Source organism: Drosophila novamexicana, unplaced genomic scaffold (genome assembly GCF_003285875.2).
Source record: "Drosophila novamexicana strain 15010-1031.04,08,12 unplaced genomic scaffold, DnovRS2.1 tig00000817-arrow-arrow-pilon, whole genome shotgun sequence".
NCBI lineage: Eukaryota > Metazoa > Arthropoda > Insecta > Diptera > Drosophilidae > Drosophila > Drosophila novamexicana.
Window position 1 is genome coordinate 748,020 of NW_020824827.1, and position 68,326 is coordinate 816,345.

At 42.2% G+C, this 68,326-nt stretch overlaps 9 protein-coding genes across 10 annotated transcripts; 1 reads left to right on the forward strand and 8 right to left on the reverse strand.

The window, feature by feature from the left end:
• Positions 1-5,995: 5,995 nt before the first annotated feature.
• On the reverse strand, positions 5,996-7,658 carry LOC115764193. The gene is made up of 2 exons (XM_030707080.1): positions 7,316-7,658; positions 5,996-6,285 (listed from the first exon to the last, which is right to left on the reverse strand). Exons 1-2 carry the CDS (start codon positions 7,656-7,658, stop codon positions 5,996-5,998), a joined length of 633 nt encoding a protein of 210 aa, XP_030562940.1.
• An 8,758-nt stretch (positions 7,659-16,416) lies between these two features.
• Positions 16,417-20,012, forward strand: LOC115764157. 2 transcript variants are annotated; one of them, XM_030707034.1, is made up of 4 exons: positions 16,417-16,894; positions 17,345-17,687; positions 17,741-18,048; positions 19,939-20,012. In XM_030707034.1, exons 1-4 carry the CDS (start codon positions 16,417-16,419, stop codon positions 20,010-20,012), a joined length of 1,203 nt encoding a protein of 400 aa, XP_030562894.1. The 2 variants fall into 2 exon arrangements, with proteins under 2 accessions (XP_030562894.1, XP_030562895.1); XM_030707035.1 differs by having other exon boundaries at positions 17,741-18,042.
• Positions 20,013-20,720: 708 nt separating this feature from the next.
• LOC115764194 lies at positions 20,721-21,892 on the reverse strand. Its single transcript, XM_030707081.1, has 3 exons — positions 21,800-21,892; positions 21,363-21,538; positions 20,721-21,300 (listed from the first exon to the last, which is right to left on the reverse strand). The coding sequence occupies exons 1-3, from the start codon at positions 21,890-21,892 to the stop codon at positions 20,721-20,723; spliced, it is 849 nt and encodes a 282-aa protein (XP_030562941.1).
• Positions 21,893-25,218: 3,326 nt separating this feature from the next.
• LOC115764195 lies at positions 25,219-26,699 on the reverse strand. The gene is made up of 4 exons (XM_030707082.1): positions 26,338-26,699; positions 26,131-26,277; positions 25,826-25,962; positions 25,219-25,766 (listed from the first exon to the last, which is right to left on the reverse strand). Exons 1-4 carry the CDS (start codon positions 26,697-26,699, stop codon positions 25,219-25,221), a joined length of 1,194 nt encoding a protein of 397 aa, XP_030562942.1.
• Positions 26,700-31,123: 4,424 nt separating this feature from the next.
• Positions 31,124-40,102, reverse strand: LOC115764148. The gene is made up of 6 exons (XM_030707024.1): positions 39,542-40,102; positions 32,930-33,760; positions 32,758-32,871; positions 32,297-32,458; positions 31,794-32,238; positions 31,124-31,690 (listed from the first exon to the last, which is right to left on the reverse strand). Exons 2-6 carry the CDS (start codon positions 33,642-33,644, stop codon positions 31,480-31,482), a joined length of 1,647 nt encoding a protein of 548 aa, XP_030562884.1. The 5' UTR covers positions 33,645-33,760; positions 39,542-40,102; the 3' UTR covers positions 31,124-31,479.
• A 5,949-nt stretch (positions 40,103-46,051) lies between these two features.
• Positions 46,052-52,287, reverse strand: LOC115764051 (neuropeptide F receptor). Its single transcript, XM_030706893.1, has 5 exons — positions 52,249-52,287; positions 48,122-48,615; positions 47,863-48,032; positions 46,664-47,240; positions 46,052-46,591 (listed from the first exon to the last, which is right to left on the reverse strand). The coding sequence occupies exons 2-5, from the start codon at positions 48,588-48,590 to the stop codon at positions 46,356-46,358; spliced, it is 1,452 nt and encodes a 483-aa protein (XP_030562753.1). The 5' UTR covers positions 48,591-48,615; positions 52,249-52,287; the 3' UTR covers positions 46,052-46,355.
• Positions 52,288-55,283: 2,996 nt separating this feature from the next.
• Positions 55,284-56,744, reverse strand: LOC115764054. Its single transcript, XM_030706901.1, has 2 exons — positions 55,672-56,744; positions 55,284-55,605 (listed from the first exon to the last, which is right to left on the reverse strand). The coding sequence occupies exons 1-2, from the start codon at positions 56,711-56,713 to the stop codon at positions 55,409-55,411; spliced, it is 1,239 nt and encodes a 412-aa protein (XP_030562761.1). The 5' UTR covers positions 56,714-56,744; the 3' UTR covers positions 55,284-55,408.
• A 2,106-nt stretch (positions 56,745-58,850) lies between these two features.
• Positions 58,851-60,785, reverse strand: LOC115764196. Its single transcript, XM_030707083.1, has 4 exons — positions 60,708-60,785; positions 59,770-60,064; positions 59,314-59,436; positions 58,851-59,254 (listed from the first exon to the last, which is right to left on the reverse strand). The coding sequence occupies exons 1-4, from the start codon at positions 60,783-60,785 to the stop codon at positions 58,851-58,853; spliced, it is 900 nt and encodes a 299-aa protein (XP_030562943.1).
• Positions 60,786-64,241: 3,456 nt separating this feature from the next.
• Positions 64,242-66,815, reverse strand: LOC115764197. Its single transcript, XM_030707084.1, has 6 exons — positions 66,695-66,815; positions 66,264-66,626; positions 65,728-66,204; positions 65,516-65,668; positions 65,046-65,443; positions 64,242-64,598 (listed from the first exon to the last, which is right to left on the reverse strand). The coding sequence occupies exons 1-6, from the start codon at positions 66,813-66,815 to the stop codon at positions 64,242-64,244; spliced, it is 1,869 nt and encodes a 622-aa protein (XP_030562944.1).
• Positions 66,816-68,326: the final 1,511 nt, after the last annotated feature.

Here is a 68,326-nt window from a genome sequence, read left to right on the forward strand (position 1 = left end):
TCATGTATATATTGTACCCTCAAAAATCCGATATAGACATGGATCAAAACTTCCCAATCCCATAACTCGGTGAAAACTCAACCGATTTTCACGAGGTTGGGCTTTTTATTCATGGTTTGGCCCCTTTATTAATTTGGCATTTAAATCTGACTACCTAATTTTGGATCCAAATTCATGTAAATATTGTCCCCTGAAAAATCCTATATAGACATGGCTCAAAACTTCCCAATCCCATAACTCGGTCAAAACTCAACCGATTTTCACGAGCTTGGGCTTTTTATTCATGGTTTGGCCCCTTTATGAATTTGGCATTCAAATCTGACAACCTAATTTTGGGTCCAAATTCATGTATATATTGTACCCTGAAAAATCCTATATAGACATGGCTCAAAACTTCCCAATCACATAACTCGGTCAAAACTCAACCGATTTTCACGAGCTTGGGCTTTTTATTCATGGTTTGGCCCCTTTATTAATTTGGCATTTAAATCTGACTACCTAATTTTGGATCCAAATTCATGTAAATATTGTCCCCTGAAAAATCCTATATAGACATGGCTCAAAACTTCCCAATCCCATAACTCGGTCAAAACTCAACCGATTTTCACGAGCTTGGGCTTTTTATTCATGGTTTGGCCCCTTTATGAATTTGGCATTCAAACCTGACAACCTAATTTTGGGTCCAAATTCATGTATATATTGTACCCTCAAAAATCCGATATAGACATGGGTCAAAACTTCCCAATCCCATAACTCGGTCAAAACTCAACCGATTTTCACGAGGTTGGGCTTTTTATTCATGGTTTGGCCCCTTTATTAATTTGGCATTCAAATCCGACAACCTTATTTTGGGTCCAAATTCATGTATATATTGTACCCCCAAAAATCCTATATAGACATGGGTCAAAACTTCCCAATCCCATAACTCGGTCAAAACTCAACCGATTTTCACGAGCTTGGGCTTTTTATTCATGGTTTGGCCCCTTTATGAATTTGGCATTCAAATCTGACAACCTAATTTTGGATCCAAATTCATGTATATATTGTACCCTCAAAAATCCGATATAGACATGGGTCAAAACTTCCCAATCCCATAACTCGGTCAAAACTCAACCGATTTTCACGAGGTTGGGCTTTTTATTCATGGTTTGGCCCCTTTATTAATTTGGCATTCAAATCTGACAACCTAATTTTGGGTCCAAATTCATGTATATATTGTACCCTCAAAAATCCGATATAGACATGGGTCAAAACTTCCCAATCCCATAACTCGGTCAAAACTCAACCGATTTTCACGAGCTTGGGCTTTTTATTCATGGTTTGGCCCCTTTATTAATTTGGCATTCAAATCTGACAACCTAATTTTGGGTCCAAATTCATGTATATATTGTACCCTCAAAAATCCGATATAGACATGGGTCAAAACTTCCCAATCCCATAACTCGGTCAAAACTCAACCGATTTTCACGAGGTTGGGCTTTTTATTCATGGTTTGGCCCCTTTATTAATTTGGCATTTAAATCTGACTACCTAATTTTGGATCCAAATTCATGTAAATATTGTCCCCTGAAAAATCCTATATAGACATGGCTCAAAACTTCCCAATCCCATAACTCGGTCAAAACTCAACCGATTTTCACGAGCTTGGGCTTTTTATTCATGGTTTGGCCCCTTTATGAATTTGGCATTCAAATCTGACAACCTAATTTTGGGTCCAAATTCATGTATATATTGTACCCTGAAAAATCCTATATAGACATGGCTCAAAACTTCCCAATCCCATAACTCGGTCAAAACTCAACCGATTTTCACGAGGTTGGGCTTTTTATTAATGGTTTGGCCCCTTTATTAATTTGGCATTTAAATCTGACTACCTAATTTTGGATCCAAATTCATGTAAATATTGTCCCCTGAAAAATCCTATATAGACATGGGTCAAAACTTCCCAATCCCATAACTCGGTCAAAACTCAACCGATTTTCACGAGGTTGGGCTTTTTATTCATGGTTTGGCCCCTTTATTAATTTGGCATTTAAATCTGACTACCTAATTTTGGGTCCAAAATCATGTAAATATTGTCCCCTGAATGGCTCAAAACTTCCCAATCCCATAACTCGGTCAAAACTCAACCGATTTTCACGAGGTTTGGCTTTTTATTCATGGTTTGGCCCCTTTATGAATTTGGCATTCGAATCTGACAACCTAATTTTGGGTCCAAATTCATGTATATATTGTACCCTGAAAAATCCTATATAGACATGGCTCAAAACTTCCCAATCCCATAACTCGGTCAAAACTCAACCGATTTTCACGAGGTTGGGCTTTTTATTCATGGTTTGGCCCCTTTATTAATTTGGCATTCGAATCTGACAACCTAATTTTGGGTCCAAATTCATGTATATATTGTACCCTCAAAAATCCGATATAGACATGGGTCAAAACTTCCCAATCCCATAACTCGGTCAAAACTCAACCGATTTTCACGAGGTTGGGCTTTTTATTCATGGTTTGGCCCCTTTAATAATTTGGCATTCAAATCTGACAACCTAATTTTGGGTCCAAATTCATGTAAAAATGTAAGTTTTTCTTGTATAACATATCAGCTGTTGCAATATCGATATATATCGATTTGAAGACATATTATTGCTAAGCATAAATTTAACAATTTATAAGCCTATTTACCATATTTGGTATGCAGCTTATATAGCCTAAGCTGCTTAAGATCATTTCACTTCTTGAATACATCAGCCCACTTCCCCCAAAATGAACTCATACTTAAAGGTAGAGTCTGGCCCCTTGGTATATACACACTGTTAGGTGCTATATTTTTGGCTTGATTTTCATTAAAACCTCGAACTGTAAACAACAAAACTATATGATGAAAATGAAGTACAGATACCGCGAAAGGTGAACACTAAGAGTTTTGCTTGTATAGAAGGAAATTCAAATGTTTGCAACCCGACTTGAGAACTTTAACTTTTTGCACTAAAAATAACTTAGTTTTAAAGCAAAAATATTTACAAATACTTTAAAAAGTAATAAATATAAGCAATTATTTAAGAATGCATTTGAAAATATAAAAAGAAAAACTTTCGCTATTTTTAATGCCAGCTATAAGAAGCAGAAACAATAGAACTCTTCAATTTGTCAGCCTAATTTTTCGTAGCATAGGCAAAGGCAATTAAAACACGATTAGGCCCAAACTAAGCATAAGCCAAGTTAATTTTGGGTTGGTTAGCAGAATATACAGTGTATTTTCAGACAAAAAAGCATTACAAATTTTCTCAAGCCAAAAACTAAGAGCCCAACATCAAAGCGCCTACATGGCATATAAATATATAATTAAAAAAAATTTCACAAGCCATAAACTTGGTTAGTAAACTTTAATCTCATTCGCCTTTTATGTTCGTTTGAATTGTAACCAAATTTGCATAATAATCAAAAAATAAATAAAATATAAAAGAAAAGAAAAGAAATACAAAAGGCGAAAAATACGAGACAGACAGCTGCGAGCTGCTGACCTGATGCTGTGACAACAAAGTTCATAAAGAATTTGCGGTATTTGGGTTAAAAATTAATTTACATGTGAAACGGCAATGTGCTGGACACGGGCAGCAGCAGCAGCTCAGCTGTTGGTCAGCAGCAGGGGTCCAGGTTGGTGGGGGGGGCCAGAGGGAGGAGGGAGCAGATGATTACCAGCAGCAGCAAAGGCAGCAGCATCATTGAAAAGTGAAATTTGTGGCGGCAGAGAGACTGAAATGTAGGCTGCGTGACACTTTCAGTTAGCTTGGACGGTTCGGCTCTCGGTCATTTTCCAAGCTCATCGAACGACGATTAATCAGCTAATTTCTTTATGAACTTTCATTTACGCCGGCAGCAGCAGCCGTAGCCAGAGCAGCAGCCGGAGAAGCAGCAGCAGCAGCAGCAGAGCTGGAGCCGGAGCAACATTCAGACACGTTGCCATCATCAGTTCAGAGATTTTTGTTGATTGTCAACTGACTCACGACTGTTTTGGCTGGCAGATTATGTGCAATAAAAAGCAACAACAACAACAACAACAACAACGAAAAAATCAAAAACCGAAATTTAGAAAATCAATTTCGTTTCATTTCACGTGAACGCGGAATCGGAGACTTACATAAAACGGCGGCAACTGCCGCGTAATCATATCATTTATATACATAGACAGGCGATATATGCATAGTGTAAACAACAATATTCGCTTTTATGAACTTATATTTTATAATTTAATTACACACGATGCAGACGCTAAACTGGCCAAAGTCGAACTCGAGCCAAGTCCAAACACAATGCGAGCTCGAAATGCGAACTCGTAAAAAGCCGTTTAAAAGGGAAAGTTAACTGCGGCCGGCGGACCGCAGCCAGTGCCAAGGTTCGAGGTGCGAGGTAGAGCATGTTGCGCTCAGGTATCCCTGCCGAGTGCTTAACGGGTTTTTCAAGTGCCCCGGCCCGGCCCCGGCCCCGGCCGGACCGACCCGGCAGTGGCTTTAATTGATATTGTGTAACAGAACGCAGCGTGGCCAAAAAAAATGTAGGTCTGTCATGGCCGTAATTTGTTGTTATTGCTGCCGCTGCTGCTGCTGCTGCTGCTGTTGCCCGTGGCAATTGTTGCTGCTGCTGCTGTTGATCTCCAAAAAGAACCGTTGCGCTGCCAAAATATAGTGAAAGTTGCCCCGGACAACCGGCTGTGTATGCAAATCCAATATACCGAATTCAACAGAAATTAAAATCTCAGATGAAATTCAAAACGGCGCCCAGAATCCAGCTGAGCCCAACCTTGTGCGTATCTGTTGCAGCTACAGATAACAGATAACAGCGCATAAAACTATCTGACAAATTAATGACAAAAAGACAAACAATAAGCAGCACGAAAACAAATGCGCGCTAAAGCCGACAACTGAATACTCCAACAATAGAAGAACCCCAAGTGATGTCTTGCTGCGCTTATTGAAAACGCACAAATGAATACCCTTTTAATGCGTACAGGGTATTTTAATGTTGAACTAAAAACAAGGCTGAATATTTTGACATTAGCATATACCCAAAAATATATTCCGTATTTCTGTAACATATTTTTGTACAGAGTTATTCTAGAAAAGTTGAGAGATGATTTTTGGAACTTTGAAGAAATCATTATAGATTGTATTACAAGATTGCCACGCTCTGGCTATATAGGAGCAAGTTTATCATCTATTTTACTTACTTTTAAAAAAGGAAACTAATTTCTGGATATAGGGTATACTTGTTAAGTGCCTGCCTTATCCAAGCAAAGCAAGCGTATTCAACGATCTTTACATTATGATAGGCCTAAGATAATATAATTTACATATATTGTCAGGAGTATAATATATATTTTTAATATAAATTTATACATTTTTAAAATATATTATATATATATATGTATATATATATATATGTATATATATGTATATATTTTATATAAATAGTTACGCTGAGGTATGGAAAGATAAAACGTCTTGGTCTAATCGTACTTGTATTGTGCAACCTTGAGAATCACTTCAAGAATCTATTTTAAAAGCATTCCTGCATAATCGTTTAATAGAATGAATGTCAAATTGACGAAAATAGTTGTTATGGCCGGCGAAAGGGTATCAAGGTAGGCACAACTAAAGCTGAAGTGTGGCTGCTGTGAGTAGGTTGTTGGCTCGCTGTGGTTGTTGTTGCTGCTGGCAACACAATGCGAGCTGAACTGACATAAACTTTCACCAATTTCATAAAGCAAAGAGCGGGCAGCAGCAGCAGCCACAGCAGCAGCTGAGGTAAACAAGACAAAGCAATGTTTGCAACTGCGACTGCCGAACAAAGAACCAACAATGGTCACCCGGAGCCTGCCCCTGTTTGAGGTAATTAAACACGCTGCCCCGTTTGTTGCATGCCATTTAAATTAAATACATATAAATTAGTTAAATCTACAAATACAAAACAAATGCTGAAGTATATCAACTTGCAGCTCTCAGCGCTGCCAGGCCCTGTAGGCAAGCGTGTTGCCTGCCTCACGGCGGCGCCTCTTGTGATGATGTCCCTCGCCGGTGACATATGAGATGCTGTGGCTGGACTCCTGTCCCTGCTGGGCGGCCGATTTCAGGCCCAGCATGCCGGCCATCATGAGCGCCACCATGGCCACGCCCAGCGCCTTCATGGCCAAGGCGCCAATGCCGCCCAGGCCCAGCACGGCCATCATTTTGCCAAACATCAGCGCCATGGCCAGCAGCAGGCCCTGTCCTTTGTCCTTCTTGCGTGCCTCTGCGTAATCGACAAAGATACATAGGAATTCATGAGTCTGAGCTGGCAACAGGGCATAACTCGGCGTATTCCGTGCCTAGACTCTAGCTCTGTGCAATAAATGCCTATTGTCTGGCATTTTTAAAGGCCAACCTTGTCAAAGTTGCTGCTATGAATGTTGTATTGAATATATGACTGGAAAACTGGAGAGCCGAAAATTAAATACCCTCACAGTTAAAAAACTAAATCGTTGACTGCTTGTTCGTGTGGTATAGTTGTCTGATGCTGTGTTGTACTGTACTATACTGAGACAAAATGTTTGATTAAACGTGAAAAACAAAATCAAAATCGAATATCTATAATTTATTCGCTGGCTCCGATTAACCGCAACAAATGTACTGCTCGCAAAAGAGTCAAGTCTACGCCAAGTTTCATTATACTTGAAATTGAAAGACTCTTAAACTGATCTATCCAGTATATATATATGCTCTCTGAACTCGGAGATATCAAAGTAACCAGCATTTAATTAAATCGCTTTAAGCCTGGAACTTCCCTCTCTTATTAATCCTGAACCCAACCTCAAACTGGATGTCTTCGCTGAAAGACAGCCGAACTATTTCTTTTAAAAACTAGTTTTTTGTTCAAATATATTTTTCTCACATTTTTAAACACTGCAAGAATGTGTAACTACACGCCAAATATTCAAACTACAAACTGTTGTCTTGCAAACTCGAATCAGTGCTAAATTCTGAGTTGAGGAAAAGAATTTTCACTTCGAGCTCTTGTTGTTTTTGCAGTCTCGGTTACACATCGTCTGAATATTTAATGATACACTCAGTAAGTGTATCAAGAATAAGTTCTTAAGTTCGTAAACGCTTTTACAACTTTTTCGCATTGCAACTTTTTGCGTGCTGGCCACAGTTTTGCAAAACTGAACAGCAACAAGTGTCATAATCCTATTACGAACTTTGCCAGCAAATTGAACACGAAATGCAAATCACTTGCTTCACTTGCTTCACTTGCTACACTTGCCACACTTGCCACAACCCACCTGCCACTTGGCCGCCGCCGCTTGGCTCGTCCAGCAGGTCGCCCAGCTTTAGGTTGAGCTCGTGCGTGCGCAAGTACGCGGACACGCTGTCCAGGAGTGTGGCATCCATATCCGCGGCAGCAGTTGGCGGCGTCTCCACCTCGTTGTTAGGCACCGGAACTAGCTCCAGGCCACGCATTATTACCAGCGGCTGGTCGCTCTTGCTCAGATTGCGCAGCACATTCCGCACGGCCCGCTCGCCGCGACAGAGCAAAGTGCCGGAGTCCTGGCTGCAGCTGTCTTGGCCCGGCTGGGCGCTGGCGAGGCACACGAGCAGGCACAGTGCACAGAGTGGACGACACATGTCACTGAAGCGTTTGCGTATCAACTAAAAGCCTTGACAATGGCCTGGTCATATTTTATAGCCGACCAACTAACTATTCTTGGAGCGCTTTCCCAAGGCCAACAACGCACTCAAGCATATTCCGAAAGCAAATTGTCACAATTGAATTGAATTGAAGATGGAAAAAAAAAAATTAAAACAATGGCTTCGAAAAAATATAACTACTGGAAATGCTTTCAGTTGGCGTTTGCGTTTTTCGCGTTTGCATTGCAATTTTCTTCTTCACTGGCCGTTGCAATTTTCAATTTCCAATTTTCAACGGTCAGTTGGCCAGACAGCCGTGGGTTACGCTCGGCTGGGCTGGCGGCGGCGCCTTCACATGCCACATCAAAATAAATTCTCAACTGGTTTAGCCCCTCTTCATATTATACAAATTAGTGTGGCCCGAGAGTGCTACGGGTTTGTTTCTAACGCACTCCCCATAGATCATCCGACACGGTTCCCACAATTGTCTAGTACCCGAGCCGGAGCTTAAACAACTCTATTAGCCCCCCCCCAGACCAGAAGGGGGCCTAGAAAAGCGAAAGTTTACTCCAAATGTTGATTGCTGTGTCGAATGCGAGCCCAAAATGTCTTTCAGTCAGTTTACAGTTCGGCTCATAAAGTTGACAACAGAAACTGAACCCGTGGCGACCTTTTTTCTTTGCCATCAAGTGTTCCACAGCCCAGCTGTCGCCTGGCCCTGATCTGCGCTGATCTTCTTGATCTGCTTCATGCAGATAGTTTCATAAGCTTGGCCAACACCTTTTGACTATTTTGTAATATTTTGTATTAATCAAATTGACGTGACTTGAGTTCGTACAGCAACAGCCGCAGTCCATCAAAAGAAATCAGCAGCAGCAGCAACAGCAGCATCATGATCATCATGATCTCGATCATGATGACGATCATTAAATGATGATCGACGTAGCTGCGCACAAAAAGCAATAACTTTCACTCTCGATGTATTAATTTTTATATTTAACATATTGTTGTGCACTACCCACACACACACAGAGAGAGATAGAGACCTTTTTATTACTGGAAATTTGAAGCTCCTCATAGCCAAAAAAATATATAAAAAAAAGGCAAGAATGAATGTTAGACTCCGGCACGTCGACCATTAAATACCCTTGCAAATTTGTGCACACCATGAAAAAAAAAGAATACAAAAACCTTTTTTTGGACCAAGACGCTAAAAACGTGCGATGTTAATAAGATGTTGATTATATGTGGGGGAGATAGAGCTAAGTGCCAAGTTTAAGATTTATGAAGGTTAATATATCTTTAAAATAACATTTTTTTGTAATTTTCGACCGATTCATATTCGTATAGAGCTATATGATATAGTAGTCCGATGTTAAAAATAGATTTTGTTCTTCAGTAAAAAGTAAAGTGAAATTAATAATTGCCGAATTTTATCAGTATATCCGAATATCAAACAAGTTTTTCAAGCCAGAACTTCCTTTTTTCTGACAGCTATATGACAAAGTTGTATAATCCGAATAGTTACGAAATATATACTTTCAAAAATAAGTTCCCATGCATGGTTGTATGACAATATCTTTCAAACTCAAAGAATATTTTGCAAAGAAACAGATAAAGGAACAGACGATCAATCGATCGGTTGTTAATGTAGACATATATAGGCATACAGGCATATATATATTTGAACAGAAAGCGTTTTATATGTTATGACAGAGTTAAGATACTCTCTGTAAGGGTATAAATATATACATGCATTCATGTACTTGTACATATCTTTATAAATTGTATCCGCAACAAAAAACAAGTCAAGTCGCAACGTTATTGAACTGCGCTCGAGCCTCGCCGCATGTGAAGTCAACCAAAATTGATCTGAACTCGTTAAGTTTGGATCTTTTTGTTGCTGTTGTTGCTGTTGACGGCAATAAAAAGAAAGTATCTACCGTTGGCATCCCAAGCAGCAGCAGCAGCAGCAGAAGCTGAAGCAGAGCAGCGGAACCCGTTGCTCTGTTACGTGGAAAGCGCTTGCCGCACCGAAGTTCGATTCGATTCATTTTGAGTGCGACTCTTGTGACTTCATTCAGAGTATATTGTTGTAGTTGAAATTGTTATAAGATCTGTATCGTCAACTTGTTATAATTGAATTGTTGTGCAGCATCATCATCCTCATCCTCGTCATCCTTGTCATCCGCATCCTCATTACGCTTGGAGTATTCGTGCTTGCAATTGTATCTTTGCTTTGTATCCGAGTGATTGAGTGGCATTTGCAGTCGGCAGCCTGTTGCATCGTGGGTGGGTGGGGGCCCCCTCTCAAGTGCATGTGCCCAATGAGGCATCCATCACGACGGAACACCCTATTAGACGGCATTAGACATTAGAGTGGATGAATCAAGCATCACAAGAAAAGTTTCGTATTGTTGTAATCGGCTTTGTTTGATTCCTTAAGCATTATGCATGCGTGGCTTCCTTTAATTAGATCGCAGCTTGTCGTTTGCTAGACTACGCGATACCCTGTACTCAAGTTTAGACTTGTTCTTGTTCATTTTAACAAGTTATACTAAGAATTTCTGCATGGCAGTTTCTTTTAGTTAAGATCTCCCAACTGCGAGATACTCTGTACTTCTTTAAAATACTGCTTTGCAGTAGCTATTGTCTGTTATTATTGTTAATTCTGCACGACAACGAAATACCCTGTACCTTTTACATTACGCCAGTGTCCTACTATTTTTTTTTTTTTTTTTTTTGGGGTTGTAAGTTACTTTTATTTTTGCTAATTTTCTGTTACTTTTTACTTTTAGCAACTTTTATCAGCGTGAGTTTTGGTTAATGAAAGCTTAAGTTAAATATTTTCAATGTGTATATATATGTACATGTTAATTTTGCTTCATTATAGTCGGCGTTTGGCCAGGTCCATAGGATAACTCTTTTTAAGCCTCCTTCTTCGCCTCCTTAGCAGGTTTCTTGCCAAGACGTTAGGGTGGTTGCGGAGCTTAAATAAATGACTTGCTGTTTTTTGGTTAATAAGAGTGTCCTACTATAACTATTAAAAAAGCTTCAAGCGGCTTTTTAGATTAATATGGATATTAAGCGGATATCCCTCTACCGTAAACATTTTCTCTTCAACAACTATTTAGCTGGACTCTTAATCGGCGCTCCATTAGGCAGTTACTCCTCTTGAACGGGCAAATATTCGCCGACAGCATTTGTCTGGCCAAGAGTGTTTTCACTGTACTCTGATTAGGTCTGTCTTTATACCATACTCTAATTTCTATTCACACATATGAGATGATTAAAAGGAATATCTGCAGTAAATTGACTAAACACAAAGCCGTCTCTGGCTAAAGCTGCTCGAGTAAAAGGTACCCCGTAAGCTATTTAGGCATATGGATTTGCACTTGTAGGGGTTAAATCAGTTCAATTCGACTGTCTTCTCCTCTAATTGGCTCGGCAACTTTCGCTGTGAAAGAACGCATTCCAATAAAGTAGCCTTTTTTGTTGGTTTTGCACATTAAAATTTATTTACCAGAAAGTTTGCCTCCGCAATAAAATTCGTCTAGTCAATGCCTTCTGTGCATTGTTCTTTTTAAATTAATTTTTAAACTTTCTTAACAATGTTCTTGACCTTTGTCTCCCCTTCGGCACTTGTTATTGTTCCGTTGTAGTCAAAGTTGTTTGCTTTTCTTGCAACTCCTTTTTTCCCTTTTGATTGCACTTGATAAATAATCGTTGTTTATTTTCCTATCTATTCTGCATTTGGGCTGGATAAAAAACCTTCTTATCTTTTGTTTGCAAATTTGTTGTTGTTGTCTGGCATCAGATTTGGTTGAAGTTCTTTATTTCTTTGTATGCTACTTCCTGAGTGAACTATTCTTAAGTTTTAATGTAAACTGTTTGCGCCTACGTATGATTTTTTTTCTTTTCATTTTTTATGCTTGACTTTCTTTTTTTACCATTTAACTTTGCCTTGAATTTACATATATTCATGAAATTTGCTCTCAGTCAGACAGAATTCTGAGAAATTACATACTTGGGGCTACTTAAGCTGCGTCTGTTCACTTTTTCGCTGTAAGGCTCAGATAAACATAACATATAAAGTTACATTTGGCAGCGTTTGATGTGATATTTCTTATATTTCACTGTTTGCATTGGTGCCCCAAAGGCTGCCGCGAAACGTTTAGAGCCAAAAAGTATGCAACATACTGTGATTAAACCGCATTTCGTGTGGCATAAATTTAAATTATACACAAGTATTTGACGAACGGATCACACACCCTGTGGCTGGGCTGGGCTGGTACTAACTGGAAGGTAATTGGAGTAATTGTGGTAAGTGGGTTCGCAAATTGAATTTGAAGGAAAAGCACCCGCCGCTGCGGCGGGTGCTAGCTGGTGAAATCTAATGAAAATGTGCGAGTATTTTTAATTAGAAAACAATTAGATTGAAATAAATTAAACGAATCGCTGGGCGCAGGCAATCGATGAGGCAGCTAACAAAAATAAACACGAAAGCGCGGCAACAACAACAAGAGTATTATGCCAGCGAAATTTGTGCCGGAGAAAATAAAACTTAAACAACAATAACTATAACAACATTGCGAGGGGACAACAACAACAACAACAAGAAAACAACATTAAACTACTCGCACATAACAAACGCGACTCGGGGGCCGTCTGACTGCAACAATTAAAGAAAAATAAAAAGTGTTATTGCAAAAAATAAGTAAGAAACGATAATACATATAAGAAAAACATATATATGAAATTAATTTAATTGGCACTCAAGACGAAAAGACTTGCATTTTAGCATGACTCGGGGCCATTTACTCGGCCCGGCGGGAGGCAAGACATGCAACAATATTGAAAAGCACTCGCAACATGAGAACTTTTTTTTGTATTTTGTAGGGGGGAAAAAACGCTTTAATATTTGAAGAGCTGTTCGATTTTTTATTTGTCTTGCTTTTAGCCAGATGAATTATTCAGTTCTCACATTTCGCTAGCGATTTACTTTGGGCTCTAGCCCAAAGGGCGGGCAATTAGGACGTTTAATCAACCAAACTTAACAAAAAAAAACGTTAAAGTTTGCAAAACAATCAAAAACAGTCTGCGACAGCAACTAACACAAAGAAAACCAGCAACAAATTTGCTAAATAATGGGCTTACGTGACTTGGTGATACCCTGCTCTGCAGTATACTCTACATATATCGGGCTGCTGACTTATATGTAAAGCACACGCAATCAGCTGAGTATAGAGTTTTTTTAGGCATTAATTAAATGCAGAATTTCTTAATAAGATTTTGCATTTATCGAGTTGCCATGTTACATGCCCATCGAACAGTTGTCCATGCCCCTTTTACCCAATTTAAAGCCAAAGAGTGGAACTTAAAACAAATACCAGGTACAACTTATGAATGCTTTTGACAATTGCCGCAAGTTACGAAAAAACTTTTAGAGTAAATAAATTATTATTCATATAAATTATGAAACACAATTTTGTTAAGTGCAATTGAAAAACTTTGACGCTATTTTACAGCAGCCCCGGGCACAGTTATGGCCCAACTAACAGCTGCAGCAGCTGCACATGTCCTTTGAATAGGTAAAAGAAAAAATAACCAAATATGAGGTGTCTAGTCGGGAGTGCCAGACTATGTATCCAGACCTGCAGTTGGATATATTCCAGCTTCCTCACACTGTTCAAGATGCATTCTGGAATAACTTTGACCCCTTTTTTAATATATATGTAGAGCCTAAATCCCTAAGTCCTTTAAAATGTGTCCAAAGCGCTATGCTACGTACTCAGGAATGGGTTATTTTGAACTTTTGGTGGGAATGGAAAAAGGTTTCTAAAATGTGAAATATTCATATCATGGAGTTTAAAATGCGACAAGCCAAATTTGGTGTAACTGGCTTTTAGAACCCTCGAAATGTGATTAAAAACTGGAGAATATAGGGAGGAGGGTATTAAAATAATAAAATTTGTCCTCGTATGAGTTAAGAAGATTTCGACTAGACTGACGTATCATAAGATATAATTATAACACCTTCTGAAAGTGTATACAAAATTCTACTGAAAAAAAATATGAAAATAAATATTATTGTTGCGTTTGGATGTGGAAGTGGATCCAGTTGTAGTATGCACCTCCAGTCAAGGATCATTAAACTTAAGAGGCGCACATGCACGTGCACACGCACACACACGCACAGCTGACACAGTGGATTGTCGCAACATGGATTGGCATCGGATTACCACTTTCTGTACAATGGCAACGCCCGCAACAACATGCCACGCCGCGTCACTTTCCCTACCACGGCATTGGATGACGTGCCGAGCACGGTCACGGCCAGTGGACTGAATTGGACTGAATTGGACTGAACTGGACTGTTGCCTGGACATTGTTGGGCTTTGAGGCTGCTGCTTCACTTTCTGGTTAAACGAAACCACGCCAACCGCCTCGCATTACTTGCGCTTTTGTGGCTGACTGGCATTGACCGTGAAGAGGACAATGCTGCGTAGATTTGGCATCGGGTTGCCACAGCAGACAACAGACCACAGACAGGCTGCAACTAGGCAAGTGGCAAGTGGCAAGTGGCGAGTGGCGAGTGGCAACCTGTCATTGGCCTGCTCGCTGCGTCTGGATTATGGCTATTATGTTGCATAGATAAATCAGCCAGCAGGTGGCCAGGTGCAAAACGGTGCCACAGAACGAACGGTTGAGGTCTGATTGCCATTACCAAAGCCTTTAAATTATAGACAAAGCGCCAAAAGCTGTGGCAATTATATCGAGCACTCGAGTTGGCCTGCGTGACTGGCAAAGTGAATTCGTTATTAGCCAAATGCAAGATGCAGCACAAGGTGCTGACGCTGCCTCAGCCAGACGCTGCCCCAACCCACACTCGCCACATGTGCAACAGAATGTAACTGAGCCGCCGTTAAATGCGGTTCCAGCGGCTACTTATGAAAAACGAGAGCTAATCGCAGTTCGTTTCACTTTTCTTTTATTATTTATTATTTATTATTTATTTATATTTATCTTGGCAATTTTGTTACACTTGTTGACTGCTCCCAGCCAATTGAGGCGCCGAGGCGTGGCCACATCTTGGCGCTGCACCACCCCACCCCACGCCAGCTGCAGCTGGCGCTGTCTTAATTGTCGGCGCTGGCTTTGTTTGCTTTTACTTTTGCCTGCAAAAATTGTTTTCTGCAAATTACTCGCAAATTAATGAGCAGAAAATTAACCACATTAGAGCACTGCCTGGTCTCTGGCAGGGGCTGCAGGGCAGCAGTTATCGGCGCAGCAGGATGCCCTGCACATGTGTGCACATTTGTCGTGTTACCCGTAATTAGCGCAGCCCTTGAACCCTTGACAGTGCCAAACTCCAGCAGAGATCAAAGCGTCGCGTGCAACATGTGGCTAGAAAAGCGGCCAGCAAAGCGTCGTTCTGCAACAAATGCAGCAGCCGCACCGTGGAACAAAACGAAGCTCACAAATTCAATTTATAACCAAGTTCGCCTTTTAGTAAGCACAAAACATTAAAGCTATTAATAGATTACCAACATACTTCTTATATCCCGTATCTTTTTAAAATGTATCGTAGCTCTTTAGCTTCAACTTTGACTCTTAATTATTACTCATACGCCCAGTTGTAAGTCAATATCAATAAATTTGATTATGAACTTCAATCGAAGTTTTTGGGCTTTTAATTTATGATAATATAAAAAATATTAAAGCAGAGCGTATAAGTCATAATATACTATACTAATGTATGATGATAATTTCATTGTGTACTTAAATCAATCGAAATTCGTAAGCCTTGACACTCAAATAACACTCATACGACCCATTGCTTTAATTATAATATTTATATATATAATCCTTTTGATAATTATATTTTGTTGTTACTTATTATAAATTATTCAAATAATAATTATATTTTTGGTTATTTTTTCATTACATTCAACACGCATACGCTTTTATTAGAATTTTAATATATACATATATACATATGTATATTTCTTTAATATTAATATATTTCCTTAATTGTTATTTATTATATATTATTCAAATTATTACTTTTATTTGGTTATGTTTTCATTATGTTTTGTTATCAAACGAAGTTCTTAAGCATTGAGTCTCAAATGTTGCTCATACGCACCATTGCTCATTGACTAAGAAACAAATGTAGTCTAATTTTTTTATATTTTTTTTTTTTTTTATAAATGTTTATTGTCTTGGAACATAGCATACATTCTAGTTACAACACAGTTGAAGTCTTATTTTTATTCTGTTTTAAACGAAATGAAATCTCAAATATTAAGCTCTTTGCTCCACGGTGCATGGCATGTTTCTCTGCTGCAACTGGATGCCCGCTGAGCGATGGCCGTCACTCAGTTGGTTGTCTTGAAATCAAAACTGTGGCAAAGTGGTTCACAGCATAATATGCTTAGGCGTTGCTGCGATGCCGACGCCGCCGTCGCTGTACCGTGGATGCTGCTGCCGCTGCTGCTGCTGCTTGGCTAAACAATAAAACTGAGTTGCATGCAATAGCAAGTAATTAGTCTTTATAGCGGCTTGTTGCAACGCGCTGCAGCAACTGCCAACTACATTGAAGAACATCCATATGAAGGATACGCCGCGTGCTCGTGTTCGTCCTAATCCTGTGCTGTGCTGTGCTGTGTAGTGTACCGTACTGTGCTCGGCAAGAATAAAAATTAAAAAACAAGAAGAAAAAGGATCAAACTTTCAATAAATCAACACTAAAATGTTGCAGTACATCGCTGCGAGCTGCGCGTTGCTGGCGCTTCTGTGCGCGCCGCCCAACTCGGCGGCCATCCACAAACGCAGCGGCGCCAGGGCGGCGAATGCGCTGGGCACCGAAGCGGAAGCAACGCCCACGCAACCGAAGTTAGTCGAGAACACGGATTTGCTGGATAAGCTGAGCTGGAAGTGCGCCAACAATGCCAGCTGCCTGCACAGCGTCGCCAATGGCATCGTGGCCTCCTATCGCCGCGGCGAGACCATAAAGCTGGGTCTGTTCGATCTGGTGCGGCTGCCGCCGCTGGACGAGGCGCACAGGCACAAGTGGGGCAGCGGCCGTGCTCTGTCCAGCTTCATGGACTTTGTCAGCGGCAATGCGATACGCGTGCCCGTCGGACCAATGGTGTTCAGTGTGCAGCGGGCCGAGGACGACAGCGATTACATTGAAGTGGCGCTGCTGAAGAAGGCGTCGAGTGGCTCAGGTAATGGCAATGGCCACGGTTGCCTGATTGATCTGTGCCTAATTGGCTGGCCGTGTGGTCACTTAATCCCAATCAGAGCCCAAACATATGCTGTCCAATTGGAGTACATTTCGAGTAGTTGTTATGCGAGCCGCATTCGGCCGCCCGTTGACCTAATGTTTGTAGCTCCGGGCCAGCATATGTCGCAGGCCTAACCTTGGCAGGACCTCTGGCGCATATAAATGGCCTGAGGCAGCAGTAGGCATAGTTGGCATTATTTATATTCATTAGGTGTGACGCTCGTTGCGCAAACGATGCTGTTGAAAACATCAATCATATCACGAAGCACAAATCCAATCCAGTCCAAACTACTTTTGCCACCCGGCCCCACTCCCACTCACCACTCACACATTCAGCAATATTAAAGCCATAAAGCTTAAAACGTGTCCTGTTTCCACAAAAACACAACAGGACGCCTGCAGGGCAACGGCGGCGGCGGCGGCGGACTTCTAGGAGGCGGCGGTGGCCTCTTGGGTGGCGGCAACGGTGGCGGCGGCGGCCTTTTGGGTGGCGGCGGTGACGGCGGCGGCGGCGGTGGCCTGCTGGGCGGACGTCGTCGTCAGCAGCATCAGGACAAGAAACAGTTCCAAATGTACATACCCATGTATCTGGCCGCGACAACTTTTGGCTGGACCATGGTGGCCGCCAAGGCGGTGGGCCTGCTGACCCTCAAGGCGCTCATCCTTTCCAAAATAGCCTTTGTCGTGGCCGCCATTGTGCTGATCAAGAAGCTAATGGATAATGCCGGCGAAAAGTAAGTCGGACGCATGCTCAGCAACCTCCACTCCTCCCATCTCCCATTTGCAGAATGATGTACCAGTATCCGGAGCACACGCCCTACATGATGCCCTACGGCATGGACTATCCGATGCATGCCGCCGAGCTGTCGCCAGACATGTTCCCCGGCGCACTGCATCAGCTAGCCATGGCCGGCGGCGGCCAATTACCGCATCCCGGCCATCCCGGACTGGAGAGCATGGCCGCCGAGAGTCATCTGCAGTCGCAGGTCTCCAGCGATGGCAGCAACAATACCAATCCGCTGGCCGCGCTCGGCGCCTACGGCGGACTGGGCCACAAGATCAAACGTGAGGACTCTTGGATAGCGAAGAGTAAGTGCATTCTGTGCGGCGCCATAAAACAGCCTTACCCTTGTTTCAGATAGCCCAATTAATGTGGCCACTGCGCTTTGGTAGATCGCCAGCCCAACGCTGGCGCAGACCTGGCCAGCTCTCTGCCCAGATGCTCGCCGTGGCCGCGGTCGTGGCCGAGGCCAGCGTTGAGGCTGACTATGAGGACGATTACTGAGTAGTGTATATACCCTAGAATTGTTTGCTTTTGCACGGGCTTGGCTCCGAACAGGTGTATAAGATATTTCATTCTCATATAGCTTAGCTGAGCACCGCACTCTGAACGGCAAAGGAAAAGGTGAATGAACACTTGAGAGACTCTCATAATTCCTACGCTCTTTTTTTTATACCCTGAACCAATTGGAAATGTTTACCTAAGTGTAAAGTGTACAAGGTTTACAAGCAGGATCTAGTCATGTCCGTCTAGATCTAGAGCTCCGAATCGATCAAAATCGATTTTGATAAACTGTGTTTGAGCACTTCTCGAAACTCATAAGAGCTATAAACTCCAAATGTTTGGGGCTGAGAACAGAAGCAGCTCAGTCCCGGCATAAAAAGCGTGACTCTGCTTGTGGATATAATACTTGCAAGGGCAACTCGACGCTTGGCTTAGTGTATCCCCTAGACGAGTACTCCCGATTGCATTAATAGCTAATTCAAATAATATTAGCTGCTGTGGCCTTTGGCTACGACAATTTTCCATCCTCGAATTGGAACTCCTATTCTGTTTGTTAAGTAGCTTAAATGTCTGAGTTCCTTTGACTGCTTCATTAACCAAGCATTATTTTCCAATCTTTCACAAGTTTGTGGATAGCATTGGGAAATTGTCATTATATATCATACCTTTATATATATATTTTTATAAGAACCGAACCTTAATCAAATCTGTTACCCAGATAACTTACTAAACCGCAAGCCAACCCATATATTATTTCAAAAATTATTTGAATGAAATTTAAAAACTTTTGAGGGAGACTCAGCTTCAAAGCATGAACAACTTGTGGCTCAACTTTTAGTTGTATCCAGCCATATTTGGTAGATGCCAATTTATCGTTAAAATCATATTCATGCTTATAATTTAAATATTTTGGGATAATCAATTATTAAAACTTTAATTAAATACAATTTTTAAAAAATTTGCGAACAAGTCTTGCACCAAACCTGGGAGTTGAAGCGAAAGCTTTTGACTGAAACGTTCCCACTTTTGGTTTGCTAGGGACCATGGCACGCTGTGTTGTCCCACTTGTAATGCAATTTCAAATTGCAGCCAGATTTAAGCAGATTTTGTCTAACAAGCAGCACACTAATTTTTCAAACATTTAATTACTTTTAACTAACTGGGAGCTGCACATTTCAAACTTTTTCATTGTCAACCCTGCCCTTTGGCGGTGTATGTTCCAGCTCAACAAACTTGCAATTTTGTGGCATGCCACAAAATTGAAATGTGCAACAACTGATGTTTTTTAAATCTACCCATAAATGGTAAGCGGACAGGCTGCCTGGCAGAGCACGTTCCACAAAGTTTTCTAAGCAGCTATTGCTGTGTTGTGCAGAAAGTTGGAGTTCTGCCTGAACTATATATGGGCTTAAAGTCTATGCTGTTGCGACTTTACTACCACTTATTTCTACAAAAAAGCCGCAATTAAAAAGTGCACACACACCAACACACACACAAACTTATTCACTTTCTCTGCAAATCGCTGCATACTTTGCGGCTGCACGTAAAGCAAGCGCACAAGCGGGCTATCAAAAGGCGAGGCGGAAAGTTATTTTTCTGATTGCAAACTTATTGCGTACTTTCGATGAACTATTATAAAAAGAGAAGAGGAGAGGAAGGTAAAGTGTGGGCGTGGTTATTGATTAGTGAATTTGTTGCAGCCACGCCGGCAAGACGACCGCTTATCTACAACTATGTGCAACCGCAGATGCAGCTGCCCTTCTACCGCTCCTAGAGGGGCAACGGGATTTTCGAAGTCCTATAGCTAATTCGTGCAGCTTTGCAGCCCCTGCCGCTACCAAAGACCGTTCCAGTGTAAAGATGGAGGAGGCGAGGAGCTGGAGGAGAGGAGGAGAAGGGAGGGAGAGGTACTGCTGCCATATGAACATCTGATGGGAGGAGGAACGAGGCGTGCTCTAAGCTGCTTATTAACATAATTAACTTATTTATTTATTGCTATTTATCATTATTTATTGAATTGAATTGTTCTTAGTTTAGAGAGACCTAACGCACACATTTAGCCTAGTGAAATATGCTTGAAATTAGCAAGTGAAAATGCTACAAAAACTGGACAAAAAAATAAATAAAATAAAATAATAAAGTGGAGCACAAGTTGGCTCAAACGTTGTAATTGTGTGTATTTAACGTATTTTATTTACTGTGGAATACATAATTAACGTATATAAATAAGCAATAAATATAAATATAAATAAATAAAGTACATCAAAGAGTTTGTAGTTTAAGCAAAGGAAAAGCAATTAAAAAGAAAATACAAAGATTAAAAGTGAGAGCTGGAAAGAAGAGAAAACATAACTAAACGGAGGAAGACGTGGGTTCCCCCCTCTTCGGGGGGAATTGTAAATGCAACATTCGTGAAGAGTTAATAAAAAGCTTCGCATTTTTTTGGTAGTGCAATTGATTTTCTTTTTTTTGCTCATTCGTTTTATTGCGCCACCTTGCTTGGCTGCTGCGCACTGTAGGCCATGTCCTGTGCCTCCTGCGCCATTATGTGTGCCGGCACCTGGGCCAGGCCCTCCACAAAGCCGTCAAGGGCACGCGACCAGCCGGAGCTGTAGCTGTCATGATGTGACGGCACCTCCACAATGGTCTTCTTCTGCGAGAGCAGCTTCTTCAGCGATATGATGACCGCTAGCAGCAGCGCAATTTTGGAGACAATCAGCGCCTTGCCGGCGAGCAGGAAGAGACCCTTCAGCATGATGGCGCCTACCATGCCCGTCTTGGCGGCCATCATCATTAGGATAGGGCCCATGTTCTTCATTTTGCCGCGACCCTCCTCCAGCGCCTCGATGGGCCGCACCGAGACGCCAATGTTCAGGCTGCCCTGCGGCTCACTGTGCACCACAAAGTCCGCATTGTCCGAGAACTTGTAGCGCAGTGTACGCGAGCGCACGAATCGCCACAGCTTGTTGGCAATCAGCAGGCCGTACGACTCCTCGTCCGAGTCCATGGCGCGTGCCAGCAGCAGCTCATCCTCGGCATCATCGGCTACGTCCGGCATATCCCTAGCCAGGCCACATACATAAGTGATACAGGTGGCTAAAAGCTTGCTGATATGGTCACTCACCTGTTGCGCGACACGCGGAAATTTTCGCTCAAATCGAAATTAGACTTCTTAAAGAGGCGATCCAGAAAGACAATCGTCTTGAGCATGCTGCACGAATGGTTGTCATTCTGTATGCACTTCTCGTTCAGTTTGATCATGATCTGCTCCTCGTTCCGGTTACCATAATCTCCGTTTATCTGTGAATGGGTTCCAAGGCGATTAGCTAAAGGCTACAGCTTAGCAGCAGCTGCTGCTGCCTGATAACAAATAAGTAAATACAATTATTTCAAGTCATTTTTTAGACGTAGGTTGACATTTGGTTGCAGCCCCTGGGCTGTGCCTGGAATGTGATAAGAGCTGGCCAGGATATCCGCTCGAGTTGGTGTTTAATTTTTCACTCTTATAGTTGACTTGTTTATCCTTACTTTGCTTTGCTATTTGGGTTAAGTTGACCTTACCGAGTTATCACTTCCGCTCAGAGTGGGCGTGGCGCGTGCCGTGGCCAGAACGAGGGCCATGCCCAGCAGCGTATAGAAAGTGAATGTTTGCATCTTGTTTTCTTATTGTTGCTTTAGTTGATGTCTTATTTTTGTTATCACTGTAGTCTCTGTTAGATTGTGCGTTTCATAAATGTCCTGGCACACACATATACACACTGACACACACACACACACAGAAACAGAAACAGAAACAACCCGGCAGCGTGTTGGCTTTTCCGTCTACGCTCTGCTCGACTGTGAACTCGACTGTTCGGCGGCTGCTGTTGACATCGTCGTCTTATAAGAAAACCTAATGCGAATTTTCCGCCAGCGATTTCGATTTTATATGAAAAGCGGCCAAACACAATGCAGGCCGCAGTCAACGTCGACGTCGACGTCGATGTTTGTTTTTGCGACGTCGACGTTTAATCAAACAAGTCCCAAGCCTTGTGTGAGTCTATGTGTCTCTGTGTGTGTGTCCAAAAGCTGGAAAATGGCACTGAGACTTGTTTAGCCAGCTTAAGGAAATTCTGAGAAAAGCTGCGCGGCTGGCCTTGTCTTTGGCCAATTGACTTTGTTTACGTTCTGCTCACTTTTTGGTTTTTGTTTTTGTTTTCTTTGCCTGCCTTTGCCACAACAAAGCGACTGAAAGTAAACAACAGCCCCAATTCCCAACAACAAACACAACAATCTTCCCACAGACGCATCAACGATGCGCTATCGCATTTTTTAAGAGGCAGCTTCTTGTTTCATGGTGGCATGTCAAAAGCGCGTCGCATGCAAACGTGAAACTCTTTTCAGTTGCAGCAATTAAGCGCAGGCACTTTAACAGACATGTGATCGAGACTTTTGTCATAGATATTTGCTCATAGCTCAAAGGGGAAAGTGGAGCTGCGGCCAAAGCTCAGCTGGGATTACAAATCCAGCCTGGCTCAGAAGCCTTAAGTCAAGGCTTTGCCCTTATAATTATAATAATTATTAATAATAATTATTATTATTATTATTATCAATATTTTAATAATTCAATTTTATATTTATTTAATACATAATTTGTTGGGGCTCAAGCTAAGAAAGTGTCTCTCAGAGTTGTTCCTTGTTCGAAAAATGGTTCCTTTTGGTTTCGCATCAGTTGTTTTTTGAGCAACTGTTTTGGTTTGGGGTACACTTCATATTGGAAAACCAAATTGAAATTGCTTCTTCAAATCGGTTTGTGTATCATTTGCTTATTGGAACCTGCCCCACCTGGTGTGGCACTGACAGCAGCTGTTGCTTGTCATTTGCAACGCATTTGTAACCTTTTTCAGTGCCAGAATTTCACTCGCATTGGCATTTTCAATTTCACATTACCTGGAAACACGCGACGTTTGCCTTGTTGCACATCAAAGTGGGGCATAATTTATTGCATTTGTGTTTGCCCTGAACTGGGGCCTGGACTGGGGCTAGGGTTCGGTAATGATTCGTTTGACCGTGCACCCAGCAAATTGAATCAATTTGACTGTCATGCACGGGCAGAGTTATTGCACACGCTGCAACCAACCAACCAACAACAGCAACAGCAACGAGAAGAGGAACAACAAGAAGGCGAGTAAAGTAGGCTAACATGAGCCACAAAATGTGGCACGCCACGAAAGTGGCTGGCGCAGAAACCGCTACACGATCTGACCATAAACCGTTGCCGGTGCGTGGTCCCAAATCAAACCGCACCAAAATCAAAATACATTGCGTCCGCCCGAGCCAGTTAGCCGCCCCCTTCAGTCACCTCCCCCTGACTGTCTGCCCCTGGCCATGGCCAAAGTCATAACAATTTCTCAAGTGCTGCCGCTGCCGCTTTCTTTCGGAAAATGTGGTCCAGTCGCCTGGTCCGATGCTGTCGTCGCCGTCGCCTTGCCGGTGTTGTCACCCAGCTAGGCCAGGACGGACGCCGCTGCGGTTTTTGGAATTGACTTTGAGCTGCCAACACCATGTCCCCGGCCACGCCGTACGAGGTTCCATTCAGAAATACGTGGACAGCAGATAATTAAAAATAATTGGCTGAAGAGCCCAACTGATGAGTAAGCCAGAACTCTATTGATGATAAGCAGACAGCGTAAATAATGCTGATTCTTGTTTGTTTCATCAAAAGAAAAGAAAAAGCAAAAGCTCGACTACAGCTTCTCGACAAATATTATACTCGCACTCGTTATATTGCAGAAATAATATTTGAATAACATTCAATTATCACTCTAAATATCGAATTTTCCTACTTACTTTAATTTTACGAGACTTTCAAGAATCGATAAAAAAATGACTTTAAAGCGATTTTAATATTAAGTTAAATCGCAAGAATCAATTTCTCTTGGTAAATGTTTTCCTTTAATCGAACTAACATAAAGGCACAGGTAAGGTCCGAAATGAATCACGTTTCTATTAAAATGGCTTACAGAAATAATATATATATTATTATTATTATAATTTAAAGGAATATAGCTTCCTTTCCAAAAATCAAAAATAATTTCTAACTCCAATCTTTAACCCTTAACAAAAAACTTGTGCCCTCAATAATATGATTTTAAAATTGTTGAAGTAGAAGTGTTTTTATTTTGGGAGTTCCTATACCCCATATATTAGCAGACCTGTTAATTTTATATTAACAAAACAAAAACTAATTTGTTGTTTTCTAAAAATAAAACTGTTTCAATTAAAATTCAAAACTCATCTAAAACGTGACGAGGTCCTCAACCCAATGCGGAAGCCCAGATGGACATTAGTTCAAACACCAAGCTATATATTCAAATTTTTTAGTATACTTTGAAAACCTAAGCACACATTATTTCAGAGAGGCTCACTCTCAAAATGTAGGCCAACTCGTAATTTAAGTGGGACTCTAAGAATCCTGTTTTCAACTCAATTATCAATTGGTTTGTTTGCTCTTTAAAAGACCTTGATTAAAGGAAAGGTTGACCCACCCCTTATTCTCTTTTTTATGAATGCCAATTGGGAAATATTTGTAACGGCCCTCGTTAAAGAAAAGCAAGATTAAACACGCCAGGCCACTTTTCCTTTGCGCTGGCCGTCAATTTCTCGCCTCGGCGTTTCATTGCCTTAATTAAAAGCTGCATTTTATTTGTAGCAGCTTCAAAGGCAGCCACAGCGAGGCGAAACACATTTGGAGAAACATTCAATAGTGAAATTTTCTACCGTTAATTAGCACACCCCTTCGATTAAAGAGCTGCCCCGCCCCTTCCTAGCACCATCAGGTTGTTAAAAGCATTTGCTTTGAACTTAATATTGGAATTTTATTTACAGTGTAGCGTAATAAATATGCTTATAGGAATGCAATATGGCCAGGGCGCAAAATAAATAACAAAGACCTAACCTGACCTCGACCTGACCGGGACTCGTCTGGACCGGAACCCGATCTAACTCTTCTGCTGCTGCGCCTGCGGCTCGGCAGCAATGTCCTTGCCGCTGTTGCGTCCATAATAGCCATTGTATGCGCCCTCCTGGGCATCGCCGAAGCTGATGGAGTTGCCGCCCACCTGCTGAGCCTGGACCTGGCCGTCGGCCTGGTGGTAGCTCTTGCTGTAGTAGTCGCTGTAGGGCTTGGCAAACGATGGCTCCGGCCGATAGTAAGGACCGGGTGCACCGCCGCCATGGCCGCCCTCGAAGTGCTCATGATGATGGTAGTAGGTGGCAGCGCCCACGCCCTGGGGCGTGTACTCGGGGAAGGTGTTCTTGCTGCCAAAGAGGCCGGAGAGGCCGCCACCGAAGGCGCCACCGACACCACCGGGCGGGCGGCAGAGCTTGAAGTAGGCAAATAGACCGGGCAGAATTATGGCAGCCAAGCCGAGAATCTTCTTCAGGCCCGCAATACCCAGTATGAAGGGCAGGAAGAGCAGCAGCTTCAGCTTGAAGATCTTCAGCACCAGCAAGAGGGGAATTATCATCTTCTTGAGCTTCTTGCGTGCTGTGCGAAAGGAAAGGTTAGTCTCGGCTTAACAGAGCTGGGCAACTCGGTGCACTTACAGAAGTGTCCGGCACGTTTGTTCTCAACGACATCCAGCTCGTCGTCAATGTCATTGCCAATGAAGCGCGCCTCGTAGCGGCCCGCCTCGGTCAGCTCCTCGGGCCACTCCACCTCCAGCGCGGTGGACTTAATGAAGCTGTGCCAAGAAAAGGATGGGGCATTAAAAAAGTTGTCAAATAAAGGCGGAAGCATAAATATTATGCACAGGCTTGTGAAACTCGTGGCGACCCACATTAATTCAGCTGAGCCACGCGCCGGAAGACTTGAATTCATTTGACTAATTGCCAGGCCATTAGAAACTTACCGTTCGGCGCGACGCAGTGCATATTTCACCAGCAGATTCCAGTCATCGTCCTCTGAGCGCGGCTCCTCGGAGTACTCGAAGGGCTCCTGCAGCAGCGACCTCTGCTGGGTCTCCGGCAGGCGCACCACGCGCGCAAAGTCCGACAGGCTGTGGAGTAAGTGTCTCGTGTATATGTCAGCAGAAGAGAAGTCAAATTAGAGTACCTACCGATACTGATCCTTGAAGAAGATCTCATCGAACGTGTTCAGCGCCTGCGTCTTGAAGCACTCGGACAGATCGCCGCCCAGGCAGTTGCTATTGGTGCGCGCCAAATAGGGATCATTGTCATTGCCCAAGCCGAAGATGCTTAGCAGTGAGGAGCGACCATGTTCCTCGCCGGGCTGAGCTGGCTGCGGCTGCTGTGGCTGCTGTTGGAACTGCAGCGTCTGCTGCGGCTGCAGCTGCGGCTGCGGGGCATATATCTGCTGTATGTTGTTGGACGACTGCTGGTCGGGCAGACGCAGTCCGTCGCCGGCGACGATGCCGATGCCGCAGCAGGAAACGATGGTCAGCAAGGCGAGCGCGTTCATTGTCATTGGCTGCAAGACAAGACAACAGTTTGAGGCACGCTCAAAAAAAAAGCTCAAGCAACAAACAAAAAATACGATTTTCGAATTTTGGGCAATTGTGGCTCAAACCGGTAAAACGGCGACAATCGGTGTTTTCTCTGCGATTGTTTTGTCGGCTCTGAAGCGCGACTCTCAACAGCACAACGTGGGACTTGTCTTATGTGTGTGTGTGTGTGTGCGTGTGTGGGTGTGTGCGTGTGTGTGTGTACTCTGCTTTTTGGCAACTTTTATGCGCCGCTCATCGTTTGCTTATTGACCAAGCTGATTGGCTTTTAACAGTTGCGGGCTCGGCTCACAACTGACACACTTTTCAGCTGCTGCTGGGGAATCGCGTTTGTCATGGCCATTGCCGAAGCTTTTGGCCGCTTCTGCAATTATTTGCGCACACGTAATAACTCTCACTTTCCAGCCAGCAGCGAGCGTTTACTGTCCGCAGTTGGCTCAACAAACCGATAGGCGAGCTTTCTGTGGCTTTGGCGCCGAATTTTAACTCGACTGCCCCCGCCCACAAAGTGAAATGCAATCAAACTGGTTTTTTTTGTTATTTGGCTTGGGGTTTTTTCTATTCTTCACTTTGTGCTCACTTAACCCTTTGGCCGCAATGAGGCGGCAAAAGCAACTGCACGTAATTGAAATTGTGTTAAATGCAAGGCTAATCTACTGTATAAGCAGGAAGAGTATAAATGTGAATTAATATATTTAACAAATTTTATACAACATATTGCTTTATCTACAAAATTTCCCTTTTGTATTGGGGAACAAGGCAAAATATTTATGAAATTAATTTAATGCGCAGCTTAAATGAAACGCGTAAATATAAATTAATCAGCACCAATATTGTGGCACTAAGCCTAGGTTGCAACAAAATTAATAATTCTGTTATTTAATTTATATACTACATAAAAAAAAAAAATAAAAATTAATTATAGGCATGTATATATATTGATGCATCAAACTCTTGCATACTCTTAAGCTGCGCCTCATATTTACCAAAAAAAATTTCTACTGCATACTTTGTGCTGGACAATAACACATTTTCGCAAAAATCTCTCTCTTTATCTGAATTCTAGCTTATTTTTTACACTTGAATTATTAAAAGCCAACTAAATTCGAAGACCTGATCAATCAGCAGTAATCTATGCTGTCAGAAAATACCAACACATTTCCAAGGAACTCTCGAAAAGTGTATAGAAAAAAGGTCAAACCTTGTTCACGGTTATTGTCCCGAGGCCATATGAAAACAGTCTGTCCAAAATGTAATTGGTCGTAGCTAATTCGATCGAAAACCCCAAAATTGTACGGGGGTGTAAATAATAATCCGCTTTGCTCAAGCTGCCACAAAAAATTCGACGTAAACATATATTTTGCGCATATAGTTAAGAGGAAATTATACTATTTGGTGAATGCATCGAAATTCTGGTGAACGAAAATAATGGAAAATTGTGCTGCATTTATGAACTTTACGTCCCCTCCAGCGCCAGCCAGCAGCTCTTTTGCTCGTCGAACGTTCGGCAGCAGGTCGATTGATTTTCTATTAGTGCTTCTGTGGGCGGGGCTACCTTATGATGGCCCCAAAAATTTGCAGTTTAATCAATGCAGCAGAGCACAAAGAACGCGATTGCATTGAATTTTGCTGATGGCAGTGCTCGGAAGCGCCGCAAGCTATGCAATGCTCGGCGCATTATGGCAAGGGGGAATGTTTATGGCAGAATAAATGCGGGCGCCCAGAAGTAGGCAGCGAACTGTGAACTCTTAACGAAACTTTAAATACTCTGAAGCGGCCGGAAAGCGAGCTACATGAATATAACAACGGCCCTATTGGGGTAGGGCAGTAAATTTGCGTTTAATTTTAAGTGTAATTTATGTACATGCATTAATGTTGCTTTTAAATTTAAATTAATTGTTTTTTGGCAAAAATTGTTGCTCAAGAGGAGTAAACTATTGTCTATAAATCATTGCAAAATTGAAGACAAATATTGTGTGCCTCGATTTGTTTGGCTTTCAAATTAACATTAAGCATTGAAGGTCAATGAAATGCTCGATGCGCCATCTGCGTTGCCAAAGATATGCAAATGAGTGCGATTGCCCAATTAATTTATAATCGAGCGTTCACATTAAAAAACCAACACATGTATATACATATGTACCGACCGATATAAACATGTGTATACACACTCTTAATATTGCATGGCTTTTTCTTTTTCCATGTCACTTTTCTTTCTCTTGACTTGGCTTTTTGCGCATATTGCATAACGCGTCTCACTTCATTTCACTTCACTTTTTTTCGGTGTTGACTTATTTACCTTTTGATGCTTCCTATAGACACTTGAGTTTGTTGAGCTTAATCCTTAACGGCTCACTTAAGACTTCAGACCAGGCCTTTCAGCTGGCTTCCAAGCGACTGTGCTGCTGCCGTTGGCCGGCAAAGATTTTATATGAAATGCGAGAAGTGCCGAGAAAGAGGTGCCAGCAAAAACGTTGTTTTTGTGCCGCAAGCCGACGCACAAAAAAAAAAAAAAAATCAAAACAAAACAACATCCATAAACAATGGGCCAGAGCAGAGCAAGAGCCCAGACGGCAGCTTCAACCTACAATGCTGATGATAGCTGAGAGGCACTCGCCCGATCGGACGGCTCCAACTGGCCATTCGAGATGTTATTAGAGAGACGTCAACACGCTCGCACTTGCGGTAGGTCTGGGGTCTGGCCATTGGCTATGTAGGTCTGTGGGCTGCGGCGTCAACGACTTTGCGTCCGGGCTGGCGGCGCCTTGAGAAAATCCCAAAATTATTGTGGCGCACGTCGAGGCCTTGGTTTAAATTCGAGTTTAATTTCAAGAGGCCGATGACTCAGCGTGCGGATCAGCGGGAAAACGTACGTCACAGCCACCACGTCCAACAGATTATGTAACGCTGAGCACAGGTAATAATCACTTTTACTGTTCAAACTCAACTGGTTTCGACTCGTCCCCGCCCACGAACAGGGGCTCTGATTACAGTCATAGCAAAATGTGAACAAACTGCTTGCAGCCACACACACACATACACAAGGTTAAAAACTGCATTGCCCCATTTTTTTTTTTTTGGCTGTTGGCTGCTGCGCCTCTTTGGGCAAACCCCCGAAAAGTCAAAGCCATCAAAGCGGCTGAGATTTAATTGGGAAATTCCCAGATCGGTTGCCATTTCCATGTGCTTTCCCATTGCTGGAGCAATTGGGAGCTGAGAAAATTGCACTCACTCACAGCCGGAGGTGTAATTACCATTTGGGGCAACACAGAGGCAACTTGAGCAGTCCACAACTTTAATCCCAAAAAGCGGGCCTGTGACAATGTTGATGTGGGTTGGACATTTGTGGCAGCTGCCATGTTGCTCAGCTCCAATTGCAATCCAATTAGCCGATTCTCTAGCAAATTGTACTTGCAACAAAAGAAATAAATTGCCGCATGCCAAAAGTACTCAACAGGCAGTTACTCGCCAAAGTTAAATTTCTTCAGCTGTTAACATATCTTTTGCCCATATTCATATCCGATGAGATTTAGGATCGAGTCTCTAGTTAATAGCTTGTTAGCTTAAACTCATCAGAGATCAGAGTCAAACGAATATATCTAGCTGGACTCAGCTGTTGATGCTTTTAAAGGCAAGTAGGTATATACTCTCACTTATGTGAATACAGGGTATAATTATATGTGTGCAACTGTATTCACATAGCGTGCGAGCTCAACCTTTCAACTCGATGATGGGGTCGCCAAAACTTTTGAGGCGGAAATGTTTTGTCAGCCACACATACATATATAGTACATACATATATATATATATATATATATAAGAGGGACGCACGAAACTGTGAACGAGGGGGCAAAAACTAAATTGCAAATTAAAAGCGCAAAAGTATGTTGCGAATGTTGTGGTCCATGATTGTTGATGCTGTCTGAGAACAAAATATGTCCACAGAAATTGGTTGAATGTTGCAGAAACTCAAAATATAGAAATTTGTTGAAACTAACATTATTATAAATGAAATATGCTGCTGTAGAATTTGGGCTTAAAATGTATTCAATTAAAATATTCAATCAACAGCAAAACTAAGCGCTGCCTCTCATACAAAGTTTTCAAAATGTAAAAAATAAATAAATTTAGAAAATAGGTTTTCTAAATTCGTGGCCTTCTTTTTATTTAATTTTGTTTAATCCCAACCCAAAACTCTAAAGCTTCACCCTAATGAAACTCGTGTTGTCAACTTCATAATACATATAAAACTTTATTTATTCGTTTTTAGGAGCTTCAACAGCTTTGAAACAATTGATGCTGACTAAGTGGATAACAGTATTAAATAAGGTATGAATTAAATATATACCATATATTAAATAAATTAAATAAATAATTTAAATAAATACATTAAATAACTTGACTAAATGGCTAAATATAACAGTAAATGTTTTGCTTTGTAATTAAACTATTTAAACACAAAGAAATTCTCTATTTACAGCACACCCTAATTAAAGCCCCGAAACACACAGCCCGCCTTCCACCGACCCGACGCACACATATACATATATATAGATAGATGTGTGTGCGTGTGTGTGTGTGTGCGTATATCGTATATAGTCGCTTATACGCGTTCATGTATGGCTAGGCTAAAGTAGAATTTGCATAATTACAGCCACAGGCATCAACACCTGGCACCTGTGCCCGTGCCCCGGCCCTGACTTAAGCGAACTTTGGCGAACCTTAGCCTCGTGCGGCCTACGCCAATTTGCGTGCCTGGACCAATTTGTTGATGTCGTTGTAGGTGGAGAGCATTGCCGGATTTTCGAAATCCTTGAATTCCTTGCATTTAACAAACGACTGCTCGCAGTCGATGCCATCCTGGCCATCCTTGGCCGCGCGCATGTACTTGAAGAAGCGCAGGATGTCCGGATTATCTGAGGTCGGCTTGCGCAGTTCATTTAGTTCGCTGAAATACGAAAATAAATCAAATATCGGCCCAAGTTATATTTAACAAATTTCACACATCGCCTCATCCATTGCATAATTTGAGGCGCGCAAAAAATACTCACCGGCTGAGCTGTGCCGAGACGAGATTGCTGTACGGGGCATACTTTGCGGGATTGGCATACATCAGACAGATGAGCTTCTCGCGACAGTTCTCGTTCTCCGAGTTGAGCTTCAGCTGGGCAAACACCGAGTCCAGGCGGGACAATAGGGGACTGTAGAAGGGATCGTAGTTGGACAGCAGCAGCGTTGAGCTCGGCACCTTCTGGAAGGTCTGGAATGTGTTCATGTTGGCCGGCGATGCCGGCTTCTTGGCCATGCCGGGCGCTGCCATGCCGCTGGAGGAGCCCGCCGACAGGCTTTGTGAGTTCTTGAAGGAGGCCGCACCAATGCTCTGCAGCGCACTCAGGTACGTCTCCTGCATCTGCTGGCCCCCATAGCGAGAGTGCGTCGGCGAGTTCAGCGAGTTGCCATTGTAGGTCGCATACTGTGCCTGCTGCTGCGAGGCCTCTGTCGAAGATAGGGTATTAACTAATGCAATTAGTACTGTGTAGTCAGTTAGACAAACCTGCGTTGAATTCGTAGCCAGCATTCGGCTTGGCCTCGTCGGCAAAGCCAAACTTGTTGTCCTCCTCAAAGTTGACGCTGTTATCCCTAAAGTCCAACTCCTGCGGCGGCTCCATGGGACGCACAAACAACGGCACAGAGCTGGACGAGCCCGTGGTGATGCCTAATCAAGTGAACAGTTGTGACAATTGAAAAACAAATAAGTGTGCTCAGGTCGGCAGAGACCGACTACCAGATACCCTCAACCTGGCACCGAGTTACCTCTACGCACCATCTAACTTCTTTCCGACTTTAAGATTCTCTGGGTCGAAGGAATTATAATTGTAACCCACAGCAACTTTCAAGGAGACGTAATGAGTGTATAATATATGAGTGCAAGCAGACGGACAAATTAACCCGGCTTTATCGACCCGGCTCGGAGACAACTTCTATGACCAAGTCATGATAACCTCTTCAACTTACCCTTGCCAATCAGACGACTCACGCTGCCAATAATGGTGGGCAAAAAGAGGGCGAACAGCAGACTCTTCAGCACCTGCAGGCCCATGTAGATGGGCCACATAATCTTCTTGAGGCCTGCCAGGAAATTAAGATATTAATGAGAGCTCGTACTTGGCAGCTGGGATTCGCTTACCGGCAAAAAACAGAAGACGGGCGCTTTGGGCCGCACGTGGCACATTGAGCTCCACGTTGGCAGCCTCCAGGACGCTGCGCGCGAGCCTCAACGGTTTTTCCGCCTGGGGCCTTGTGTGATTCTGCTGCAGGGCCAGGACCAGGCCCGGCATGGGCTCGTATTTACCCTCCGTGAAAAAATGCTGCACATAGTCAACGAGCAACTCCTCCAAGTCCTGCAGTTCGTTTTGCATCGCAGAGGAACTCTCGTTCTGGCTATGGCCTGACCTCTGCAACGGCTTCACTGTAGTTGTCGTTGTCGTTGTAGTTGGCCTCTCGCTGGACTTTGTTTCGGCCTCTTGCATGTAGTTTTTGCGCTTCAGTGCCACAGCGAGCCGCAGGTCGCTCTCGCTATCCACGGGCTGGAAGACGCGATACTGGCCCGTTTTGGTGAATACATTACGTGAAATGAACTCGGGGCTGATGTCCCTGGGCAGAATTGGCTGGAAAGTGTTGTCATCGTTGCGCGCCACGCCTGCCATCGTTGTCAAGGGCTGGCTAAATGGGATGCCGCCCGTCGTTCCATTGTTCCGTGTGGCATGCCCCAGCTGGCAAAGCAGCAGCAGCGGCAATAGCAGGGGCAACAGCAGCGGGCTGCATCTTCTTTTTCTGTGCGTGTTTGTCTTTAATTTGGTCTGACGCCCGGCAACTTCGATTGCCTTGGTTAACATTTTCATTTAAGTTTTTCTCCTTCTCCTGTCTTGTTATTTATTTATTTGTTGTTATTTTGTTTACTCGCCTGCAATTGCATGCCACAGTTGGGCTGGCTTTGTTGCACGTTCTGCTCGTCTCTCTGCAATGAAAGCCAAAGACATTCAAGTAATTTCTCAATTTGGCGAATAAATCTTTTTATTTTTACAGCACGTGCGTGACAGTCGGCCCGAATGTGACCTTCTGCAGCCGCAGCCAACGCTGCCACCGCAGCCACCGCACCACCCAACCACCCAACAACCCAACCACCCAACCACCCAACCACCGACGCGTTAATCAGTTTGTCTAATACCCCCCCGGAACCGCATCCCGTGCCGTTTTGTTAGGCGTTAAGCAAGCAATGCAAGTCGCCGACTTTTTATTTGTCTTTGCCGGCGGCGCCACGCCCCCAACCCCCCTCACGCCCATCGTTGCGGCCGTTTCGCGTTGCGCGAATTAAAAGTGAAAATGTACACAGTTTGTTTACATTTGCAGCACATTTCAGCATTTGAGTGGAGCCGCGCTTGATGATGAAAAACAACAACAAAACAGATCACGATATTTTCATGTTGAATTTTCACCTTCGTTTTCAGCAAATGCTGCTGCTTGGATACATAATGAATGGGGCTCAACAAAAAGTATTACAGAATCGACAGCTGGAGGGGTATTCATCCTAGAGGGAGGCAAGTATGCGACATTTTCTTAATATTCAAATGAAATCGATAGCCGGGCATGCCCATTGGGCCTGCTCTTGTACAGGGTACAATTACTGATGAGCAAAAGCGAATTTAATTAATTCATTTGCATCGTCCGCTGGCGGCAAACAATCTTTATTTAATACTGAGGTTATTTTTAATAAAGGAATATACGCTTTTACAAATTAACAATTTTATTTTCATGGCGTTGCATTTGCTGTGGAGCACATTTTGAAACGAAATAAGGGCCAGACCTTACAAAGAACCAATATTTACTTTAATTATAAAAATGTAATGTTCTATTTAAAGTTCTCATAAGAAACGTGATATGTGAATTTGAATAAATGTGCGCAAGCATCAAGGCTGCCTTTGTGCACTGGTGATTTCCACGAAATATAACATTTCAATGTTTTCGACATCTGCAAAGCTAATATCAGCTAGCAGTTGTTATAAGAATTATTATTCATTCAGTTGCAGTCTGCAGCTTTTCTGAGACTTACATTTAATGCGAAATATTCATTTGCTTAGCCACCCAAGGAACACAATGAAACTACCTCCCAACTTCATCAACGGGTAACCAAATGAAAATATTTTAAATTGGCTGCTCGAAAATTAATAACCATCCGAACCAAAGCAAATTATATGCTTAGAACATTTAAGACGCGCTTTTTGCAAAACAGAATTAAATATAAGACCCTTCTTTCAGTCTAAATTGAAAACTCATTTTCTTAGTGGTAAAAATTGCTTTCACAATTAAGGACTTGCTGCTATTTTAAAAACACTTCGAAACAGAAGCTCAGACAGCTTGTTCTTGCCAATCTTTCTACAGAAGTCGCACAAAAATAGAAAGCTAAAAATCTTTGTTATTATAAAAAAATATTTTTATACGCGCTTAAATGCAGCATTTTTTAGAAGACTCAAGACATTATATCTTTAAATATTAAATATATATTTTAACCAAAAAAAACAAAATTAATTTTAAGAATAGAAATAAGAAAATATTCACTATTTTTAAGTTCATTTTTTTCTGAAATTTAAAATATTGTTCTATAAGAACAATTAATTAATAATGTTGAATATTATATTCAATATTTAAGTTCTTGTATGAAAAAAGGGTGCTAGCAGAATTGAGATATGAGAGAAACCGAAGCTGTCAATAATAATTACTTGTAATTAATAATTATTCCAGCTGCTGGTCACTGGATCCATTTATATAAGCTCCCAATATCGACGCTTTGTTGTTGCTCGAAGTTTCTACTTCAAATGGGTTTCTTTAACTAGTTAATCTCAGCAGCCAGAAGAATAGTAGAGAGTTGCAAGTTGAAAGATGTGCCAGTAATTGCTTTCAGTTGTAAAACTAATTAGCACACACGAAACACGCACAACAATATGTTATGGATGTCTATTGAAGTTTTCGTGCTTGGGCATTAGCTGCAATCATTTGTCATTCGCAATTGCAGCATTCTGCAATTCGATTGCAGTTGCAGCAGATTGTTTCCAACGAAATGCACATCAGTTAGTTGGCTAAGTTATTCGGCCTTCAGTTGTCGAGCCTGCCAGCATTGGGGCTTCCAACTTAAATTATACGAAGTCTGCACGATCTGAGGTAATGTGGTGCGCATCATGCGCGGTGTCTGCATGCAAATTAGCTGCCAGAATGAATATTCTCAAAACGAAACCCAAAACTCGACTGGCAGAACCAACTAACGAGTGCTTATCACGATGTTTGCATCTCTCTATAGGGCAGCTGGCTGCAAGTTTTAAATGCTTAGCTTCACCTGGCTTCATGCTCTAATATCCCGCCCTCATATGTTGACTGGGGGCCAAACTTTGGCTCAGTTATTGCACTTGTCTGACAGAAGCGTTTAATCTGTTTAGCCGCGGCCTTTATACTTTTACTGCTCAGCTCAGCTCGGCTCAGCTTAAATCTCTCTGTATTCCACAAGTTTCTCAATTAGTTCGCAAAACTTTAGAAACTTGTGACAGCCGCCGCTTCGTTGCTCTAATGCAAATTGATGGAATTGGATCATAAGTCGCGTCCAAGTTGTTGCATATGAATAACATTAACTTTATATGAAGGCACAAGGGGCTAACAGCTTATAGAGCAGGCTCTTGTCGAGTAGGCTGGCGGGCAAGGAGAGGGATAATAAGCTGGCTGTCATCATTTGCGACACGCTCGTGCACTCTGATGATGGCAATAACACAAAGTACAAAAGTTGGACAATGCCGCAGCAACAGCAGCAGCAACAGCAACAACTACTGCAACAAGTTTTTTGTGTAACCAGTTGACAAACGGCGTCAAGTTAGCGGTCAAAAGCGGTCATAAACAACACTTTGGACTGGACGTCGCAATTGGCCCCATCAAAAGCCAACAGTCTGTAAGTCGCTGACATAACTGTGCCCAAATGTGGTCTAGAACCAGTTATCAGCCATCTAGACAGAATCACTTGCCACAAAGCGACGCATGAACATGAACTTGGCATAGCCAGCAGTCGGGATTATGCTGCTGCATACCCTGCAGTTGTGGTTTTTGATAGGGCATGCACGCATGTCTGTAATAAAACGTCTGAAGAAGTTGATCTGCTCTCCGACGTTTGTTAGGCGCAAAGCACATATATAAAAGTTGTTTTTCATTTTAAGATCCTAGCATTTAAACGAATATATAAGTACTTTTTTCGGGGTATAATTTAATTACAATAGGAGTTGGAATATATACCATATGTTAAAGAGTGTAAACACACTCCTGCTAATGATCTAATAATAAATAATACTATTTTCCCATTCAACTCGTATCTGTAGAGCATATGAATATCATTTTCTAAAAGAAAATGTTCGCGCATTAAAAGAATAGTAAAATTTGAATTCTTAGTATATATTTTCTGAGATGTAGCTTCAAGTTATATGTATGTTAAAGAGCCTCAGCATGTGCCTGCTTATCAATTCAGGCTTTGTCTAAGTTTGATTTGAGAGCATCTACTAGTTTCCCATTCAACGCCCATCTGTACAGCTTATGAATATCATCATGAGTAAGTTTTGCTATCAAGTGAGAAGATCTATAAACAGACAAGCCAATAATTGAATTTGGAAATACAGAAGTGTGTGTCTGAAGTCGAGAGTCAATCAAACCTCAGCCAGTTAGTACCTGCGTCAATCAAATAAGTAGGTTTGCCCTCAATTTGTTCGTCTCATTAAACTGAGACAAGACTATTCGATTAAGTGTGTCATGCTCAAATGAGTTGTTGGCATACCTTGCGCGCTGATTAATGAGTAGATCAGAATGGGGAAACACCTAGCTGCTGGGCCTTGCTCTGGTTTATGTGCTATTCCTGGCAGCCGCTTAAATGTCAATTCATATCAATTTGCGGCGCACGTCGAATACCGAATGTCGAGCCTTGTTGGCGTGTGTAATGCAATTTCACTGTGCGTCAAAAATGTGAAGTGTGTTGTTTTCGCCAATTAGTTACCAATTTGGCCTGCAGCCCAGGCCCATTAAGCACTGATTGTCTTTTTTTTCTCTCCGTTGTTTTTTCCGGGGCATGATTGAGTTATTTGTATGCGAGCTGTGTTTGCGTTTGGCCAAAAGCAACTCTGGTTGCATATCGACAAAATGCCATTTGATGCTGTGGGGCGGGTCCAATTTTTAGAAAGCTCGAACGTGTGCGGTCATAAAATGACATCAAATAAGCTGTAAACCAAATGAAATTGTTTTAGCTAACAAATTATGCAATCTCAGCTAATACGTAATTTCATCAAATTATAAAGCTAGACAATTCAATTCCATGCTGCGGGAAGCGTAGCATATTTTTCGCTTAGCCCTGAGCGTGTCCCAGTCAGCCTTGACAAAGCACAGACGATTTGTCAGACAAATATGCATCTAGTATGCACATTTATGGCCTGTATCTGTCGGATGCGTTTTGCTGCCGTGGCACTCAAACCGGTGGCAGCTTTGAAAGTTGCTGCCACTGCTCATCCGTTGCCGCACGTCCTCAAAGCGAGAGTTGTAAATCTGCAGCAGACACTTATGCGTTGCTGCAAGCTGCAAGCAAAATGAAAGTACGCTGGTTGTAAGTACGCTGAGTACGCTGTATTTGTATCTGTATCTGAAAGATACATTTCACCAGGCCCAGCCACATTTACACGCACCGACGGCCAGCGTACTGCGACAGTTTCAGTTACAGCTATTTAACATTCGGTAATCAATAGTCTTGCCGTTAATGATGGTTGTAGGTGCAGCGGTCTGTTAAATTATTAACATTTTGCTGTTGATTGATGGGTAAAAAGCACAAACAAATACAACAATTACGAGTGCTCGACTGGAAGATACCCTAAAGCACAGAAGTGAAGGTGCCCTTAGAAAACGCGACCTTGGCTAATTATTGTGATTATCAGTGCATAAATAAAGTCTACGGTAATTGGTCTCGGAAGGAAGTATCCATAAAGTGAAATATTCTAAAAATAATTATGCTCACATATTCATAATCATATACTGTTAAGAGTTCCGCAATGTGATATCGCTGATTTGAGGCAAATTTGAAATCTCTTCCTACATTAGGCCTACAGCGAGATAGAGAGAATATATGAACATGTCAGGATTGGATAAGCTTTCTTCTGTTGCAAACATTTGCAGCCAACCAATATGCCCACCCGCTGAGTTGAGGATGACAGTTGCCGACTTTCGTGTAGGCGCATGACGCACACTCAAACGGCCGTTTCTCGAAAAGAAAGTGTCATATGATTTTTTTTTTTTATTTGGAGCCGGGTTCGATTCTCTCCGGAGCTGTAAATTGAGGTAGGCCAGCTGTTAAATACTTATATAACAGAGGCCGTCTGCGGCAATTACAGCGCTTCGAATAAGTTCAGGCCCTGGCCCAGCTCGTTCGCGCGATTTCAACTCAAAGTCCAATAGATGGAGAAAGACAGAGAGCAAGAGAGAGTGCGAGAGAGAGAGAGAGAGAGGGAGAGAGAGCGGCACGTAAACCCGACGACAGTGAAATGTTAACAATTGGTTGGAATATTTAATTTTTCGCTACGCTTCAGTGTGATATTTTTAAATCAAGCGCAAAATCTCGCGTAATTATTTAACCGAATTAATTTTTTAAACGCCGTTACATAGTTCACACAGAAATTCACTTTCAATCTGAACAATTTGCGCTTTTTAATTAGTTTTGTTTGCTCTCGTCCGGATTTACCTCTTATATAATGCTCATTAGTTGAGTTCGCTGCAGCTTGTGGTAAATTGATTTGTTTTACACATTTCGGATCGGACTTGGCTTATATGAAGTTGCGTTGAACTTTTGCGGAATTCCACAAAAGAATTTTTGTTTAAATTTGACGATGTTTGGTTTTTCGATTTTCACGGCAAATGAAACTTTCGTTTGGATTGTTGTTTTTTTTTTGTCGTTCGGAAATTGGAATTGCAATCGGTTTATGGTTTTGCGTTGGAGAAATGCCTGCAACGAGCGACTAACTAACCGACTAACCGACCGAAAACCCGTTCACTTTGCGCCAGAAATTCGATTCATCACTTTGGACACGCTGTGTCAATGCAATTGCTGCGTTTTTGTTTTCACTTTGCAGCCCAACATAAGAGTTCACTTTCAACAGCTGGCAATGATTTTTGATATTTGCTGTGTTTTATTTGGCATTTATTTAAATGGAAACCCAATTCTGTGTGTGCTTCGAAACCAAATTATGCTTTCGTTTCCCCCAACAAATTCCATGCGCGCGTCGTGGCAGCGTTTGCGACTGGCGTGTAGCTCGCCAAGAGTTGGACTGTCGGGCGAAAGCCCCAAAGCCAACGGCTCTGCTGTTGACGGCGGGTGCGATCAACCAGTTTGCAGTCGTTACCGTAACGTAACGCCTTACGTTGCCCCGTCACGTCACAGAGAGTCACAGCTGCAGATGGAGCTAAAGCTGGAGCTGGAGCTGGAGCTGGCGCTTAAGAGCAATGTCGCGACATGACATTGACGTCGTAAACAGTCTGACACAGTCGGCGAGCGTGCAGCAGTTTTCTCTTTTACACGGAAAATTGAAATGCTAATAGAAAACGGCAAGTGTGAAAAACTAAAGCGAGTGCTAATTTAGCGCTGTGCGCAATTGCTTGTCAATGCACGCGGGGCCCAAAGATTATAAATCTATTCAAAATGTGCTTTGTCATCGCTGGCAATAACCGTCGAACGCCCTGCGCTGTATTTTAACGGAAATGTTTAGGCCAGTTGGTCATTAATTTAACTTTCGTTTTTCATTCGCAAAAACTAGCTACAGCTGCAGTCGGCTTAAGCTGCAATTTTAAGCCATCAATTTGCATAGTTAGAGGCCGGTAATTAAAATAACCCAGATCAAAGCGAAGCGTAGATACAAACTAACTGAACGCAAACTAGAAAAGCGAAAGGATAAGCTCTTCTGCTTGGCTGATACGTATTAGTGATATGATCAGGTTTACAAAAAGAACTCTTTGCGAATAAGTCAACCAACATAGAGACATAAAGAATAGGAGAAAACGCCGAGCCATTCCTCCAGTTCGGTCCGATTTTTGGAAATAAGACGACAATCCCCTCATTGAATACATAAATTTATTAATTTTCTTAATAATTGGTTTTAATTTAAGTAATTTCTAAACATATTTTTAGGCTTAGTTAAAGTACGATTTGAGTAATCAATAAACTATATAAAATTATAATATAATTATTTTTAAACTTTCATACTACAATAATTTAAGCTATATTTAAACAAAAGGAAAATAATTTAATTTATAACATTTGGATATTGTTTTAAAATAAACGTTTATTAAAAAAACATAAAAATAAAATGTATGTATTTTTAAACGTTTATTTTAAATTTTATTTCTTAAGTAGCATGAACCTAAATATTTTGAAAAGTTTTCACTTAATCTTTTCGCATTTAATTAAAGAACATTCTGTCCTTATTATGGAAAGCATTTTGGAAGCATGAAATTACACTATTATTATAATTTGATTACAAATAATTTCAAGTAATACGATTTTTATTATTTCAGCAAGTCTTACTTGGATTTAAGTAAAAAAGTGACAGCCAGAGTTTCGCAAACTAGTTCACAGACTTTGATATATTATTGGAGTGTATATTTATTTATTGGCTAGTGAACGAGTTTCTTTGGCCGGTTTACGCACGAGAAAGTCGTCGCTCAGAATTGTCCAACTAAGCGGCACATTGTTATTAATTTCTGGTGACAAACGTTGCCATTGAGCTGTGCCTAACGACCAGAAACTGAGTGGAGGCCGTCCGCCTGCCCTGGGCATGACCACGATAATTCAAAGGCAACAAAATCAAATGGCAAAACGAAACGAAAGTCACTTAGTTTATGGAACCGCAGAATCAATAACCGTTCGCTCTCAATAACCAAACAGCCCAAGCTCGAACAAAGCGCTAGCAATGTTTCTGCCTCGAATTGGGAGCATTCTGTGTGGGGGCAGCATGTAGCATGGAATTTTCGACGTGCAACTATTGGCCAATAGTTGGGAAAGTGTCAAAATATCATTTAGCGTGTATTAGCCAAAAAGCTGTCAACTGACAACAGACAACTGGCAACTGGCAAAGAAAGCACTCGAAGAGACGCAGTCACTGGAACTGACATTTGTTTATGTGCCTTAAGATGGGAAGGGTCCATGACTCATTATGTGCTCGAGCAGATTTAAATCTCTGCCAAATTGTTGCCGGGCACAACCTTTTGGCATGGATCAACGCTTCCAGCAGTTGGTCGTATCAGCTGTTGGCCAAGTGGAAGTTAGCCGAAAATGCGTTGAACTTTGTCAATATTTGCCGACCTTTTTTTCTACTTATTTCATTTTATCTCTGTGCATTTCATTTCTATTCATTAATTTCACTTTTACTCATAAATATGCTAATCATTTGCTCACGCTTCAATCGAAGCGTCGAGCTTGGGTTTCGGTCTCTGTCTCGGTCTCAGTCTCGGTCTGGCTTTGTCAAATTGATTTTCATAACAAATCTTTTGACTGCTTTTTGGACTCTTAGCTGAATCGATTATTATTAACGTTTGGCACTTGAGGGCAGTTGGCCAACAGTCTAGCAGTTCAGTTTTTTAGAATGCATGGCGCCCGTCGGCTTGAGTTACGCAATTTGCCTAAGAAGAAAGTTAAATAACATTTCTTTCGCTCTTTATTTTTCGCTTTTTTACTTTTTACTTTCCATTGTTAGGCCGAGATCTCTTGAGTCTCCAATCATTTTTAGCATATGGCTGACAACTCTCGTTAGTGACATCAGTTGGGCTGCCCAGCCCAGCCCAGCCCAGTTGGGCAGCCAAAAGCGAAAATAAATAAACAAACACTTTCACAAAGCTGCAAATGCGGGGAGTACGACAGCTCAGATACCCTAACTATGTAATTTAGAGTCCCAAGCACAAAGTAATTTTTAATTAATATTATTCCTTATTATTTTTGTTTGTTGACCCGCCAAGTTGTGTGTGGACAGCTCTCACCTCTTTGTTGGTGCGTGTCGCTGGTCACATTCGAGTCGCACGGGTGTTAGGCTCCAAATGCGTTGATGATGATGATGACCTTTCGGCATTGCCGGCATTATTAAGACATCACAATTGAGGCAAGCGTCACAATATTGAAATTAAAATTCCAAAAAAGACCACCGAGTGCGCCCTTTAAGTGGTCAATTCAAGCACTGAGCAAACTTCAATTGAGCCAGCTTAGCCTGGGCTCAAGTGACTGTGATTGATGGGTCCCCGGCTCGCTGGCCTATCAATATAAAATATACAAATTTGGCAAGACACACATTAACATTTGGCTTGAGCTCGGTATTGCGCAAGTTGCGGAAGTGCGTGTGGCAACATAAAACCAGTTGCCTTACGGTCTCCAAGCGCTCTTCTTCTTTATTTGGCTGCCACATAAGTATCCATATGCAGGTCCCACGCTCGCCCCATACACGCACGCATTTATATTTATCACAGTCGGCTCACATTTGCGCCATTTAATGGCCCATTGCTCTTAACGTTATGCTTTCCTACATGGCTGGTTGAGTCTACATCAACTTTTGCCAACAGCTTTAAAGGGCAGCAGTCACAGCTGCCAAAGGTTAAATGTGCAGCAGGTGTACCTCGAGGTGAGCAGCTCAACTCTGTGTGTGTGTGTGTGCTTAATAAACATATGCATACATATTCTCTTGCCAGAATAATTAATATAAAAGTAGCTATCATAAAGTTGCGCACATTTATGTAGCAGACATCTCAAATGCTTAAAAAGTACCAGCACAACATACCTAATTAGCGCTTAGTCTCGCTATACATCGTGATGTATGCATTCAAAAATGTATTTAAAATGATTGAGCTAGCCCAATAAGATTGTGTACGCTGTTGAATAAAATTGAAAATCATTAAAGTTATTTGCAGCATGTAACCTATGTATGTGCATAAATGTGGATATTTATGTATATTATACAGCCTCTACATCATGATGTAACAGCTAAAAAAAAAGCTGTTTGCTGAATGTAACCCAGTTTTAATATTTGCTCGTAAATATTATTTAGCATATAAATATTCTAGACAATCCTCTACAATGTTATTTATTAATTATATATTGTCATAAAGTGTTGCTATCCAAAGATCGTTAAATCTCTTTGCAGAATGTATCCCAATGTAATTACAAAATTTTATTTTGCAAAGTGAAGTAAGGTCTAACTCGAGCTCTCTTGATTGGATTTATTTAAGCCATCAAAGTAGTCAGCTTTAGCTGAATCAATCTACTCACTTTGCCCAAGCCATTTAAATGAACTTAAAAATAAATGACTATCACGAGTAAATATTGTCTGAATTTGAAATGTTATACCTTTTTAAATTCGTACGAATCCCTACTATCATATGGCATTCAAAGAAATTAAAAATTGGTGGGTTGGAAAAAGTTGTTGACCAAAAAACGTTTCGTTGGTATAATCAAACTTTTTTGTTGATTTTTTTTAGACTATCTCGGCCAAGTAATCTCAGAGTCGAAGCATTCGCCAACCCATACAAGAGACCTCGCTGAGAGGTGTGTAGTCAGAAGGCTCTAGAAAGATCCTTTAGAGACCTCCTCCAACCACGACGCAGGAGAAGCCCCAGAGCCCACCGACTACCTACGTACCTTCACGATAAAGCCTGAGGACCCAACCAGGATTGGCGAGATACCACCTAAGTTAACGGTTTTGTAATAAAAATGTATGCTATTTTTTGATTCAATACAATAAACATATATAAGTTAAAAAAAAACAAACTTTTTTGACGATTTTTTTTTAACTCTCGGGTAAATATAACCTGTTTATGTCGTTTTGGAACGTCATATATCCGCGCGGAGTTATGTCGTTTTGGAACGTCATATCTCCAAGGGGAGTTATGTCGTTTTGGAACGTCATATATCCGCGCGGAGTTATGTCGTTTTGGAACGTCATATCTCCAAGGGGAGTTATGTCGTTTTGGAACGTCATATCTCCAAGGGGAGTTATGTCGTTTTGGAACGTCATATCTCCAAGGGGAGTTATGTCGTTTTGGAACGTCATATCTCCAAGCGGAGTTATAACGTCATATCTCCGCGCGGAGTTATGTCGTTTTGGAACGTCATATCTCCGCGCGGAGTTATGTGGATTTGGAACGTCATATCTTCGCGCGGAGTTATGTCGTTTTGGAACGTCATATCTCCGCGCGGAGCTATAACGTCATATCTCCGCGCGGAGCTATGTCGTTTTGGAACGTCATATCTCCGCGAGGAGTTATGTCGTTTTGGAACGTCATATCTTAAGTGAGTGCTGTCCCAATCGAGCTCTCTCCACTGGATTTATTCAAGCCATATATATAGGTAGCTTTATCTGAATCAATATACTTACTTTGCATACCCAAGCCATTTGTAAAAAAAAAAAAATACGAGCAACAATTAGTTATTAAAACATTTATTTATTAATTAATAATTTTATTTACGGTTGCTTTATAGCAAACATCGGTACTTATTATCGTAGGGCTTAGCTGAGATTGTTATTAATAAACACGCAATTAGAACTATGGACACATTTTATGTTACATAAATCAATATTGTATGCTTAAGTTTAGGTATTTATGTAAATAATATGGAAATAGGTTCATTAGCGAAATACTTACAAAGCCTTAAATTTAAGAAGCGTAAATAGGAACAAAGTGGAACATTTGCTTAAATAAATGTATATGTATATGGATCTACAAGTACTTATAACTGAAGAGTTGTGTGTTTATCAATTACCCGAAATTTAATTGAAGGGCTCATTCAATTAAATCACAGTATTTGATAAAACTTAAACCAAGTGTGTGTCTATATATATATAAATAAATCGTTATTGTAATTGTAATCATAATTGTAATTGTAGATACATTATCTATAGATACATCTGGCTGGAGCTCATAATTATCCCGCCTAGACTTAAATATAACTCAGCTTTGCTTTCAATCAGTCAACACATATTCGTTATTTCTTAACTATATGTTAATTTTAAATAAAAAAAATGCAACTTTCATGCTTTATGTTTTGTATTTAATTGCAGCTGCTCCTTGGCTCCGACGCACAGAGAGTTCAAGAGTTCAGCTGGCATTGTGCCTAGGGGGAGGGGGATTGGGAACGCAATGCAAATTGGCAATTTAGTATTGTTGCAAACTGTAATAGTGCGCAAATATTGAAATACTTTTGTGTGTGCAAAATGCCAAATGGACTCTACAAAAAACCACATCGAATGAACTTTTGCTTACTTTCGACTTGATAAATGAAAATAATGATACAAATCTCAAACGCATGCAGCTGCTTTTGGCATTAAATGGCAATTTTTGGGTTTGTTGCATGCAAATTTACTTAGTCCCGGCGTGGGCAGCAAAATCTTGTAATCTTCTCCATAATTATACATACAGAGAGAGAGAGAGAGATATAAACCATATGTGTATGGACAACACTGAGATAGAGACGGGTGGGGTGTTTTAGACAGAGGTTGAGTGTGGTTAGGTTCGGGTAATTGGCTTTAACGCGGCACCAGCGTGGTCATCTCTGAGGGCATGGGGTTCTCAGTGAGGGCAACAGATTCCGTGACGGCGCTGCGCGTTCCATTAACCGTGTGTCTTGTGTTAAATTCGGTGGCCGCAATGCTCATACCGCCGAGGCAATCACCATCGGAGGCGCCACGTTGGACGCTGTTGCCCAGGAGCTGGAGCTCGTGTTTGCGACGTCGACGCGCTGCCGCTGCCTGCATGTTGCTGCCTGTCGTGTGACCATGGAGAGCAACATTAGTGGATTCAGTGGAACGACACAAGAGTTCTTGAAATTCTTTACGGAAGTTATCGTTGAGCCATCCATACAGCAGCGGATTCGAGCAGGCCGAGCTCATGCCAATCATGTGGCAAATGGCATATGCCACAAGCATTCTCTGCGTCACGGCCGATGGATGCTGCAGGTCCGCATACAAATTGAAAAAGTTCAGTGGCAGCCACGAGACCCCAAAGATGATCGCAATGCTAATTAGCAGCCGATTCGTGCGCTTCATGCGTCTGCCCCGCTCCACTTTCCGCTGCGACGAGCTCTGCACCGTGACCACAGTGATCCGGCTCTTCAGCTTGTTGTAGATGCCAAAGTAGGCCACCGACACGATCAGTATGGGCACCAGATACTGTACGCACAGCGAAAAGATCGAGTAGTAGAAACGGCCATCGCTCAGCGGCCAGTCCTCGATGCAGTACGATATCCTGTGCGGCACACCCAGCCTTTGCAGCACTGGCGGCATATCCATGCTGATCAGCTGCTTGTAGATGAACAGTGGCGAGGCTAGTGTCAGGGCGAGTATCCAAATTCCTGCCAGAATGGCGACGGCTCCCACAAACTGCAGGCTGTCCCGCGTGGGATACACAATTACCTAGTGCAGGGGCAAATGGCAACTTTAGTAACTAAACCAAGCAAAAATTATAAATAGGCTGCTTTCAATACCTAACTTATTTCTTTTTATAAAATACTTTCAATACTTTAGCTGGTTGCTTATCAAATCAAGCAAGTCAGCAGCTACTTTAAATACCCTAATATTTGACCCTTTATGGACTATACTCATCATAAGATTAGTACATCATTTTGTCTATTCATTCCAATCCAATTAAATCAATCCTAAAACCGAACTATTCTAAGCCACAAAAATCCAGTTTATTATGCTAAGCCAAAGCTAACAAACCATATAGGTACGGCAAATATTTTATTGTCTATTCATTTCAGCCACAATTATGATGCCTATTTTTTTTTTGGAATTTGTAAAGCAGTTAAGGAAAGGCTATTTAGTGTTAATAAAAATAGTGGCATAATCTTTTTAAGCATCATCAGTTTTACAATTGTGGCTCGCAACATTTGGCGCCGAATCGCTTATTATTTCACGCTCTTTGATTTTTGATTAGAACAGACGACAACCCTCCAAAGGCCCTTTATCGATTTTCGCTGGCTGTCATAACAGTTAAATATCATGATGGTTAATGTGCAGCGTGTGTTCTACTAACCTGATATCTGTCGAAGGCGATGGCTGTTATGGATATGGTTGACACGAATATGCTGAGCGCCTGCAGCGTGGCAATCGTTTTGCACAGGACGGCGCAGGAGCCGTATGGCCAGAATTTTGAAAGGATTTCCATTAGTGTTAACGGCATGGTAACTAGGCACAAGAGCAGGTCTGCGAATGGCCAACGAGCACATGCCATAAATGTCAATTCGACGTCAAACAACACACACACACACACACAGACACAAGCCCCAACTCACCCGAGATGGCCAGATTGAGGATGAAGAGGTTGCGGGCGGTGCGCATGATTGGTTTACGCACCACAGCAATGACCACCATTATGTTGCCCATGGCTCCGAACACAATCAGCACGCTGTACATGGCGATTAGCAGATGGTACCAGGGACTCTCGATGGCACGGTTATGCAGATACTGATCCATCAGCACCGGATCCATGTCCGCGGGCATAAAGTTGCTCTCGTTGTTTGTGCTGTTCAATAGCAACATTGTCATGTTGCTGTGGCTAATGTTGTTGTTGCTGCTGCTGCTGTTGATGTTGTTGCTGATGCTGATGCTGCTGCTGCTGACATCGCCTGTGTGTAGCGAGGGAAAATTAGCCAAATGTCGCCGTTCCCCAATCAGATCAAAATTGCTGTTTCTCGAAATCGCTTTAAATATCTCCGCTGAGCTTTCGAATTGCGGCAATATTCCAAATTCAGTGCGATTCATGGCGATTATCTGTTGAGAAATAAAACTGTCTTTGAATCAGACTTTACTTTATCCACAATAAAAATGAGAGAAAGAAATAGTGAGAGCACGTTTGACGGGAGTAACCTACTAGGAGATACCCTGGTGCCAAAAATGCTCCCTTTCTTCTACACATTCAAAGACAACAACACATATACGCAGGGTGTGCTTCTTCCTCCTTTTAAATCTTACTATAGGAAATATGCTCTTAAGTAACTGCGTTATTTATTGTCCGAACTTTATAAAAATTACAGGGCAACAAATTGGTAATAAATTATGTTTTAATAAAAAAGCCCACGGCTTAAGCTCCACAAATAAGTTCTTTTGTTTTTTAATTGTGTTGGGAACTGGACAGTATCAAAAGGTATCGATTTCAACGAGGCAAGTTATCAGGCAGTTAAAATAAACTTGATCTTTTCGTTATATGGCTTTTATAGTCGCTGCGATCAAATGTACTTTATGGGTAGGGAGAAGCCTCCTTCTGTATATTCATCAGTATACCCCTTTTTACACGCTTTCAACGGGTTTAGGGTATCAGGACAAAAGGGATTCGTTGGCATTGCGTGTGTGTGTTAAACGTGATTTAAGTGCTGGTCCAAACGCACACATGCTCCCAACTGTCGCAACTCCCCGAACAGGACCTTAGAATTTGCCTAAAAATAAACGGCAATAACTATCCCCGAACACGTGCAGTGCCCGCCGCTAGGCTTATGCCAAAACTTTCACTGTCTATTGGTTTTTGGCATGCTTTTGAGTTTTGATGCCAGAGGCTTACAAACTCCATAAAACTTTGCTGTTTTTATGGTAAAAGTAAAAGTAGAAGTAAGCACTTTTTGATAAAGAACTATATTACAATAAAAATAATCACAAATAAAATGACATTTCTTGCTGTTTACAGCAGGATTTATTTGCCTGCGTTTGGCAGATTCTTGCATTTGTTTACAACTTCTCGTAAATCTATAATTTTCACTATATTTATAAATATAATGAACATAGTTGAAACACATCAGAGCAAAGCATGAGAAAAATGTTTTTAATTAAAAAAGTTTCGCCTGAAATGATTTTTTTCATATAGCTTCCCCCAGTGGCCAGTGTTCAATAATCTGCATTAAATTTATGCAGAAAACAAAACGGAAAATATGTGAAATGTGGCCGCAGTTAAAATACTCTGAATGTTGCTAAATGTTAACTATGTTAATTATGAAATTCTTGTGAAAAACTTTTCACCCGGTAACTGTTGCACGCCCGCAAAATGGGAAAACTCTCTAATGTGTTTTGTACGCATTAATGGATCCAGCTATAACAAAAAGGGCATTAAGAATCGTTGATGCCCCATTAATGTCCATTATTGGCGTTTCCCAGCTACGCGTGAATTTTATAATTAGCTCTGGACTTCTAGAAAATCGTTCGCAGCTCTGTTTACATGATTTGCTTCGTAATTTATGCAACGCCTCCTCATTGACAGGGCAACTAAACCTCTGTTTAAATTTAAAGTCAAGTTTAGAAGCTTGTGAAACACAAATAATAACTTCTGTCAGAGCGTTGCCAGGTCCCTTGCAAGCCGAAGCACTCATAATGAGAAATGAGGGGGCAGAAACTGCCTCAATTATTTGTAATGTTATGTTTACGCAATGGGGCGCATCTCTTTTATATATCGAGAGACAGGCCGACATTCGATTTGTACTCGGGTTATAAATGACGACAATTGCTTAAGATAATTGCGTAATTTTATGCAGCAGATGGGCGCGTACTTATCAATGTCAATAAAGCGAGCCAACCTAAATAGAGGTTGAGATGTGTAGCAGCAGCAGCACATTATTCAGATTCCCTAAAGTATGCAGCACAATCGGTTGGTGCGATTAATGTGTTGCCCATAAATCAAGAGAGGGTCGCACCTTGTCGCACCAGACGCTGTTCGGGGGACTAAAAACATCCCAAAAGAGTTAATGTGCACACATGTTTCTAATCGTTGCTCATCCGCTGTGAAACTTGAATATTGATTTTGAATTTCCCATTGGGCTGAGCTGGTGACAAAATGCACACAAACTTGCCAAATAAATGCAATTCAAAGTTTGCAAATGACAATTGACAAATGTTTGTCTCTGCATCGACCACAAAACTTTGTCTTTGGACACATTCAAGTAAGAGATTTATAGTGTAGGGGTGTAATAGATACGCAAGCATCAAATATTTATTTACAAGTGCTAAAAGTTCCCAAAAAGGTAGATAACAATAGACAAAGTTTTGTTTTTTAAAAAGTTTGACCAATTGCGTGTTTTGTTTCGTGTTCCGGGGAAACAAGCACGGCCTCTTAGTCATTTCGTGAGAATCGCTGAGAAGGGCGAATGAGTACAAATTGAGTTTTCATGTCAGGGAAAGCGCTTCGAGTTCTTGCTTGGAATTTATTACAGTTTTGTTTGGTTATTTTCTTTGTAGCCATATATATATCTCATTGGAGCGTTTGCGAAATGACTTTTTCAGAAAGTTGACGACAAGAAAATTATGTAAAGTAGCCTCAAGTTCATAGAACTTGTCATGAATTTGAATAATTTTCAAACTGTCAACGCTCGGCGCGAATCGCCCCGTCTCACTGCGTGGGTCTATTTGCGTTCTAGCCCAGCCACATTTGCACATTAAGCTGCGTGATAAAGATATTAAATGCCATGGCCAAGAAAAAAAAAGATAAGAAAACCCCAAAACGGCTTTTAACCCATTTTTCTTTTGCAGCTTTTCCATTTTTGGCTCAGCCACTTTTGTGATTTATTTGTGCTCGTGCCGCTGTCAGGTGGCTGTACTGCAGGGCATGTCTCCTTGCCTTTCGATGCTATTTCTATTGCTAGATGACTTTTATGGCCGTTTACAGAAAACGACGGAGCTTAAGATCTTAGGCGTTACACATGAAAAATGTCTCAATTTTTCATAGGCAATGTTACAAATTCATTTGTGTAGCTACATCACTTAAACTGATTCGATTTATTGATGGGTTGCGGACGACCGGACGAGTTGTACAACAGCAAGAGAAAATCTATTTGAGGATATTATAAAATAAATGTTTTTTTTGAAGCAATTAATTCGATTGGGGGGTCAAGCGCTGGGATAACAATGCAAATTGGATTTTGGGCTATATTCAATCCCGTTTTGTGCTTGCAAAAGAAAAACAAAAACAAGTTAAAAATCGTTTAACCAGGCTAAAATATTTGCAAATCAATGCACAGGCCTGAAATAATATCAACCAAAAATGACGCACAGCCACATTTTATGGTCGGGCCGGACCCCTTTTTGCTCTCAGTTCATTAAATTGAACTCAACTCGAAGAGATATAATTAAATTTAGAGCAGTACGTGCTGCTGTTCATCTGTCAGGCGCAGTCAGTTTATAAGAGGCTCTATAAATGTAAAATGAAATGATGCCAACTGCCATATGGCCAAGTATGTTGGGATGCGCCATCAAGAATCACAACAGAGCCAGCCAAACAAATAAATTACCCAGCAAGTGGAAACTTTTTGTTTCTTGTTTAAAAGCGCAAAACGACAAAGTTGAGGACTAACGTAATTTTACTTCGAGTTAACATCTCATTTGGGAAGGTTTCTGGGCACAACAACGAGTCACTTTCAAGTATTTATATTGCAATCAGACTTACCATGTCTCGCCCCTGATTATGTGGCCCCTTTGCCTCCAGCTTTGTGTCGCACTTATTGTTCTCCTGTTTTCCCTTGTAAGTAGCTATAACTATGTATATGTAACTGTCTCTGTAGTTATAGCACTTGTTGTTCATTCATTCAACGTGCAACCTGAAATGCACTCATGGGACTTTACTTATATGAAGTTGTTGTTGTTGTTGCTGCAGCGGAGTCCTTGTACCTGTTTTCCTTAATCCTTGTCACACAATATTTTACTTCAACTGCAAGACACAGAATGGCACTTGTGTTGCAAATAAATTTTTATCAAACATTCCAAATAAATCCTTGCACTTTGGCAGCATATGCAAGACTTAGGACTTTAGTACACTAGTCAGTAGACTTCGCATATATACTACATATATATTAAATAACTTTAGCTTTAGGTTTGCACACTTTTACTTTCCAGCTGCTCCCGCAGGAAATACAAGCCAGCGCCTTGCATATACATTTATTTGCATATTTTATTGCATACATTCATCTGCGCATTTTATTCACTACCTACTCATGTCTGTCTGCCTGGCTGCACCGCTGACTGGCAGATCGGGAAAATTTGCTGCCAGCCAGCACCAATTTAACAAACTGGAAAACGCGTTGCTTCAAATGTCAGACTAAATTAAAATTACTTATATCAGCGCAGCAAGCTCAGGACGATAAACCAATTTAAAACCTGACAGACTTCCAACTTTTCATATTCAAATTTGCATGCAATTATCTCAGAACAGTGTCAATTAACAGCAGCGACTCTTAACGTACCTACTTTATGCCCTGTGCTCGAAAAACATGAAAAATAAAGTTGGTTGTTAAAGTTGGTCTAATGCACAAAACAACCTTAAACTAACGGAGAGTATTTCTGGAAGCCAAATATCATTTGGCTTACGCATCGTTCCGACTCGCTGCCTTGAGCTTCGTTTCGTAACCCTAGCTTTCCTTATCCATAAGCTCAGGTTTAAGTTGAAACCTCGTCTTAAATATTTTCAAAATCTTCATTAAACAATAAAAATTGTAATTTGTAGCTGCCCGTTTTACTGCAAATGTCGCAAGTCCTTTCGATCTATGCCCATAATTGGCATCTAGCAAAAATGTTTCAAGAAATCACATAAGGTTCAGTTGTTGTTTGGTGAATTAATTTGGCTCAAGGTTTGAAAAATATTAGAAAAATAAATTGGAATTTCAAATCTGTTCGTTTTAAATCCAGTTTGCAGTCTTGATACATATACTAATTTGTTAATTTTTGAATAAAATATCTCAAACTGGAGGGAAACAGTTGCTGGAAACTTTCAAAAAAATTAATTAAATCTAAATTAATAAAATACGGACTTAAAGTATTTGGGAACCAAAACCAGCTTGTTCAAGTGCTTTATTTGTATTTATTTGTTTCTGCAACACTTCAAAGCCAATTTTTCAAACAAACTTCAAAAACACATCCAAACATTTTCCGACGAAAGTTAATTGAATATGATGTTTTTTATGCAGCCGAGTAAATGCACATTAATATCAGAATTTAAAGATCTGGTGTTTATTCACATTTCATTGCCCAATTAGTTTTTTTGTGTGTTTAAAAGCATTTTATTCATTGCGCTTTGTTCGGTTTTCATAATTTTGTTGCGTGACCAAAATGCTTTTAGTTCTCACTTAAACCGATTTCCGCTCTTCATTTCCGCAAATCCACATTAACCAAATATAAAAAAACGTCCGCTTACACTTTATTTTTCCTTTGCTCGGCGAAACTTAAGCATTCTGCACAAATTCCGGCACTCAAATTTTATTCCGCTTGAGTTACAACTTCCTTTTTAGATTTATTTTCTTGTATTTTATTATTTTGTGCACTTTCCACTATTTTCACAAAGCGAACAGATAGTTAGAATCGTAATGATGAGGTTTGTCGGCCGCACACGTCGTCTCGCATTACGCCAGATTCCAAATTTGATTACACACTCGGCACTTGGCACTTGGCACTTGGCACTTGGGCAGAACAGAATACAGAGATCCGAATACACAGACCGTATTCACAATTGAAATTCACAATTTGGAAGTGTGGCGTCCGGCACGTTATTAGACAATATCCGCGTACCAGTTGAGGGGGATTCTATGAAAATTTCACGCCTTCAACGTTTTTAATGGCGACGCACGCAAAAACAAACAAGAAAAACATTTTCCACACATTTTCTGTTGTTACCTTTTGATTTGCAAAATGATTTTCCAACTGCGAACATAGTTCGCCGCATCAGAACATTTTATGAATATTCAGCATTTTGCATATTTAATTTATTTTTATTTATTTAAATTTTTCTGGTTTTCTTTTTTTTTGGTTTATTTTTTGCTATTTGTTTAGCTTTATTTGGAAATTGTTTGGAGCACTTTTTATTATAACTTTAATGTGCGGCAAGCGTTTCATTTCATTTCAGATTTGACGATCCCGATAACTCGGCGCGTTAACAGCCGGCGACCATCTGTTGGCTTTTAGCGCACAGCCCTTACTTTTATAGTCTTGGCCCTAAAGCAATTCGCCAGCACCAAGGAGCGCTCGTTGCGTATACGCTGCGTGAGCCCGAAGTTGCAACTGAACGTGCCGCGCACACAGCCAGCTCAAAGGCGAATGCTTTCCATTTTGTTTGTTGGCCCAACAGCTGTCCGGAGCTTTCTTATCACTGCTGCTTGGGGTTGGAGCTGCCCAAAAAAGCTGTCAGCGCTTGTGGGGCACAGTGGGGCAAAAGCTTTTATAGATAACATCAAATATTATTTGAACAACAAATATTATTGCTGATATTATTATTATTATCACTGTTATTATTATTATTATTATTATTATTATTATTATTATTATTATTATTATTATTATTATTAATTTTATTATTATTATTATTATTATTATTATTATTTTTTTTTTTTATTATTATTGATACAATACAGACATTTGAAAAAAAAAAAAATTAAAAAAATATATTAACTTGCAAAGAAAAATGTGTTTTACACTAAAAAAAAAAAAAAAAAGAATATATATGCATAGAATTTTTGATAAAATATGTCAAAATTTGATACATCACAAGTCGGGGTTCGATTATGAAGTCAAATAATTTTGGGTGAGCCTCCACGAGGCGAAAGAAAGGCATTTATTTAATTTTACTGCTCGTCGAGCAGCCCCTTTGCATCGAATATGGGCAGTAAATGGGCTACAATGCTCTGTGCCCTGCCACTCTCGTATACCGAGTCCTGAAAACTAATTGCCTCCGCTGTGTCCTGATAAAGCTTACAAAAGTCCGGAGATTCATCGCCAGCATATATCATCAGAGGTTGAAAAACCAAAGCTATTACAACGCCTAGAATATGTAAAAGACTCTGTGTAAGAAACCGATTCCCAATGTGTTAGGTAAAGATTTAGTTACATAGAAATCTGCGGCGCTCGAATTGCAGCTGGAATTCCAAAAGGCTAGGTAGCTTGCCCTCGTAGTTGAACTGGCCCAGGATTCGCTTGAGTGCATAAAAATAATATTGCACCAACTCCGTTTCCCTGGCCAGCACATCCACCTGCAGCGAGGTGCTGAAGAAGTAATGCAGATCCAAAATCGGAGAGGTGCGTGTGCTGAACTGAAAGTCTATGGGCACCACAGTGGTTGGCTGGCCCTTCCCGTCGTACTGGAACATAATATTGGTAGTCCAGCAGTCGCCGTGGGTCAGCGTCTGGAAATCGTCATCGTTCACATCGAAAGCACGTGCGCCATACTCCATGAGATTGTCCAAAAGACGCGTCAGCTTGGCGTGGTACCGCGCCTTCAACTTGGGCTGCGTCTGGACGTAGCGGATGAGTCCCCGGAAGAGGCACGTGAAGAGCGTGGCGTAGCCCTTGGGGCCACGGCTGAAGAAACTGGTTTGAAAACGCCTTGTCATCAGCTCGGGATGCCGTTGCTTCAGGACCAAGGCGGCTGCATGATACTTGGCTAGCATTTGCAGCGTGATGTGAGTGTGGGCCAGGTCCAGTTGTTGCACACGATTGGCATTTCTATACTCGAGCAGCGTCAGGTCCTCCAGCAACATGATGCCCTGCTCCCGGTCGATGCATACAGCATCTGCGTGCAGCTTATCCCCGATGCCCACCTCGCGCAGCAGCTGCGTCATCCTGGGGAGAATGTGCTCATACATGTCCATCTCGCGTGCGTACACATCGTATTCCGCAAAGAGGCCCGCCTGTGGCGCATCTTTGGGGCAAGCCTCCTTCAGCAGATAGGTGCGCTGCAGCGCTGCCCCACCCGCCGCCGCCTCGAGCTCCACATGAATGCGTGTCACGATGCCCACATAATTCTCAGCTTTGCCCGTGGCCGCATTGGACCACAGCTTGAGCACATTTAGCTGCGGATCCTTGTGGAAAGCTCGAAGCTGCGACTGCATGTAGTCCTTCGTAAGCCAAGTGGGCAACTCGCAGATCTGCATCTTGTTATGCTTTTAGCTACACGCAGTTGGGTCGCCTTTGGCAGCAAGACTGCGATCCATCTGATACTTATAATGACAGTCCACGGTGCTTATCTAGCACAGCACGTCACCTCGGTGTGGGAACGCATCTTGATATTACGTAGCACCCTCTAAAGTGTGGCGCTAATGTCAATTAACTATCTATATGGCCTGTCGTATAGAGTATAAACAAACTAAACTCAACAATTAAGTGAGCTCTAGACGGCAGTGCCTGACTGGGATATCCCATAATCTTCGCGTCGAGCTACCCTCACAAATGTTTTGGCAAAAGTGTCTACTATACGAAACCTTGCATACCAAGCTGAGTGTATCTAACTCGTACAAAAGCAAAATGAGACGGACAGACCGACTTGGCTAGATCGACTCAGCTTGCCGGCCTGATCAAGAATATATATTATATTTAATTAATGGGTTCGAAATGTCTTCTTCGGCCTATTAAAACGGGCCTGTTTGCGACTGCATGATTTTGCATTTATTTGCAGTTTGTCATTTACTTAAATAAAAGTACATATTTAATGAATTTACCCTCACGCTCGAGAAACTGACCAAATATATGCCATAATTAGCATATAGCGCGGCTAATTACCTAAGGTCTAATTACCCAGATTAGATAAATATAGGCAGCCCAACTTGACAAGACCATTTATCTTAGATTGTAAAAGTTATCTATCTGAACTTCAAATGTACAGAGAAAAGAGAGAAAAAAGTAATTGAGAAAGAGTATAGGAATACAGAAAACAAGAAAGGAAGAGAAATTATAGTATAAAAAAGAGATATTCCCCCCATATCTCTTGATATATAATACAGAAAACAAGAAAGGAAGAGAAATTATACTTAGTATAAAAAAGAGATATTCTCCCCATATCTCTTGATATATAAACATTTTTTGACTGTGTCGACTCACCTGGATGGATTATGCATTTAATAATATGAGAACCAACATATTTTGCTGAATTAATTCGAGAATATCCATTAATATATCTTAACTCCTCCGCCTTAACTCTTTTCGATCAAAAAATTGGGTATAAGAACTTTTCAGAATGCCTGAAAAAAATTAAAAATATCATTTTATATTAAAATTATATTTAAAATATAATATTATCATATTTAATATATGTATATAATAAGATATTTAATTAAATATTTTTAAATCCAAAAAAAGTGAAACATATCAAGAAAATAATCTCTGATTTCTAAGCCAAATTTGAACTCAACTAACTAAGCGAATGTTACCCGATTTTGGGCTTGATTTACATGCAGTCATTTTAATTCTATTCGCAATTACATATACTCTGCAACAATTTTTGACAAATTGTTTTTTAAATATATATTTGAAAATGAATAATATTACTCGAGTATTGATGTCGGACGAACGCATTTCCTAGCCGAGCCTTGGTAACAGCCGCTGTCACAAATTTAGCCGCTGCTCGGGATCATTTAACACGTGGGCCAGCTCCGACGGGGGGCTTATCATTTGTGTTTGCGGGGCGCTTAACTGGGCAGCTTTTGATGGGGGCCATAAATGGGCGCAAACAGAACTGAAGTAGGAGATATTGGCTACCCGCGAACGAGCGCTCGTCATCCAATCGATGGCGACAGCAGCAGCAGGAAGAGAAGCAGCAGCAGGAAAAGCGCCTTCTAAATCATATTTGCTCAACTAAACCATTTACACATGTACTGAGATAGCGTCGAGGCAGGCTGTTGGCCTGTTGGTCTGCAACTTTTATATTTATACAAATGATATAAACATATTGATTTTGGCGCTGGTGCGTAGTTGGCTGGCCAAACAATTTGAGCAGAGTCTTCGGCGGCCACTTTTTCGGCAGCCAAAGCAAATTGTTTGGTAAACAAAAGCGTGCCGCTGATAAGACTAAGGTAAACACACGCAAAGCACCGCCGCACCACCGCACCACCGCACCAGCGCACCACCGCCGCAGCGGAAAATATTTGAGCAACTGTTGCGAACATTTCATTTATTAAATACTTGGCTTGCCTATGTAAATTAATGTTACGTTAAGTTTTAAAACAATATCAACGATGACGACAATTTTACTAGGAGCCGAAAGGCGGGCGCATTCCTGGTTCACGCGCAGAAGCTCTACTGTATCCGCTTACTGATGGTGTCCAGATAGTTATGGCCGTGATAGGCCTTACTCGTCGCCCAGTCCTTGCTGTAGCCGTTCGCATTGATCTCGTGCGGACTGGAGGGACTGTAACCGGCATAGCCGTTGGAGTAGCTGCTGCCCAGGAACTGGGAGTAGTCCGACGGATCGGAGTCGTAGACGTGCGAGTGCGATTGCACCAGGTGCGGATGGATCTTGCACAGCGTCTTGTACTTCAGATAGTGTATCAGCCAGCCGGTGCCGCCCACCAGCAGGACATTCATGCCCAGCACGCCGAGCAGCAGCGTCACCAAGGTCATCTTAAGGTGTGCGATTTTCATCAATATGATCAACGGCAATATGATGAGCCACTTCTTCTTTTTGCGATGCCCGCGACTCTCTGTGACGAATCGGAGCTGTTGAGCTTAGTTGGCCTCGGCTGTAGTACGTGGTACTCACCCGCCTCGTCCAGCACCCGGGCGCCCGTCTCCTTGGGCAGCGCCAGCTGCAGGCCATGATTGCGGCCAAAGGTCTCCACGGCGCGCTGCAGGAACTTGAATATGTTCACCAGCTCGCTATCGCCTGCAAAGCATTCGAGATGAGATGTGCGTAAGTAAAGGCGTGTTTATCAAGCCAAGGCAAAGACAAATAAATAAAAACTGAGCGAGCTATATAAAATAATCCAAAGTTCCGTTGAGTCTAATTAATTAGCTACGCGATAAACATCCGCAGCCGTTTATCACTTCTTTTTTATTTTTTTTTAGATTTCTGCAGTCCAAACAAAATGAGGCGCAGCGCAGCAGCTGAAGGTGAAAACCATGTGGCCAGCAGCAGGCCAATCTCTCGCATAAAGCGCAGCAGCTAATTGGCTGGGACAGCCACTTTCCCACTCGCGAAGACTTGACTTGGACCCACCTGCCAGGCTCTTGGCATTGTTGAACACAACGATTTCGTCGGCCGGTTCGCCCAGCTGGACCAGCCGCAGCCAGCGTGGCTTCTGCTCGCCCAGCGAGCGCTCGTACTCGTTGGGAAAGAAGCCCATTCCGTTGGTGGCCAGCTTCCAGATCAGTTTGGTTGCCTTGTACTTGATGCAGGACACCAGGTTGCGCGTCTCGAAGCACTCGCGCTGATTGCGCGCTATGTAGACATCACTGTGGGCGACCAGAGAGCCGCCAGCACGTGGCAGGGAGCGGGACGTCTCGATATGCAGCTGAGCTGGGGCTGGGGCTGGGGCTGGGACTGAGGTGGAGGTGGAGGCGGCGGCGGCTGCTGCAGAAGTCTCCTCCAGTGCGCTGCCAAGGCCCAGCAGGAGCAGCAAGATTAATGCCATGTGGGCAGCTATGCTCCAACGCCAGAGCGACATACTGATGCGGATAGTTGTGTTGGATCTTAAACAGAAGGCGACGATTCTCGCGGAACTGGCTAAGCTAAGCACCGCACGGCTGGCCGAGTGAAACACAAATGGAAACTGAAGGCGACCGGCTACTCCTTTTATCACAAAGCACACAGCTCAACCGCATGTGCCGACTAACGAGCTACAGCCACAGCCACATCTAATGCTCGTGAGGCATGCAGCACACCGGAATTGCGATTCCTGCCTCGCCAGCAGCTGCATTGGCGTCCGACTCGAAGTCAAAGTCAAAGTCGATGCCAGTGCGTCGCTTTCTGGGTCAGAGCCAGCGCGAAGCATGTTTTGAGGCAAATTGAATCGCATTTGCCGTCGTCTTCGTCGACGTCGTCGTCGTCGTCGGGATTATGAGCCAGCAACTAGCCGAGCTGCCGCGTGAGACTGAAAGCAAAAGCCGCAAACGTGAACGCCAAACGAAAGTGAATCCCATGTATCTGACACTCACTCGGCCGGGCAAACGAAACGCCTTGGCGCCATTCAGGCCTCGGCCAACGGCAAACGGGTTGCGGCTGCGCAGATGCATTGTAAATGATACCAATCAGAATAAGTGCGAATGCATTTAAGTGAGATTAACCCGTGTACAGCAGCAGCAGCCCATATATGCACATTGTGCACATTATGAACGCATATTCAGATACAAATGCACTTTGAGAAAAAATGCATACTTATTTCTGGTCTGACCGAGTCAGCATTTCCATAATTTTCCTCTTGAAATTTCTGAAAAACTTTTAATTCAGAGGAAAAGATCATTTTCATAATTCATTGATAAAGGACCTGCAGATTCAGACAAATACACTTCGAGAAAAATCGCATACTAATTTCTGGCCAATTAAAATTTCAAATCTGCTGCTGAAAACTTATTAAATCAAACTTAATTGTAAACAATTTGTTTCAAATAATTGCATAAAGTGGAAGTAAGCGTTGATCCTCGATTATCCATGATATTCGGGCTCATAGCTTAAAGGTTTTATAAAATTTCAATATTTTTACTTATTAGTAATAAATTTGAGCCCTCAACTTCGCCCTCCAATTCTTTGACCTTTAATTATGCCAAGGGGGGAATAGATTCAACGAAAAGTTGGAGATACACCTCAAATGAATGTGAACAAATTTAGGAAAAACGCATCTGAGACGCATCTCCAACACCAAAGGAACAAAGGAAAGTGAATATGTCAGTTTTCGGCTTTTCGTTGATTATCAATCAGTCAATCAGTCAGTCAGTCTGGACAAACTATTTTAAATATAGAAACAAGAGGATGTGAATCTGCACAATGTAAATACAATACAAATATTTAAAACATTTTTCTTCTCATTCTTATAAATCACGTATAATAAAGGTAGGTCACAGCTAATGTAGGTTTTGAATCCTGTTTAGATAATTGTGGTTTTACTGCACTTGTTACTAGCATATTCATGCTTAAAATATGCCTAAGACATTATTTTTGTACGCTAACTATTTCTTATATTTAGCACAGTTTTCGGAAGTTCTTGAATAAGAACAAAGTTCTCAATTGTTTCTCTGAGTGTATTGATCTCACAGATGTGCGACTGTGCGGTTTGCTCTGCATCGGCGTGTAATTTGCATATTTGTACAAAAAAGTGTGCTTGCAATTGTTGCGAATTATGAATCGACTCGACTATGTGTGAGTACGGGTTCGAGTCTGAATGCGAGCCGAAGTCGGAGTCGGAGTCGGAGTTGGAGTCGGAGTCTGAGTTCGAGTCATCGGATCTCTGACCGTCTTAATTACAATGCTGGCAACGTTGCCACGCGAAAGTTGTTGTTGCTGCTATTTCTCTTGCTGCTGATGTTGCTGTTGGTGCTGTTGCTGCATTTGTGATTTGTGCCGAAGTTTGCCCCTGTTGCATTATTGACCAGTGAAAGTAACAATTGGCGCAGTTTGTCGACTTTTTCTAAGCTATGCATATCTTGTGGCCTGTGGCTTTAAACAATGTGTCGCATTCTCAGCCAGCTAATTAATTAGCCAGCGTCTACGCTCAGCTCTAATAAGCATGAGGTAATCCCAAATGAACCCTCGACTTCCATAGAATATGCCACGAATGTGGCTATGTGCTGCCTTTGCCGTATTGTAGTGGATGTCGCAGCTGCGTGTAGAAAGTTTAGCAGCAATTGCTGTGAACATTGGTTTTAGCCAGCCGCAAAATAGTTATTTGAGCCACTTGTCCGCAGCTTGGCCGAAACTTAGCCAACAATGATGATTGGGCCCGAGATCAAAGTCGATTGCCTGATGGCTGCATATCAAATCAAGTGGCACACGCAAACGTGCGAGCATTTCGGAGGAGTGGATTGTCAAGACCGCCCAAAGCTACTTTTACGAGCCGCAGATGCACAATTAAACAAATTTAGCTCGAGAGGACTCTGGCCTGAAGCCAAACCGGATAGTCATTTTATTATATTGCCAGGCTGGGGGCTTATTAGTGTTTCCGCCAACGAGAGTTTGGCCATTAAATATGTGTGATTTTCGGCATGGAACTGCAGTGAAATTTCGTTGCTTACCTGCGTTTGATTGATCGATTGATCGGTTGATCGTGTGATTAAAATCAATCATTGAATTCCAATTTTAAGATCATTTAACATACAGCTGCTGTTCGACATAGAAGTAAATCCAGTAAGGATCGCGATCACGATAAAAGATCATCTATAAAACATAAATTGGGTTAACAGAGCCCATTTTGATGGGCCTTTTAGCTTTGATATTGAATTCGCATTTTGTTAAATAACAAATACTATATAAGATTAGGATAAACAAGTAAGAGGTTCTAGTCGGGAGCTCCCGACTAAGCGATACCCTGAACCCTCTTCTTCCAACATCAAACGCATATATATATTCTATTTTGGAATCTATATGTCAAGTTTGGCGATTCTAGCTCTTATTATTTACCAAAATTGCCCAAAAAACAGGATATCGATATCGATTTTTATCGATTGCTTGGAAACGGAGTAAGTTATCGATTATCGGAAACAAACTCGATCTGCGCGGGAACTAGGAGCATCTACATCTAAAATTTCAATTTCAATTTCGTTCATACATACGGACGGACGGACGGACGGACGGACGGATCGACGAACAGACAGACGGACATGGCTAGATCGACTCGGCTATTGATGCTGATTAAGAGTATATATACTTTATGGGGTCGGAGAAGATTCCTTCTGCCTGTTACATACATTTGGATTTTGCACAAATACAATATACCCTTATACCCATTTTTAATGGGTTCAGGGTATAAAAATTAAAAAATCTACTAAGTATAAGTATCTTAGAATAACCCAACTATTTTATTTTTAAAATAAACAGCTAATTTTTTATCCGTAAGATTCGTATTAAGAAACACTGCAAATAGGTTAATTGCAAAATAACTTGACGTTTTTTTTACGTCGAGTAGTGTCTTTAACACTAACATATCAACTTTTTATATGGTAAACTAATAAAACTTTTCTAAACTGAGCAGCAATAATGCTAGGTTTGTGTCTTGTCTTGTTTTGGGAGGAGCGAATTTCCAAACGTGTTGCACACTTTCGTTATATTTCAGTAATTACGTTAAGTGTGGAGCACATTCGACAAGTGTACAAAAAATCGTTCAATGAGGAGCAGGGTTGCTGTAAATGCTAGACCTGATGTGTGCAGTAGCTATTCAAAAACGAACAGTAGACGGTAAATTGATTTCGAAAATTCGTCATGTTGTGGAACCTATTGAAATTAGTCGTCAAGTGTAGCATGGTTGCTGAAAATGATAATAAAAACGTGTGCATCAACCATAGAACTATGAGCAATAGATGGCCACGCGGTTAGAATTTAGGTATTTTAACCGTCGATTTTTTGTAAAACGTAACAATTTATTGTTTAAGCTTATTGTTGCTTATATAATTTGTTAATTCTAGAAAACACACAGAGCACTCATATCACTGACTCCATAAAATCAATTGCTAACTTACAGTTAAAAATGTTTAACAGGCAGATTATAAGACCATATTCTTACCGCTTCGCGCCCGCAACAATTTCATGATCAGCGAGTTCTTATCGAGCCCGTAAATTGAGGTATGCCCACTCTGTGTGCTCTGCGGCTCATCCGACATGTAGTCCAGGTTTGGAGTGCTTGACCTCACGCTGGAGCTGTCAGTATTTGTTGTTGTTGCTGCTGTTGTTGATGCCGCTGCTGTTGCTGGTGTTGTTGCTGTTGTTGTTGATGTTGCCGCCGTGTCATCCGCTGTGCTTGGATCAAGGAACTCGCTGGTGGCTTCATCAAGGCTGCTGCTGGTGGAAACAGCTTCCACCATGTCTTTATTTGATGTGTTTTCGGTTGTGTCTTCAGAGCTGATAGCTGCAACTGTTGTTGTTGTTGTCGTCGTTTTTGTTGCTGTTGTTGTTGTCGCTTTTGCTGTTGCTGTGGTTGCGGGCATAGCAAATGTTGTTGTTGCGGGCGACGCGGTTGTCGGCGCATCTGTGCTGGTTGTTGCTGCTGAAGCACTTGTTGTGGCCTCCGTTGCGGCTGCTTGCGCTGTTGCGGCTGTGCTGTCCATCATGAAGAGTATTTCTGTGTCGGCCTCGATTTCGCCAAAGATATCCGCCGCAGATCTGAGATCAAAATTGAGCAACTGCGCGTCCGAAATGCCCGCCAGGGTGTTCAGCGGTGCTGGCGTTGTTGTTGTCGGCAGTAGCAGGGGCGTGGCCAGAGGCAGGGGCGTGGCCAGAGGTAAAGGCCAGTTGTAAGGCCAGCTGTGCGCCTTTTTATGATGGACTCTCTTTGTGAACGTGTCCTTGACATTGTCTGTCGCCTGCCAGCTATCCTTGGAGCTCCACAATTTGCTTGTTGCTGGCGCCTTAATGGGCTGCGCATCGAAGCCTTCGAAATTGTGTAGCTCGATTTTGCGTATCTTGCGATTGCTCAGATCCTTGGGCGTGGGCGTCGGACGCTTAAGCTTCCTCAGCAGGCGACGTGGTCCTGGAGTAGATGTCCTTGTCCTGGTCAAAGCGCTTGGTCTAGGAGAGGTTGTGGTTGTGGATGAGCTGGAGCTGGAGCTGGAGCTGGAGCTGGAGCTGCTGGCTGCGTAGAGCATGTGGGGAATGCGATATGCCATTGGCTTCGGACTGGGCGGAGGTAAGCCGTGGGCCACCTCCTCGGCGGGCGGGGCGCACTCGCCTTTGTGCGTGATCTTCCAATCTGTCAATGAGCGGAATGAGGCGGAATATGTGAGAGGCGACTCGTTTGTGGCGCTGCCAGCATTAAACCTACCGCTATTCGGATCCTTACAGCGCACCCGCTCCAGATAGCACTCGTTAATGATGGTGTAGCTAATGCCATTGCGATTGGCGCAAATCGGGCTGTACGCGCTGGGACAGGGCTTATCGCAGCGCCGGCAGCGGCCCTCGTACAGAATGGTCCATGCTGTGGAGTACTTTTAATTACAGTCGCCGCTCGCTAAGCCTCGCCGCTTCAGTGCTTACCATTGCCCGCCGCCTGGCTGTGCTCCATCAGAGCGCACACATGGGCAAAAGTGCGGCTCTCGCCATTGAAGCTGCCGCAGACGGGCTCATTACTGAACACGCACGGCTTTGAGCTCTGCCCCTGCAATTGGCCCAGCTCCTGCCCATTGCGGATTTTAGCTGTGCTGCCATAGAGACGCCGGATGCTCGGCTGAGGCTGGCGGGCAGGCAGGGAATAGCTCTTCTCCATGGTGCCCGTGTTGCTGATGAATTGCGTGTGAAATGTGGAGGGCGCAAAGATTTGCACCGCATCCTCCGGCAGCTCAAAGTCCTCATCCAGCTGATTGAGCTGCTGCTGGTGACTGCGCTTGCTGCGCTCCATCATCTGCGACTCGGACTTGGGCTTGGCATTGGCCTTGACCATTGGCTTCCACTTGCGATTGTGCTTCATCTTGGTGCTGTCCTCGCCGCACATGCCCTCCGAGATGATGCGCCAATCTGCAAGAGCTCGATGCCATAAGTTCTGCTTCAAGTTGGTTTATGTGCTTGGGGCTTACTTCTTCGGGTGCGTATGTTCTCCGCGTTGACCAGGCACTCGTTCGAGAAGGTCGACTTGACGCCCGCATAGCTGGCGCACACCGGCCGATACACGTTCGTGCAGGGTATGGGCCGGCGACGCCTGCGCTGGCCCACGAGCACCGTGTGCGCCGGCTGCTTGGGCTGCCGCTGGCCACGTGGACACGTGCCCCACATCTGGACCAGCCAGTCGGATTTGCTGCGGCACGCGGCGCGCATCATTTCACAGCGATTCCTGAAGCTCCTGCGCTCGCCCGAAGCCACGCTCACACCGCAAACGGGCTGGGAGGCGGCATCGCACTCGAAGTCGCAGCCGGGCAGACAATAATGCAGCGCGACATCAACTAAGGGTCAGTTGTTTATATAGATATGGAGTATATATGCTTGGCAGAGCCCAATCCCTTTCACTTACATATGGGTCCGCCCATGAGATTCTCGCGCTGCGCATTCCTCAAATCGCACTCGTTCTTGAACAGCAAATATGCGCCTTGACTACGCCCGCAGATGGGCGTGTTATCATTGGCGCACAGCATTGTCTCGTGATCCACTGCAGTTGCAGTCGCAGTCACATTGACAATTGCAGTTGCAGTTGCAGTCAAAGTAAGCACAGCCAGCAGCCAGGCTTGTCTCCTATTTCCCTTGGAAGTCATGTTCGTGTTCTAGTGCAATGCCCAAACCGAAACTAAATGCAACTCGAGATGCGTTCTGCTCTTTTATATCAAAGCGTGACCCATGGCGCCGTCGCAGATACCAAAAAATTGTTGTCAACACGTGATAATCGCGACACACAATCAACCCCAGCGAGCTGTGTGTGCGTGTGTAGATAAATGTATCTATGCATGACTGTTGCCAGCGCGGCCCAAACTTATTAGTTTGACTATGTTTCCCGATTTGGATTGGATTCGATTTGGGCTTAGTTTCTCCAATAAACCAGAATGTGCTTCGATTTGTCACATATATATATATATATATATATATATATTAAAATGTCGAAATTATTTAATACTGCATGTTCCAACACTTAGCTATATGACAGAAGGGATAAAACTATGTAGTGCATAAAAAGAATACTCCAGTCGGCAGTGCCCGACTAGGAAGATGCCCTGCATCTAGCGATTAGCTGCCGACAGAAATATTTGAACCTTCTTCTAAACATGTATACACAAGCACAGATATTCTGCCTGCGCTTCTTCATTCCCGCAGTCAGAAATATATATATATATATAGTATATATATATATATTCATAGTATATATATATAGTTATAGTCCGATCTCTTCAAAATTGTCGACTGCAAATATGTCACCAAACTTGAACAGATTGGTGTGTCTAGCTGCATTATCTCAAAACTCAAACTCCGATATAAGATATAAGATATAATATACATATAATAAAAAAGAACTAAAAAAATAAATAAAAATAAATAAATAGTTTCTGAGTGCACATAGACAGACAGACTCGTCGTGCAGATCGAGAGCTGCTTTTGCCTGTTACAAGCACATGCACAAAATGAGTATACCCTTTTTAAACATTTTCAATGGTTTGCAAATCTAGATATAAACAAACAAATATATTTAAAACATGATTAGACTTAGTAATCCTTTACTCCGACTATTATTTGAGCATCTGATGCGGGCCGGGTTTCTGTGTATAATCCAACGAAATGGTTTAAATGCCAGGCTAAGAATCATGCTTGCCTAAGACACAATATTGCTCTCTATTTAATCATCGGATTTGCATGCTGTTGACATAAGTTTTCATTTAGTCAATTAGATTTGCTTCGATTGGTCTTTTGCTTTGCCGACTGAGTCTTGTTGCGGCGCGTGCTACGTGATTTTTGGCTGATTTTGGGCAACGCCGCGAGATTCCAGATAAGACGCATTTGCTGGCGTTGCCGCAAGCACCGCAGTTGCTGCCAAACTTGGCATTTGCATTGATTGTGCACAAATTGTGCAAAACTTGATGGCTTATGCGAATGGTGAGTATTTAGTCTTTGCAGTCTGTAGTCTGTAGTCTGTAGTCTGACTATCTTTTCCGCACTTCTT

What these genes read in the sequence shown, in the direction of transcription:
- LOC115764193 (XM_030707080.1), bottom strand. Translation starts at nt 7,658, where the DNA reads ATGTGTCGTCCACTCTGTGCACTGTGCCTGCTCGTGTGCCTCGCCAGC. An exon ending in CGGCGGCGGCCAAGTGGCAG is followed by an intron (nt 6,286 to 7,315) that starts GTGGGTTGTGGC and finishes TCGATTACGCAG; the next exon opens with AGGCACGCAAGAAGGACAAA.
- LOC115764157 (XM_030707034.1), top strand. Translation starts at nt 16,417, where the DNA reads ATGTTGCAGTACATCGCTGCGAGCTGCGCGTTGCTGGCGCTTCTGTGC. An exon ending in GAAGGCGTCGAGTGGCTCAG is followed by an intron (nt 16,895 to 17,344) that starts GTAATGGCAATG and finishes AAAACACAACAG; the next exon opens with GACGCCTGCAGGGCAACGGC. An exon ending in ATGGATAATGCCGGCGAAAA is followed by an intron (nt 17,688 to 17,740) that starts GTAAGTCGGACG and finishes TCCCATTTGCAG; the next exon opens with AATGATGTACCAGTATCCGG.
- LOC115764194 (XM_030707081.1), bottom strand. Translation starts at nt 21,892, where the DNA reads ATGCAAACATTCACTTTCTATACGCTGCTGGGCATGGCCCTCGTTCTG. An exon ending in TGAGCGGAAGTGATAACTCG is followed by an intron (nt 21,539 to 21,799) that starts GTAAGGTCAACT and finishes ACCCATTCACAG; the next exon opens with ATAAACGGAGATTATGGTAA. An exon ending in TTCCGCGTGTCGCGCAACAG is followed by an intron (nt 21,301 to 21,362) that starts GTGAGTGACCAT and finishes TGGCCTGGCTAG; the next exon opens with GGATATGCCGGACGTAGCCG.
- LOC115764195 (XM_030707082.1), bottom strand. Translation starts at nt 26,699, where the DNA reads ATGAACGCGCTCGCCTTGCTGACCATCGTTTCCTGCTGCGGCATCGGC. An exon ending in TTCTTCAAGGATCAGTATCG is followed by an intron (nt 26,278 to 26,337) that starts GTAGGTACTCTA and finishes CTTACTCCACAG; the next exon opens with CCTGTCGGACTTTGCGCGCG. An exon ending in CAAACGTGCCGGACACTTCT is followed by an intron (nt 25,767 to 25,825) that starts GTAAGTGCACCG and finishes CCTTTCGCACAG; the next exon opens with CACGCAAGAAGCTCAAGAAG.
- LOC115764148 (XM_030707024.1), bottom strand. Translation starts at nt 33,644, where the DNA reads ATGAAAATGTTAACCAAGGCAATCGAAGTTGCCGGGCGTCAGACCAAA. An exon ending in TGGCTACGAATTCAACGCAG is followed by an intron (nt 32,239 to 32,296) that starts GTTTGTCTAACT and finishes TATCTTCGACAG; the next exon opens with AGGCCTCGCAGCAGCAGGCA. An exon ending in GTCTCGGCACAGCTCAGCCG is followed by an intron (nt 31,691 to 31,793) that starts GTGAGTATTTTT and finishes TTCGTATTTCAG; the next exon opens with CGAACTAAATGAACTGCGCA.
- LOC115764051 (XM_030706893.1), bottom strand. Translation starts at nt 48,590, where the DNA reads ATGAATCGCACTGAATTTGGAATATTGCCGCAATTCGAAAGCTCAGCG. An exon ending in CCTCAATCTGGCCATCTCGG is followed by an intron (nt 48,033 to 48,121) that starts GTGAGTTGGGGC and finishes GGCCATTCGCAG; the next exon opens with ACCTGCTCTTGTGCCTAGTT. An exon ending in TCGCCTTCGACAGATATCAG is followed by an intron (nt 47,241 to 47,862) that starts GTTAGTAGAACA and finishes CCCCTGCACTAG; the next exon opens with GTAATTGTGTATCCCACGCG.
- LOC115764054 (XM_030706901.1), bottom strand. Translation starts at nt 56,713, where the DNA reads ATGCAGATCTGCGAGTTGCCCACTTGGCTTACGAAGGACTACATGCAG. An exon ending in CGAGCGCCGCAGATTTCTAT is followed by an intron (nt 55,606 to 55,671) that starts GTAACTAAATCT and finishes TACATATTCTAG; the next exon opens with GCGTTGTAATAGCTTTGGTT.
- LOC115764196 (XM_030707083.1), bottom strand. Translation starts at nt 60,785, where the DNA reads ATGCATCTGCGCAGCCGCAACCCGTTTGCCGTTGGCCGAGGCCTGAAT. An exon ending in CAATGCCAAGAGCCTGGCAG is followed by an intron (nt 59,437 to 59,769) that starts GTGGGTCCAAGT and finishes AATGCTTTGCAG; the next exon opens with GCGATAGCGAGCTGGTGAAC. An exon ending in CCGGGTGCTGGACGAGGCGG is followed by an intron (nt 59,255 to 59,313) that starts GTGAGTACCACG and finishes GATTCGTCACAG; the next exon opens with AGAGTCGCGGGCATCGCAAA.
- LOC115764197 (XM_030707084.1), bottom strand. Translation starts at nt 66,815, where the DNA reads ATGCTGTGCGCCAATGATAACACGCCCATCTGCGGGCGTAGTCAAGGC. An exon ending in CAGCCAGGCGGCGGGCAATG is followed by an intron (nt 65,669 to 65,727) that starts GTAAGCACTGAA and finishes AGTACTCCACAG; the next exon opens with CATGGACCATTCTGTACGAG. An exon ending in CTGTAAGGATCCGAATAGCG is followed by an intron (nt 65,444 to 65,515) that starts GTAGGTTTAATG and finishes GCTCATTGACAG; the next exon opens with ATTGGAAGATCACGCACAAA.